This window comes from Oreochromis aureus, linkage group 11 (assembly GCF_013358895.1).
Source record: "Oreochromis aureus strain Israel breed Guangdong linkage group 11, ZZ_aureus, whole genome shotgun sequence".
Classification (NCBI taxonomy): domain Eukaryota; kingdom Metazoa; phylum Chordata; class Actinopteri; order Cichliformes; family Cichlidae; genus Oreochromis; species Oreochromis aureus.
Genome location: NC_052952.1, coordinates 19,107,904 through 19,179,992, shown reverse-complemented (window position 1 = coordinate 19,179,992; position 72,089 = coordinate 19,107,904). Strand labels below are relative to the sequence as shown.

The 72,089-nt window shown below is 39.1% G+C and overlaps 3 protein-coding genes across 4 annotated transcripts; all 3 read left to right on the top strand.

Annotated features, from left to right (window-relative positions):
* Positions 1-23,333: 23,333 nt before the first annotated feature.
* On the top strand, positions 23,334-45,910 carry dgat1b (diacylglycerol O-acyltransferase 1b). Its single transcript, XM_031754031.2, has 17 exons — positions 23,334-24,284; positions 25,894-25,984; positions 28,143-28,183; positions 28,601-28,686; positions 36,982-37,034; positions 37,550-37,655; positions 40,319-40,447; positions 40,715-40,783; positions 40,917-41,020; positions 41,346-41,384; positions 41,480-41,521; positions 42,046-42,090; positions 42,370-42,482; positions 42,858-42,923; positions 43,328-43,415; positions 44,296-44,358; positions 44,813-45,910. Exons 1-17 carry the CDS (start codon positions 24,043-24,045, stop codon positions 44,960-44,962), a joined length of 1,527 nt encoding a protein of 508 aa, XP_031609891.1. The 5' UTR covers positions 23,334-24,042; the 3' UTR covers positions 44,963-45,910.
* A 3,152-nt stretch (positions 45,911-49,062) lies between these two features.
* On the top strand, positions 49,063-57,266 carry LOC116331349 (G-protein coupled receptor 20-like). The gene is made up of 7 exons (XM_039619945.1): positions 49,063-50,356; positions 53,561-53,838; positions 53,952-54,218; positions 54,307-54,551; positions 55,025-55,109; positions 56,561-56,686; positions 56,853-57,266. The coding sequence occupies exons 2-7, from the start codon at positions 53,641-53,643 to the stop codon at positions 57,036-57,038; spliced, it is 1,107 nt and encodes a 368-aa protein (XP_039475879.1). The 5' UTR covers positions 49,063-50,356; positions 53,561-53,640; the 3' UTR covers positions 57,039-57,266.
* Positions 57,267-59,742: 2,476 nt separating this feature from the next.
* Positions 59,743-69,903, top strand: LOC116331348 (solute carrier family 45 member 4-like). Of its 2 annotated transcripts, none has more exons than XM_031754007.2 (13): positions 59,743-60,411; positions 62,141-62,406; positions 65,513-65,701; positions 65,800-65,979; positions 66,353-67,017; positions 67,239-67,349; positions 67,446-67,694; positions 67,800-67,919; positions 68,278-68,377; positions 68,454-68,534; positions 68,627-68,757; positions 69,137-69,205; positions 69,357-69,903. In XM_031754007.2, exons 2-13 carry the CDS (start codon positions 62,151-62,153, stop codon positions 69,663-69,665), a joined length of 2,460 nt encoding a protein of 819 aa, XP_031609867.2. In that variant the 5' UTR covers positions 59,743-60,411; positions 62,141-62,150; the 3' UTR covers positions 69,666-69,903. The 2 variants fall into 2 exon arrangements, with proteins under 2 accessions (XP_031609867.2, XP_039474967.1); XM_039619033.1 differs by having other exon boundaries at positions 67,236-67,349.
* The last annotated feature ends 2,186 nt before the right edge of the window (positions 69,904-72,089 follow it).

Genomic DNA, 72,089 nt, shown 5'->3' with positions numbered 1-72,089 from the left:
CAGATCTCGCTGGGGATCTGCAGGCCTGGCTTCAAAACAATTAGCTGGAGAATGGGAGCCGTTTAAAAGACAGGGAGATCTTAATACAGCTGTGGGTATTTCCCCATGGAGGACTAATTTTTACAACCTCGTTCCAGGGTCTCTCTCTCTCACTCTAATACAGCTAGTCAATCTCTGCTGTCTCATTTCACACAGAAGACAATTTTGTGAGAGTTGCTTTAGGGAAAAGAAAGAGAGCAGGGAGGAAAAGAGAAGGGACAGCAGTGCAGACGGAGACTGCGGGGAGATAAAAAAAGAAGATATGAGATAGTGTGAGGTCCGAGACAGCGTTAGAGAGAAGAAGAGAGAATGTTATGGAGGCAGAAAGAAATACAAAAAGACAATTTAGGAGGAGAAAGACAGAGGGTGGAAAAGAGAGAAGAGTGAGCCTAAACAGTAAAACAAACAAGAACAAAAAGAGACAGGAAGAGAAAGCAACGCCTGTAGAAATAGATGAGGCTCAGCAGAAGTCAGGATGTGGTTGTCTGGGGAGCTCGAAGATTGAACACCCGCTCTCTTTATGAGGACTTCCTGCATGCTGCCCGCTGCATGCTGTAGGCCACTCAGTGAATCCGTTTGTCCAAAGGGACCAATCAGCCAGAGCACCAAAGAACTTAGTCAGCACGTCCTTGTCCACACATGTAATCAGAGTTACTGTTAAACCTTTACCATTGTAAATCACTCTTCACAGGCTCTTAACCCACAGCGTTTTTCACTCTGTAAAACTAAGTTGCTGCCTTGACGTAGTTTAGCCTCTGTTTACAAGGCAGCTGCCATCAGCTGAGGTATTCTAACTTGTTTTGTTAGGACTAAAAAGCTAATGCAGAATCTATTAGCTATAATTACTAATTCCTGAACTACAAGTATTTCATTATATCTGAGAAACTGGCTTTCCCTAAAGTTCTCGGATAAATAAAGTCCTTCCTTATCCAGCATATGCTAAATAATACCGAGGCATCAATAGACAAGCGTTTTCTTTGCAGTTTCAATTTCCAAGAGGCATTATTAAGAGACACAGCGCAAAATGTTCCTGGATACAATTTGACATATCTACAACTAATCAGAGCAACAAAATGTGACAAAGAAGAATAAGAAAAATGTTGCACAATGTTGTTTCCTCTCTCTGACACTTTATTTTGCTTTCTATGCTAAATGTCTGAAAAATGCTTGAGAAAAAAACTACAGGAATAAAATTTCAACAGGAAAAGTATTGTCTACTAGGTTACTCCTTTTATTTATATAAGAATTTGATCCATTTGACCTATTAATATTTGTAAAAGTCTCCTATGACGGGTAAGGCCACAGTCACACAGGACTGGAGGCCGGCTTGAAACCACTTGGTAACCACAGGTTGTTAGGAAAAATGCGTATACCCTGGCAAGGTTTCGAGTGGTTGCTGGAGGTTGCTTAGCAAGCCTCAATCGTGCAGACCTAGTGACCAGCTAGTAATCTAATAGCAACCACTGGTCACTAGTGAAAAACATGTCTTCCCTGAACATTTAGTTTGAGGGTGCTATTAGGAAAGTCAGCCAAACAAGTGAATAAGTAACAGTTGTGCCTTTTAAAAAGTATTGGTTGCATTTGTAAGGCACAACTTTTATTTCAAATGTGAACATCCACCATTAACAGTCTTCATTTCACTTTTTGAAGTTCACTACTGCTAGTTAGCAAGAGTTTGCAGAAAAGTCTGCAACTTTCATGCAAATTGAAGGTGACCGATTTCACCTGGCAATAGCCAGCAACGTCCAGAAACACCTGGACAAGGAATATACATTTAATATTGATCATCATGCTGGGAGACCTTACATCCTGGCATACTTGTGACACATACCGCCAACTTAAAAAATAAATCCACAAATTTATTTCAGCAAAATCGTTAATTTTAGACATATTTTGCACATCCTGTCAGCAGCACACATACAGCAGCAGTTCTCTACGGTGCAGCAGCTCGTGTCATCAAACTACTCCCACTCACAGCTTCGACTCTCAGTATGATAAATGGACTTTTCCCTCGAGAGTAAACAACAAAGTCATCCAACCTAGACCCTACCAGTCACTGTCATTTCAGGGATAGCAAGTCACAGGTTGCACGGAGCAGAAATACAGTCATTAGGCACACTGCAGTGAAAGCATGTAGCAAAAGGTGATCATGACCTTAGGCTGTATATGAAACGTTGTGAAGTTTGCTTTCTGTGATATAACAACAGGTTTTTAGACAGCATATCTGTCTTATTTCTGTTCAAGTTCTGCAAAACTTTAGGTTGTTTTTTAGTATCATCATCACACTATCACATTCAGAAGCTCTGGCTGGTGGGAAGGTAACTGTAAATATATATATAACAATCAAAAGTGCTATCTGCTTTAGCTAGTTGCAAATTAACTGCAAATTAAAAGTAAAGCCGAGTATTTATTTAACTTTAGCATGTTGCTTCTTTTAATCATGACTGTTGTTTCTGCTCTTTGTTGTCAAGCTGTCTCCAGCTGATGAAAAATTAGTACGAATTTGGCAGGAATCATCAACACCATGAGGAAAAAAAACCACACGCACACACACACCTTTTCTCACATAGCAGACTTCTGGCTTCCTGCTGACTTGAAGAAAATTGAAAACTCTTGAAGCAAGAGTACCACAGTTGTCAGCCACTTGTGCATTCAATAGCTTCTCTCTCCGTGTTCCCTGCTTCTAATTCACAGTTTCGGTATTATTTGCATGTTAAGGTGTCTCTCTCACTTGGGACCAATTAAATGATAAAGCGGCGCTGTACAGGTTTATGTAAATGCACCCTGCAAGAAGCTTGTATTGATAAATGGCGTGGAATTACGAAACAGCAAATAACTGCGGGTGGTGTATGTTATTTTGTCTTTTTTAATTGATAAGGCTGCAGCAGAAAATGTTGTCTCGGGGAGGGTGGCAAGCCTTTCTCAAGGGTCGTTATGTTTAAAGAGAAAAGGGAGCAAAATAATAGACATGCAGAGGGGAGATGAGAAACAAATACATACTGAAAATTAATGCAGTGGCTCAACAGCTTGTTCAGTTCAGGAAATAAGTGAAAAATGGAGTCTCTTATTGTTGCAGCCAAGATCATTAAAGCTACATTAAGCAATATTTTTTACATGAACATTGAATCAGATGGCTCCCCGAATCAACATCCCATTTTGCCTTAAGCTACTTTTTCAGCTCATTTTCCTGTTTTGCCTGACCAAAAACACCAAAACAATGCCGGTTCACATAAAACCATGCACAGATGCTCTCAGCCTAGATGCTCACATAAGCTGAGATACACCAGATATTACACAAGGCTATATTAAAAAAGAAGAGACCGGTGAAGAAGGTTTACCATTCAGCAAGCCCAAGAAACTACAAGTGCGATATATAACATAACATTTTTGCACTGGCCCGGAAGCGGTGATGTACATCTTATTAAAGTTTATCATGACAGCTGTGAGAGATAATATTGCAGATATGGGAATTACTTTTTTTTAAAACATTTTTTACATTGTCTTTGACAGATTACATTTCTTCACTGTTATGATTAAACTGACAAACGCTCAAAATGGTGACGACTCTAACTTGAAACTATCAAGGGAGCAAATACAACTTTATGCTGCATTCATTTAAGCCTTGTTTGCACCACTTAGTGTCTTTCTTGTATGTTTTTCTTGGGTAGAATCTTTTATATCACTGATTTTCAGTATGCAGCAACCAGCTGTATATCTCTTAGATTATTATAGGACATTTAATATCCAATACTAGACAGTTTGTGTTTGTTTCAGATCGATTTATGAAGGCTATTGTTTGAAACGTTATGAGGACCTCCAGCAAGAAAAGCAAAATAAAGCAAAATAAAGGCATGATCCAAGAATGAGTAGGGTGACACTAAATTGGCAAGTGTTGAACTATGTGTGAAACTGGGAATAATGGGTGACCATAACAGTCTACTAGCAACCAAAGCAACCGCAAGGAAGTTTTTTGCCAGCCAGTTAGGGAATACACACTTGTCCCTAGTGACCAGTGGTTACCAGGAAGTCACTGAGCAGTCTCTAGGTCTGTGTGATTGGGGATTTAGCAATCAGTGACTGCGATCAATCTCCAGCAACCACTCGCCAGCTGGTCGGGCAATATAGAGTTTTCCCCCATGACCAGTGGTTGCCAGATGGTCACAGTTTGGTCTTTACGCCAGTAAGGCTGGATCCTTATTCAGCTCTATCGTCACCATGATTGTCACACATCCAAAATTGTGGTCAAGTTAATATCATGTGGTCAGCAGATTGGAGTAAAAATAGATCTCGTGATAATTTGGAAGAGAAAGGCTGGCACAACAGTCTATCTCAACAATGTCTTGTCAAAAATTGATACAAACCTGTGCATCTATATTCACCTCGATGTTTGTCAGTGCAGCCTTCGTTGGAAAAGCTAACACAAGGGTATGTTTCATCCCGTCTTTTCACATAAACAAGAGAGTAATCGTTTATTAATCACAAAAGTAGTGAGCAAAGATTGGAAAGAGCTTGCCCATCAAGGTTTGGATGCAAAAGGGAGTAGTACAAGCCTGTAACAAAATAGACTGGTTTGTGCTTCCCAAGCTTTGTGTTATGAATCCTGTAACAGCTGTAACCATTAACACTGGCTCCTTCTCCAATTCAGAGGCAATATAATTTATAAGTTTGCAAGATATGTGATTCAGAGAGGGCTATCTCTGAGGGTCTGAACATAACTTCATGTCTTACACATTTCATGTTGTGTTGCATGACTTTGGGGCAGTTTGGTTGAGACCATGATCAACTAGTCTGCAAGAACTGTCAAGGCCCCCCTTGAAAGCAAATCAATAGAGTGGTTTCACCCCTCATATTCTTGTGTAACTTACAGTAAGTGGAAGAAAGACTACATCATTTGTAAAGTCTGATGAAGCAATGACATTTTCAATGAAGGCCAGTAGTAATAGCAAAAAAGCCCCCCAAAAACCTGAGAATCACAAAGTTGTTTTTCACAGCAAACATTCTGACACAACACGGTGGGGAAATCACAGGTATAATAAGTAATACAATCAATCACAGCAATACAATCACAGCTGAAATGCATTTATCTTCAGTTTTAGGATCCTAATGTTGTTAAAGCAGTCCCACTGTTATGATTTACATGACACAGGAAAGTAGATGCCATTGTCACACATATATAACACTGTAGTGGAAGTAGCAGTAGAAGCAGTAGTAGTGGTAGTACAGTGCTCCAATACAAATAAACTGGCAACATCTCCAATGAGTGACCACACATCCCATGGCTGGAGGGAAGTTGCCCGGGTTTGAGTATGGCCCACAGCACTTTGCTGGGTATCTGTCTTCACTGTCGCTGTCCAATAAAGAAATGTCAAATTGTCTATTAATTTAATCAATGAATATGACATAATGTTGATTTTGTATATTGGGATCAAAAAGTTGATGCTAAACTATTTTAAGCCTATCGTGAATGACAAGTCGTTATTACATGACTGTGCAGTCTGCCTTGGTGCTAGTCTGATCCATCCCTTGTACGTCATGCTAAGTATTACTCAGATCAAGGTTTGACAACAGGAGTTCACTAACTAATGGGCGCCATCATGGTGGCTACATTCATCTATGTTTTTACCACATACGAGCTTTTCTAAACATTCAAACAATAAAAAAGCAAATCTGTCGCGTTTCCTTGGCCTTGGTTCTATTTATGCTTCACTACCTTTGATGGTGGTGCCATAACCACCACTGTTTGACAAATAATGTATCAAACAATGCATGAAAATATATTTGTTGTCGAGTTGGAGAAATGTGGGTCTTATTTAGTAGAAACTTTTCACTGAAAGGAAACACAGCTACATAAAACCACTAATGAGTAACTCACATTGAACTTTAAGATTTGTCAGCTTTCACTGTTAGTGAAAGATGACCAATGAAAAACCACTTAGAGTGCTACTGACAGTTAACAAGCTATTTTCATTCATTTTACAGATACTCATTCACCATTAGTCTCAATGAAAACAGTGATCTCTTTTGTAAGGTTCACACCATGACAATGCACTTTAAATATTTGTCCTCAGGACATTCACTTTTCCTGTTGCAACTTAAAAAGCTTAGTTTTAATGAAGTGTTCTCCAAATGTGTGTATCTATAAAATGTGTATAAATTGCTTTTGCTAAACTACAGTCACTGGTTATTTCCAATGTGTTTTACCAAATGCTATTATCACAAGTGTAGGTGAACTTACACTTGTGATAATAGCATGCCACTCTCTGATAATTGTGGATCCCTCAGAGGTGCTGGCAAAGCATTTCTGATTATAAATAGGTGTAAAAAATACTTCCATAATTATATAAACAGCAGCGATGTTTCAGTATGGATTCAGTTGGGTTTAGATTGGGTCAGCATTGGCCTGGTATCTTTTTGGTTCTGGTCTGGTTCTTCTGATTTTATATGGTACACGGCGCTCAAAAATCTGTCAAAAAATGTTTCAGTACGACTTTGGGAAGCTACGAAGCCGTGCCGCTTGATGGATTGTCGGAGCATTACGGCTATCGTAGTCAGGAGCCTCACGGAGTAATCTGGGTCCAAAACTCCATCAGCTTCACGTCCCAAAGTCAAACGAACACTGCGGCATCATTGAGTTAAAAACTGTCTAAATATTTTTCATCTTTAATAAAATGATCAGCGTTGCTGCTTTACCAGGTGCGCTGTTCCCTCTAAGCTGTGCGCATGTGCAATCGCGCACAGAAAATCTGCGAAATTAAAATAAATACATATATTTATTTTAATTTCAATTCAGGTTGGATTTGTGCGCAGCACAGATTTTCTGTGCGTGGGGACCGTGTCAGCAGTGCGCGATTGCACATGCGCACAGCTTGTGCAATCAGGTGTAACAATTAAGTTTAACATCCAGGCATCCATGAAAACAGAATTTATTAAATTTAACGGAGTTAGAAGTTAGCAGGAAGTTAGCTCGCTAGTTTCCACCTAAACATGATATAGCATGATCTGACTGAGGAGAGATTTCTGAAAAAATTAAAACGTACAGCTCTGCTATCACTTCCAACATAAACGAAGACAGAAAACTAAACAGCAGTGACTTTTGTAGAGTTACTGAAGTTGGACTAGCTGGTATATAATGATGTGCTACGTGTTCGCTAGTGATACAGCTATGTTAGCATAACATAAACACAGTGAAGCTGGAGGCAACTTTTTTCCACTCGATAAAAGTTAACGTGAGGGTTCCCGATGGTTAGGGACAAATGCAATCGCATGGCAGGTTGTAAGCAGACCAAACTTCAGTGAGAAGAACAACTGAGATAATCCATCCACAATACGAGGTTAGTCATTAATATACTGCAACAACATGGGAACAGAGCAGCTGCAAGAGAATTCAACATTAATGAATCAATGGTACGGTAGTGAAGGAAGCAAGAAGAATGAGTTGAGTAAAATTTGACTTATCTGACTGTTTTGTTTCCCTCAATCCGCCTTATAATCCCGTGCGCCTTATGTATGAAAACAGACCCGTTCATCGAAGGTGCGTCTTATAATCCAGTGGGCCTTATGGTCTGAAAAATATGGTACTCAGTTCTCAGTGATACAGTTGTTTTGATTCTTGTGTGATCTTGGCTTTAAGCACCTTTTACTTGAAAAGGATGTGGACATCTCCATACATCTCATAAATATAATTCCACATAAATATTTGTGGAATTCTTGCTAAAGAGCTTTTTTTCCACACACTGGAATAGCAAGAATAGCATGTGCTTTTAAACGCTGAAGAATGAATTGTAATTTCTCTTTTAACCCCTTTTCATAGCAAAAAATTTTTCATAAGAAATGATAATTGGATGAACTAAGATGCTGTAATGGGCTCTGATTAACTCCAAACTGGTCTAAGATCAATAACACAGCCAAAGCCACACTAAAGCGATGCAATTAACTGGTAGGACTGACTTTTTAATAGGATTAGTGCTACATTCCCAAGGAAGTTCAGAGGATGTGAGGAGGTAACAATAAAAGTGTCTGTGTGAAAAAGGAGACTGGGAGGCAAAATTGGGAATGAAATGACGTTGGTTTTTTTTATATCAAAAAGCTTAAAGACACAGAAAAGCCAATGTTATAACTTCAAAGAAAAAGTTGGTCACAAATAGAAGAGTGAGTCAAAAGGTTAATGCAATAAATGCTTCTACCTAAGGACGAGGAGGCCACAAACACATAGTTCAGACGCTGTCTGAACAAGATTGGCAACTTTGGCACAGTAGCTCTACTCTCCCTCAGCTTAAATACTCTCTCGCCTAATTGCTGATGAGCTAGGAGTCAGCAGCACAGAGGGCCTACCAGGACCTTTAAAATTGGATCAGTGTATTAGTCCCTACAATGACAGCAGATGTGGATCAACACATCGGTACTCCTCTTCGGACAGAACTGCAAGATGGTACCACATCGCTTATTAAGAACAGTTCACTTTGGTACTCGAGTGTCAAAAAAGCAGACATGGTTCAAATATGTCTTTAAGTACACAGGAGTCTGAGCCTCTGATAAATCCAACTACAGTATATTGTTGTGTGTAGTAACAAAAAATAAAGAAGTGGAGAAATGCTTCAAAAATGTCACGTCAAGCAAAATCTGCAAGGATGGGTGGTAAGTAGAGAGTGCTGTGATAAGATGCCACAAAGCTCTACACTGACACTCTGCCCATGCAGGAGGAATTCAGTGAGGAAAATGTGACATACACTACAGTATCGTATGTATAGACCTTGCAGCTTTGGCAACACAAATTGCATTATGAGTTTCAGACTAGACTGTTTCTCCCTAAACACTGATAAATGGATAATACATATAGAAAAGTGCTTTTTGAAGAATATCGCAAACATTTTTTGCCCAGGGCATTACCACCAGCATATTTCCTGGTAAAGAGACTGATAGAGGAGAGAAGCGATGAGGATGGGGATTGAATTCTCAATCAGAACATTCAGAGGGAATATGTATACTTACATATATATGTATACTTACTCCCTTAAGGCCTATTTTCTGAAAAAAAAAGTCCCATCTAATTTCACCTCACCACATAGACTTTAGTCACTTATCAAGAAATATATATATAATATAATAACTTTTGTTTGGCCGGTCCTGGCGTATGCTGCACGTAAAGGACACTGTTTCATGCTCATTCACTACAGTTAAAACAGCACTCTTAACAGATATTCCTTACAATTCAGGGGACGCCCTGCATTTCTATCATTCTAACTGTTAGAGACACTCTGCCATTCAGGCTTGAAGTTAGCTGCTGTGTGCCTGCGTATGTTGGCTTCAGCATACGTCTATTGGGAATGGGTTGTGGGAGCTGAGTCTGAGGCTGCATCTGTGTGTGTGGTCCAGGTATTACTCATATTGTGGGGACGAAATCGCATTATGGGATGATGGCTTCTTAACAGAGAGAGAAAGCAAATCATTAGACACGTGTTACAAGGTTAGGTTAAGGTTACAATTAGAAGATGTTATGGTAAAGGTGAGGATAAATCCCCAGGAAACTGATGTCAGCCAGTGGAAGGTACTCTCAATTCATGGATACACAACTCAGTGTGTGTGTGTGTGTGTGTGTGTGTGTGTGTGTCTGTGAATGTATGTGTGAGTGTGTGTGTCTAGCAAAGGAGGAAACTCAGGGAGACAGTTGCCACCACCGTTTCAGCACCCAGCAGTAAAGTATTGATCTCTTATTTCTGTGGCTCTCTTTTCTATCCCCATCATCAGTCTTCCTGTTCTTTCCTTTTTTCACTCTCTAGCTCTTTCCAACCATTTCATTGTCAGCATATTTTATAAACGCATATGTATACTTTTTATGTATTTTATTTCTTCTATATAATCAGCATAATCTCAGCTTTTTTTCCTGATATTTTCTTCCAATTTCATTGTATCTTCGCCTTCTTCTCTATTTCTCTGCTCTTTTCTGAAATTCTCCCCAATTTTTTATCCTCCATCCTCTTTTCCTCATGCCATTTTTCCTCTGCCGCCTTCCCTCTCTTCCTGACTCCTACAGATGTTAACCTTGTAGCGCAGTTTCTTCAGGTTGCAGAGACAGATGGAGAGAAGGCAATGCAGAGCTCAATACCTCCACCCTCAGGTGATGAAGTGAACTTTTGTTTGCACTGCGTTGACTGTAATAAAATCAAACCCTGATGATTTGTGGATTTTTACAGCAGTGCTTTAGAGGGCTGTAAATCATTTTAAGAAATCGTCCTCATAAACTCTGGCAGAGAGTCATCATCCCTATGCAGACAGAGATGTATAGCGATGGGGTGCTGCTTTCATGAGTCCCCGTTGTTCACCTGAACACTTTGAAGGGAACTTTAAAACATGTTACTCAAGCTATTATTTTCAATATAGAGCTGGAATGCGATGCAGTTTTTATCCTGCAGGGAGTTTAAGACTATAATGAAACAGACACGAAAAAGAAAGTGGAGCCTTAAAGAGGATAACTGGCAGTTTTATATATACTTACATATTAGTGATTGCAACTTAAATGACTTAAAGGTTATAAAATAACACAGAGACAGGTAAATTTATTAAACCTGGCAGTCCCACTTCCTCTATACAAATGAAAAGGTAAGAAAATGCTTTGAAACCTATAAATAAGGCATCGATGTAGATCTTTAACAACTGGGCATGTAGTTTTGTTGTCGCTTCTATCGGTGGCAAAACAGACGATGAGCAGTAAAACGGATGAAAACAAAGTCAAACTACTTGAGGCTTAGAAGGGAGGTGTTAGAGATAAGAGAAATGAGAAGCAATAATGGAAGGGGACAGTGGGAGGAGACGGGAAGAGAACTGAGTAAAAGAGGAAATGACTGGAGTGATGAGGAATACATGACTTTTGTCAGTCTTATTGCTGTTTTTGCTCAACTACTGCGCAGCATCGGCTAAAACACAAAAAACTAGCATTGTCCCTGGGACAACGCACGCATATACAAAACTATTTGGGCTTACAGACACAAAAGCACACAAAGAGGGAAAAAAAAGCCATGAATGCACACTGAAAGTGTCCATGTTTTCTCTCTACAGAGCAGGGCTTGCAAACATACAGCTGCATGTTCACTGTTGCTCGTCTCCTTTCCTTTTCTTCTGCAATAATATATGCACCTATGCCAGTTTGAGTCCTCATTATTCTGAACACCCACATTGACATAAAGTGTGATTCTTCCATTTACATATTAATTTCCTGCACCTCCCAGGACAAATTTAAATGACTGAGGTCTTACATAGATTTTTCAATGGCTATTATTTAAAAAAAATCTCATGTATATTACCATAATTACTTTATTCAGTTTATATTTCCTTGTGTAACTGGGTTATATTTAATGGCACACAAGCTAATGAAAGTCAGAAAGAAATTAAATTCCTGCAGATATAAAACAGTTAGCTATACTGTCACTACAATCAACTAACCCTTCTTAAGCAGGCTAATCCCTGCAATGTCCCTGGTAGCTCTTCTTCAAATAGCTGAAACACACACATACACATATACAGTGCAGATAAATACATACACAATACAGATACACATTTGAATACAAAGGGATAAACAAACACGCACATAAAACACACATAGAAGATTTCATGCACGCACCTTTTCTGGCAGCAGAAGAAAGCTTGTGTATCTGTGTGTGTGTGTGTGTGTGTGTGTGAGGCAGTGTGCTTCTCTGTATTGTGTATTTGCTTGTATGGAGACTCAAAAGAACGGCTTCTTGGACAAATCCAGTCTAAATAATCATCATATCCTGGCTGTCCAGATACCAACACTGTGTCCCATGTGGCTTCATTACGGTTGCTGCTAATTAAGCAGCTCCAAATAAACACCATCTTCTGCCTTCATTAACACAAACACAGCAGAATCATCACATGCTTAAACTGGATGCATTCGTTGTTCCTGATATGGGGAAGTATGGAAATACATGGCACGCTGTTAATAGTGTAGACAATTAGTATTATATCATATAATATGATATACGATTCCTGTGTGTACATGTTGACTTTTTTTGCACTGTCTCACTTGTTAGTAGTATATGGTTGGTATCTTAATGTGGTTGCCAGACATTCGCTGATTTGAATTTGTGGAATATGAATCAGTTTAGTAAAACTGTAAACAAGTTTAAAAACATAGAATTAATTAAAAAGAAATATGCAACAGTGAAAAGATTTGAACTATTTTGCCTTTTTATTAGAATGATTCTATTGAAAAAATTGCTAATAATGACTTTGAAGCAGTTTAAGTCTGGTCTGATAATTGTTTGACTGTTTAAATTATTTTTATTGCAACGAGAATTTTCCTTATTAACACAACACATAAATAGAGTTGGTGTTTATTGGAGCTGTTTGGACAATGTTCAGTTTTAATTCAGTTGACTTTTGTTTATATAGCTCATTTTGGTGACAGTGGAAAGGAAAAACTCCCTTTTAACAGGAAGAAACCTCCAGCAGAACCAGGCTCAGGCAGGGATGGCCGTCTGCCCCGATTGGTTGGGGGGCTGATAGCTTGTGTTATGCACTTCTTGAGTGCACTTCTTTTTGTTTCATAAAGATATTTCATCCAAAAAAACTTCTTCAGTTCTAAAACAGCAGATAGAGAGTCCAAATATTGAAGTCCTAGTGGGGATGTCTCCCTAGACGTGGTCCTTAGATGAAACATCATCATCTTCATGCCATTTTCAGACTTCTGTTCAATGATGATCAGTCACAGATGGCCCTTTTTACTCCTCTCTAAAACCCCATACCAAACATTTCCTGCAGGAACCCACCCGAAGGATTAATAAAGTTTCATCTAATGTAAATACCAACAATTCAGCAAGAAAGAAAAATAACTAAATAAACATTTGGTACATTATAATGGGCAGTTCTTAGAGAAATTTAAGGGTAAATTAAACAACCACACAATCCGGGGATTAACTAATCATTAAATATTAGTAGGCAGACATTTTTTTGAGGTAGAGCTTGTTACTATAATGAATAAATGCAGTTAGATCCACAGTAACAACCCACTCCACTCTTCTTTATTAGAAGATAAAGCTGCCCTAAACCCATTTATTAACTCCATGACCGCTTACTCACTGTATGGATAATGAAAGAGTCACAAAATATCCACCTCCTTTACTGCATCAGAGGAGAATACTGGATGGTAATGTGATTTATCACCAGCCGGCAAGAGGGCAGACAACAACTGAAGATCTAGATTAATTAATTGGAGTCTGCAGTTAAAAGTGTGTAATAACAGAAGAGCTGAGTGTGGAGAAATCATCACATTGGGGAAAATTGCATCAGAACTGCTTGAACAAAATGCTTTAGAGTGTCTTAAGGAAAGGATGCACATGTTTAAAACTGTGTTTCTAGACAGCATTTGTGTTGTGCTCTTTATGTCCTTCTGCATCCATACTCTGTGTCTGCATGTGTATATCTGTGTATAAGATAATGAGCAGGAGATAAAACAAAATCGTATGCTGAAATTTCAGCACTTCAATTTATTCCTCTATTACAGCTCAGAGTTCAACACGGTGCAGGAAGAGAAAAGCCTTTGATTATGAAGCTGTTAAAAACTAGAACACAATGTAAACAACAGCAGACCGCCAGACTGAACTGGTGCTTTTCCCCTCATCAAAAGAGAATTGATCCCAGATTTGCATACAAAGATAATTTGGCTACAAAATGCTTGGGGATGTATTAATGTTTGAGGCATTTGTTTGAAGACTGCAGTGTTGCTGTTTTTTCACAGAGTTTTGCTGTCACAAAGTGCGAAGTTGATAATGTCAGAGGAGCTGCAGAGTCAGAAAAAAGCTGTGATAAAATGCATCATAACCCCGTGACTAAAGGACACCTCGCCTCCCTTCTTGTAACCCTTCAAATCTCAATCTTTCCCATTTCAACCGTTTACCCTTGGGCACCCTCTAAGGTAAGAAAACAGTTGTATTACTGCCCTGTTTTGAAGTAACAGGAGACCAGAGAGAGCTCTGGAGCTAAAGGGTGCCATGTTATACTGCTATACATTTACAGAGACTCAATTTAGCATGAACATCTCATTTTTTTACACTGAGCACATTTAAACATGAAGATTTGGGGAAATTATTTAGGCTGATGCTATTTGGAGTTTTCCTACTGCTTTCATAAACAAAAAAATTAATATGTTGTGTGGAATTTGGTGTTGCTAATGACTTTTCCATTGACAATTATCTCAAGTTGACAAATTCGTTGGAGTGTTGTTTGTTCCCTGATAGTTTCTAAGCAGCTCTGAAGCAAATGTTAAACTAGCTCAAAGCTGAACTTACATTTTAATATAAATTAAGTTCATACACTATTCAAAGGGGCATCTAAAATTAACACAGTTTTTCATACATTTATCAAATCACATTAAATATATTCGTGCATACATTCCTCAAATGTCTCTGTGAGCTGGAGTATATGCACACAGACTTAAGCTGGTTTTCCACCCTGAATGAAAATTCTTGGAAACCTCAAAGGTGTATCTTGACATTTTGAATTCAAATCTGTTTTCATCACCTCAAACTTTTTTCCCCCAGCTGTCTAGCTGCATTAAAAACGATTCATTTGCTTGCGTCTACCTGCAGAATACTCACTTACTGTATTCATGGATACTAACTCTAATTTGGTGAATATTTTTCCAGAAAAGAGTGTTGATCACAGCAACAGATTAAAAAAACCACACTTTTTTGCTGCACACGTTTAAAAACTTCTACAGTCAAAAGTAAAATAGAAAAAAAATGACACAAATTAATCAAATCTGTTGCTTGCTGTTTAGACTTTTGTGCCTACTTTATTATGATACCATAATGTCATGCTGTATTGAAAATTCATGAGTAAGAATTAATGAGTGCAGAGAGTGTCACCTCCAACAGATCATCGTGCCGACATATTTCTGGGTAGCATGTGTGAGATGAATATTATTCATTTCCAGTCATAAAACAGCTACTGCTGGCTCGCAACAAGAGGGGTGACAAAAAAAATCAGACCAACTGGAGGGATATTTTAACGGCCACACAAAACAAAGACTGCACATACAAGCTGGCTGGAGTGTTTGAGCTCTCTTATCCTACTGTTACACAAATAGCATTTACCTTATTACAAAATTTTTGATAAAGGTTGGGATGCTGTGTGAAACCCTGGAACACCTTACAGCTAATTAGGTTAACTGGCAACAGTTCAGTAACACGACTAAACAAACTTCAAAAGAAGACGTGAATTCCATCACCTACTATGCACAGTGCTGGGGAAAATAGTGATTAGAGACCACGGCATGACCAAAGTTACTGTCACTGTGAGAAATGAAATTGTGATCTTGTGAATTGTGAACACAGGGACTGTGAGTAAAGGCAACTTTGTTGCATCAAGATGGGCTACAAAACAGCAATAAGATGGAGTCAGTCTGCTAGAAGTTGTGCATGAGTGGCATCAAGCTGATAATTGCATGCAAACTGTTTGTGATGATACACTGAATCACTGTTGCAATGTACATACACAGAAATTTGCATTAACTACTAACATACATTCAGGATCTGGCCAAAACATATAAATCTAAAGCAGAAATTTGCAGTTGCAACATGACATAGGCACTCGGTATCCTTGCTTTTGTATTAATATACTGTATAACCCAGTGTTTCCCAACCACTGTGCCGCGGCACATAGGTGTGCCGTGAGAAATGATCAGGTGTGCCGTGGAAGATTATCTGGTTCCACCTGATTAGTACTCTAATTACGTCTCTTCCATTAGAGGGTAGTACAACCACCTGCTCTAATTAAATGGGTTGCCAACTGTCAGTAAAACAAAAGAAGATGAAGAAGAAATTACATAATAGTCATGCTGTGAGACGGCGCAGCGCGTAATAGCAATAGATAAATATTTGAAAAGAAAAAGTAGTCAATCTGACCTGGGTCCTGAAGAAAATTCCAACGCGGATGAAGCCCCTAGCACGAGTAGTGGTCAGAAGAATGCAAAAAATGTATACTGGGGACAAACTGAGCCAATTCTGCTATGCCTGGTGCATGAGGAAAATTTATCAATATGCTTTTTGTGACATTTCTGTTTGGTGGTGTGATTTTTCAAATGTGAAATATGTGCTGTGGCTCCAAAAGGTTGGGAAACACTGATATAACCAATATAGTCAGAAAAGAGCCAGTTGGAAAGCAGTTGAGTCCCCTATTCCAAAGCGATGCATCGTAGACGAGTTGCATTCATCGTTGCAGACTGACTCAGATTGAGTGTAACATGTTGACTTTCCGTCCGCGTTTAAAAAGTAGACAGCAGTTATTTGCAAACCTTTCCCATTCCATCTGAATGTGACTGCAGTCAGCCAGAATCAGTCACAACTGTTTGGAGACAGGCTGCCTTCCACCAATCACCTAGTGGTCAGAAGGGGCCTCTGTAACAACTTGCAATCTGTCCCTGACTGTAAAAAAATTCAGTGCAATCACTGGGCACCTTTGGGCCCTCGGGTGGCACTGCAATAAAAACAGGCACGATTCTGTAGCAGGAGACACTCCAAAGCTCTCAGTAGCATTTCTGACAACTGTTTCAACATAGCTTGACGCCACTTCCACCAATCCAAATTAATACAATAGATGACAACAGACCTGTAACCTACTGAAAAACATTTGAGGCACTATCGAATGAAAAATATGTCAAGACTCTGAACTATCGAGCAGCTAAACTTTGATATCCAGTAGAGATAAATCCAGCAGGAGAAAAAACTTTGATTTCAAACCTACAGGAATTGGTCTCCTCAGTTCTTAAAAGCTGACAGAATTTTGTTAAAAGATGTGATGCAACACCATTGTAAACATGCCTCTGTCCCCAACTTTTTATGGCATTCAAAAGTAGCACCTATTCAAGAAAAGCCAGTTTCTTGGTGCCAACATTTGATATTGTGTTTCTGTAAATGAATTATAGGCTATGAATAATTTGCAGATAACTGCAACTAACCAAAGATTGCTCCCAGCTGCTCCTAACAGTGAGTTCTGATCTAAAGTTATTTTTTAAGGCAAGAACAAGAAAAATTACCTGTTTCACAGTAGGGCAAACACTGAGCCTACAAAGAAAACAGATAAAATGCTGTTCCATCAGTCCCATCTAAAATAACTTCCCTTTTACATCACCTCATGTAGCAAGTGGTGAATGACATTTCCCCGGGCCAACTGTTAAACATGGTCTGCTTCACATTCAGACGCACAGATAAAATGGATGCTTATGAAAACAAACTGTCTTGTACCTCTCAGCTTTTTCTCGCAATCTAACTCCCACTTATGCCCTTTAATAGCCAAGTCAAACCGTGTTAGGCGGCATTAAACTCTTCCTGCTGCTTGTGTTTTTGATGCATATCACAACAGGAGAAAACTGATCTGACGGTAACCTTCCACATGATATAATTATCTCTGAGTTTAGATTCAATATTTTGAAATCTTTTTCCATAACACAGAAGGCTGAATGAACGTGGCATCTGACAGGCCTTGATTCAGAGTAAAAGTGACAACGATGTCAACATGAAGCACGTGTTTGCAGACAAAAATACACAGGTACTCAACATCAAAATGCACTGCTGATTATGGTAAAAGGTAAAAATTAAATACATTTTGAGATATTTTCCAAAAGAAAAATGAATCACATTAGTCTGGCACTATTATTCAATGCTGTGTTGGGGTTGTTACTCTGAAAAGTAATGCATTACACATTGCTTGTAACGTTTTTTTTAAAACATAATGCATTACTTTACTTATTTACTCCCTGTAGAAAATAATTCCTCACATTACTTTTGCACTACTCTGCACTATGGTCTAAGATGCACTGTTACTTAATTACCAGATAACAACATAAACCTCAGGCTACAGTACTGCACATTGATACAATTTCCTATCAACACAAGACTCTTATTTTAGCTTCAGCATTAATAGAAAGCCACAAAGCATGTTGAAAAGCAGCCCAAAGACCACTTAACTGTAGAAACAGCTACTAGCTGACTGCTCATCTGCTTTTGTTACCTGCTGAAAATCAAGCTTTGGCTGCTCGGTTGGGCTTGGCAGACACTCAGCTTTAACATCACTCTGGGTACTTCACTCCTAGCTTTGCACTCACATGCTGTCTCTGCAGTCGCTGCATGGTAGTTGTTTGTGGCCTGGGTGCAGTTTACACTTTATTGTCATTTCCGTATGCTTTTGTGGAATAAAAATCTAATCCATGTTCTTGTATCTGCTCCTCAAATGTTGTTGACTGCTCTGCTATATTTCTCTTGTCTCTGTGGGAATAAGTGCACAGGAAAAGGACATCTTTAGCAAAGGGGGGATAAGTAACAAATAATGAATAATAGAAAATCCATCATGGACATCAATATAATGAATATTAAATAATGATTATAAGAAAGTAAAGATGCAAAAAAGCTAGGTTAAGTAACTACACAATATGGCCTACATCCAGGAAGGCACACATCAGGTTACCATCTAGGGTTTCAGAGGGATTTGCAGTTATGATGATTCATATTTCACACAGTTTAAATCCCTGTTACACCTAAGACTGATCAGGATTGCATCCCATCCACTACCAATAACCCACATAAATGTATTATTGCAGGGTCTTTATCTTACAATATAAAGCCCCTTGTTGTGATTTGCTGCTATTTAAATAAAACTGAATTGAACTGAATAAACATCCAAAGTGTTAGAGTGTCAGTTCTCAGGTAGAAGAATTCATGTTTCTGCAGTAATAGTAACATAAACTAGTATGTACTAAGAATAAAATACAGTAGCTATCTAAAGATGAAACAACTGTTAGTGTGGTGACTCTATGAAGAAGGCGTCTTTAAAGAACATTATAGTATAAAAAGAGCCCTTACTCTGTGGTTCTGACTATCATGGCAAGGTTATTAAACTATAGAAAACCCAAAAAAGGAAAGGCTCTGTCAGCAAGAAGGGTTCATTTTTCTACAGGAAAAGGTGAACTAAGTACTCAGTAACTCAGCATCCTGCAATGGCTAAAAAAAAATTAAGATGGACTATGATTGGGTCAGAAAAGGGCGTGGCTTGTTTGGCAGTGGTACAAGCGGATCTATTGCAGGGTATTTGAGCAAACAAAGTTTGGAATCAGTCATTCCTTCATCCACCCATTTCATATTCTCTTCTCGATTCCAGTCATCTAGCAGGCAGCGCATTCATCTTTTCCCTCTTCCTCTCTCTCCCCCTCTCCCTTTCCCTCCATCAGAATTGTGGAGACGGATGGACAAAGTGTGCATGAGTCCTTGGCTGAACTGCAGAAGTGCTGACGTGGCGCCAAGCCCTCTAACTGCGTGGTGACGCCTCTATCTGTCTCTCTATGATGCAGTCGCTCTTACAGACACACAAGCGCGTTCATACAGAAATACACTTGCAGGTGCATGCTTATGCTGGTACTTGCAAAAAACACATATGCACTAATGCATTAATGAACTTACACACAGAAAAATGCCTGCCTGCACACAGAGTTATACTGCATGGTAAAAAAAAAAAAACCCACACACAAGGGCTATGTGCACACCATGGAACACATCCACTCTCTATCTTTGTCTGTCTATCTAATGACACCTTTATCACTCCATTCAGTCTCCCATGCAATCAGCATTAGTCTCTATTGTCACACACACGCACACAATCTGGCCACACTCCTACCATCGCCACCACAAATACACAGGATCTCATATTAAATGCACCCACACACAAACACACTCAGGTCAGCTGAGTGATGTTGGACTGTGTATTTCTCTTCTGCCTGTGTTAAAGTGAGTCATCTATCCTTCCACAGCTTCATTACAACCTGCAAGGGCAAACACTATCTTTTGCTCCCTCTGCCTCTCCAGATGAAGGGAGAGAGAGAACGAGAGATACAGTATGTAGTAAGTGAAATTCCTCTCTCTCTCTCTTTATATCCACCCATCTCCTTTCTCTCTTGTTCCCTTGTCTCTAAATTTATCATCTATCTCCATACCTATCACCATATACCGTGTCTTTTTTCCCTCCAAGTCACACAGTGTTTCACTCTTCCTTTTCCATCTACCTTTAAGCAAGCACCAGAATGGTTAAAGAGCTTGATGTAAACATTTGATGGATGTGATGCAAGAGAGAATATGTCAAGGTAGATATAACCAAGAGCATGTGGACTCCGTTTTCCTGATATTTCTACTTTGGGGCATTTTAATGGTCTTGGAAAGGCTCATTCTACCTTGTCCAGTTAAGGAAACGTTGAAGCAGTAACAAACAACATTTTAGATTATGGTGTGTCTCCAACTTGTTTGCAACAATTTGGAAAATGCTTTTTTCTGATTCAGTATAATTCCCTTGTGCAATGCCCGTGAAGGAGTGAAGTTCATGTTGATGAAAAACCTGCAAAGAGCCCCAACTCCCAGAAGCACATTAAAGCCCTTGTTTTTTTGGAGTCCAAAATGTTGCACAGGGGTTTAATTTTTATATTCAGATAGATAAGAGATTAAAAAAAATCATGCTTCTATAACAAGACAAGAAAAAGAAGAGAGTCATTGAGAGGAGAAATTTGTTGTGTTTCTACCTGCCTCTCTCAGCTCTGAGTTTTTCAGGGCCCTACAGAAACCATGAATAATTCATGGCTAAAACCTCTTATTCTCTAAATTTTAAATGGCTGGCTGTTATCAAAAATAACTTGATCTGTGTTGCATTAGTCGACTTGCACGCAACAGAGTGGCTTCAGTGCACTATAGGAAAGAGAGGGCATTGGGTCCAAGCTAAACAAGTTCCATATTTCTCACCATGCTTACAAAGCCCTCCTTGTGATGTTTCAAGAAGGGGAAAAAATCATCTCTCTTATAATCATTCATGCATTTTGAATTAACAAATACTGTTTGACTCACTAACACAGCATGAAATTGATATTTTAGTGCTGAGTTTAACATGTACATTTTCACAAATCTCAGCCTTAAACTGGAACCCTCAAATAAGCTTCTGACTCACCACAGTACAGAAACAGGATTAAAGCCTTGGACTCCCTCTACTGGTTTATATGACAGGCTGATAGAAAAGGCTGTGGACTTTCTAAGACTGTTGAGATGTCCCCTTAGAAAGAGCATTCCCCGTGGAAGATTATTACAAGTCATTAGAAAAGACACTCAGTGGAAGCAATGGGGATTTGTGCTTATAATCCGCAAACAGGGCAGCTTTTGATATTTTTACAGTCACTCCAAAGGAAAAAAAAAAGGTCTATGACAAATTCAGCCAGGAGTTTGAGAGTTAAAACAATTAGTCATAAGTTTCTTATTGATCTCTCTCCAAGGTCTCTTATCCCGACAACTGCAGGCGGGCTCATTACTCTAAAAGACAACCTTAAGGACTGATAAAGCCGAATCAATGCTACTGATCGGCTCTCACCTTAGTATGGATAAACACACCGAACTAGAACAGACAGAAAGGGCATTCTCATTAAACAAAAGCTTTCAAACAGTCTTTTACACCAAGAGTACAGTAACTTACAGGGTGCAAGCGAAGATAGTTCAAAGAAAACCTCAAACGTGATTTGTTATGGTAAAATCATAATCTCTAATTCTGAACTACTAAAAGTTCTTGTCAGATTTAGCTGAGACCGCTGCCTTTTTACCACTTACATGCCAGTCCTGCCTTGATGCCTGAGAATGTCTTCTTGTGTTTGTACCGTTACACTTTGGATGTTGGAGCAATTTCCATGACATAAAACAACCAGTGTGGACAGAAGCACTTGAACACTTGCACCCTGATATAAGCGGCTACAACTTTGGGCCCAGCTATTTTGTGGTGTCGGTGGCAAGTTGCAGCTTTTTGGCACCATTTTTTTCCCAGTGGGAATGCGCGAAACCGGTTCTAGATTAGACATCGACACCACATCACTGAAAAGAGGTATTCATCACTTTAACAATTACAGCTTGAAACAATGGCATGCCTGTGGATAGGCCTTGGACACACAAAGGAATCATCTAGCCACTGTATTCAATAAAAGAAAGCATGGTTGCACTTATTCAGTGCTTCTTCATTTTATAGTCAATCACAGCACTTTTTTCACCCATATGGCGCAGACATGGTTAAATGAACTGCTCTCCACGGTCCAATTAAATTGGTTAATGCCTTTGATTTTTACTCGCTCTTTCTCTGGTTCTTACAAGTTGCATTAGTGGTCTTGTGCACTCTGGTTTCACAGCTGAGCTTGTACATGTTGCAAGCTGTGTTTCTTTGAAGTTACTCAAATCCTAGTTTACCACAGAAACAACCGCGCTGAAGTACTGTTTAATTTTACTGTTGCAGTTCCCCATTGACACTGATGATTTGCATATCATTATTTTAGAGGTAAACTCAGCATTCAGCCTTCACATGGGTCTGTCCTTGGCAGAAGTAGTTTAGTTCATCACACAGATGGACACCATACAGGCACAGCTTTGGAGTATGAATGTGTCTGAATGTTAGATAGAAAGCGCTCATGTGTAGAAAAAAGTACTCGTATGGATCGGTTTATGAGGCATGTTGTATAAAGTGAGTGCTCAAGTAGAGTAGAAAAGCACTATATAAGAACCAGTCCATTTACCAGAACCAGTGCTGATTCTCTGTTTTCTGTTCATCATACAATCTAACTCTTGTCATGTACCGCTGTGCTGAAGGAAGGATTTGGAGTCAAAGTACAGGATGCAGGAGACAGGACATGAAAGCATTTGACTTTTATTACTGCTAATTTACAAAGGCACAAAAATAAACACAGAGCCAGGTCAGAGCGCAGCTAGGTTATATAAAACTAAGGCTACACAACGGGAGTATGAGGGGACAATGCAAAGAAGAATACAGACAATCAAACAGTTAACTAAACAAAAGGGAATAGGACAAAGTGGAAACTGAAGAAACTGAATACACTTAAAACAGGACACAGACCAACATCGGGACACACCTGGGGATAGAGAGGGATCAAACAAGACATAGGTAGCAGAAAGCAAAAAATCATAATAATGAACAGAAGTTTAAATAACAGAAAAAACAAGAGATCAAAAAAATCATCAAAAAATACAAAACTAGAGGAAACCTTAACTTTCCAAAACTCACAACGCTGGGTCAAAGACCCAAGACCATGACACTAAGTTTAACAGCGTTTCTTCAGTTTCTTTTTTTATTTTCACATATATTATACATTGTATATACATATATATATACATGCATATATATTTATGGATGCTGTAATCCCACCTCTCCATCCCCTTCTCAAAATGAATTTCTAGACACTTGCTTAGTCTACTCTTAATCCAAATGCCCATCAAAACATGACACCCCTGGCTTGAAATTAATCAACCTCAGCTGCGTTTTTGGCACTTAAACTTGCAATAAAAGTTCATTTACATCCTCAGCTGATACTTAATTATTTTGAAACTCAACTTTTAATTGCCCAACATGAACTACAAGAAAATTACACTGATCCTCTAATTAACATCTTGTAATAATAAAGCCTCGAGAGTGGTGAACGGGAATGAACTGATGGACTATTTTGTCAACTTGTAATTCTGCTGGTGTTCCGTCTTGCTGGCGTTTAGTATGCATCACATGTCTTTATTGGTGTCTGAGAGGAGCTCAAACCCCGCATTTTTGCGCTGTGTTGTCTCTAACATGCTTACATGCTGTTTGGGACCCGGATAATAGCTCATTATGCCTCTTCCTTGAACCGGCTAAGCCCTCAGCGTAGAGTCTGACTCACCTGTCACACAGTGTGCAACAGTCAAACAAGTTACAGTGCTTTCACCTTCAGCGTCATGAATACACTCCTACCTCTGTGTGTGTGTGTCAACTGTACTGAAATCTGAGCTTTGGGCGGATTGTTTTGCAACCCTTTTACTTCCCCCTCTCTGTAGACTACTACGCCTGGGTGTCACCGTTGCCACAAGCATGCTATTATCCGCGGTGAACGGTTGAAGTGGACTTCTGTGAGTTATTACTTGTTTTTTCTATCCCATCTCTTTCTCTGTCATCATGGGTGACTACAAGCCAGCCGAAACATTAACCCACAGGAGAAGAGCGACTCTCGCAGCGGCGAGAGCTGCGACTCTACAGCCGATGAACAGGAGGTTTGAAGCGGATCGTCAGAGCTTGGTGGCCGCAGACATTAGCTTTGAAAATGAACATAACAAACGTGACCATTCACTGGAAATAAGCTGGAATAAAACGAAGAACGATAAGAAGAAACGCAGGAATGACATAAGTGACATGTTGAGGTGAGCTGGATAAACTTACTGAAGTGTTGCCCAGTTTGAGGAAAGTGGGAAGAGTTTTGTGTTTTTCCTTCAGGAAAGATATGACAACATGCTGCCAGTGGCTAACGGCTAATGTATACAACATTAGCGTTTCTTAATGCTAAATACGTGTCCTTGTTATTCATTGTAGGTAACGACTTGGTTCGGGGTCGTATGGGGGCGATCTGGAACAGAGTCTGTTTATTTTTTCACAGTTGTCACCCATTCATTCATACTTACACTCCCGCTCTTCTTTAGTGCTGCTGGGCCGAGTTCCAGGAACTTTAGTGTCTCTAATAAATAAAATGCATAATGCTGGAGGCTGTCTAAAGGGGAACCCTGTGAATAGGCGTGAATTAACTTAATCTTCTCAGACCAGTTATGTAACACAAACAGCCGATATAACACTGTTTGGTATGCAAAAGTTTCGAGCCACCCTTCATCCCTCATTATGTCGCATATTCGTTTTTATCGCTTCTTTTCTTCTATATTTTGCTTCTAAGTAGCGATGCTTTCTTGACATTTTTAAAGAGTTATGGAGCAATAGGTCTCCAGGTTTAGTGAAGGTCTTTGAACGTTTTTTTTTTTTTATCTTTAGAGGTTTGCTACTAACTACCAGTTGCAAAAAACGCATAATTTATTCCCTATTTGTTTAGTTTAATGTACAAAAGGTGTACAATGTTGTTCCCAAAGAACTATACCTGAAAACTTGGCATGGTGTGCAGTGTGTACTTAAAAAGGTTGAGGAAAATGGAGAAAGTGGAGGCCTAAAGACTATCTGCAGCAGATGAAAAGAATCTGAAATTCATGTCCTTAAGAAATAGGAAGAAAATCCAGCAAAGACCTGACACAGGAACAGAGAGATGCATGTGGAACCTACTGCTGTTTGCTGAAGCCTCATCAGAAATGGCCTGGGTGGAAGGGTGCAGTCAAAAAGCCGTTTTTAATGTAGGGAAACAGGGAGGAGAAAAGTCTGAGGAATGCCAAAATACACAAGAACTGGACTGAAAATCAGTTGCAACAGTTCTGATTAAGTGATGAATCCAAATTTGAAATTTCTGGTTGAAATTATCACCAGTATGTACAGAGGTGGTCAGGAGAGAGGTACAACAGTGAGTGTCTACAGCAAACCTCAAACAACTAAAGCAATGCTATAAAGAAGAGTGGGACAAAATTTCCCCACAATGATGTGAGATACTGATAAAATCTGACAGGAAGTGATTACTTAAAGCTGTTGTTTCTAAAGGTTGTTCTACAATTTAATGAGGAGTACTTAGTTTTTCAAAGCACTGCAGGACTATGAAAACCTTCACAGAGCTCCTAGCACTCACTGTGTATGTAACTTTGTCCTGTAATTGCAGTGTAGAATCCAAATAAAAATCAATGCAACATTAATGGCCCTGCGACAGACTGGTGACCTGTCCAGGGTGTACCCCGCCTCTCGCCCTATGACAGCTGGGATAGGCTCCAGCGCCCCCCGCGACCCTGGAAAGGATAAGCGGAAGCGAATGGATGGATGGATGGATTAATACATTCATTTTTTTTCATTCATTGTCTCACTCATTTACTGTATCCATCTTATTTATTTCAGTAACTGTCACAAAACACAGGAGTCCCTGCTGAGTTCAGCCAGTGGTTATAAAAACTACAGAGGAGTCCTCAACTGGTGTGTGGTAATGCTGGTAAGACGCATACAAAAAGAAACATATGTGTTCCCACAAAAGATCTCCATCCTAAAAAAAAACATTCGACAGTCTTGTTTTGTTGTTTGAACAGATAAGATGATATTTTTGTTGATTTTCAATGAATTTACAAACATGGCCAACATGTATCCAGTGGCATAAAGCCAAACATCTTTCCCATCTCTATCTCCCACTCATGTTTTTTCTTTAATTTTAATTCCAACAGCACATACTGTGGGTGTAATTGTCAGTTTTTGTGTTTTTGCCAGATGTATTGGTATGAAATAGTGATTTTTATGATTACAATGCAGCAGGGCAGCTATGTTAGTTCAATATTGAAATTTAAAGCACGAGGATCCGAGACAGAACTGGAGCGAGTTCAACATACCCAGAGTATCTTACCATTATCTCGATTCATTTACCCTAAATGGAAGTCAGGATAAGCAGTCAAAATAAAACTGGTTATCAACTTGCTAAGTTGCTAAGCATTGGCAGCATCTGACCAATCATAATGATTATTGTAGCGGCAACTGAGCAGCTGATTTTTACAAAGGAAGAGTAAACTATAGTATTAGAAAAATATGAATAGGTTAGACACATAATGACAAATGCAAGTAACACAGCTGCTGCAGATGAACCAGAGTTATTAATATCACACTTATCAACTCTATCTGATGGGTTATTATTGAGTATTCCTTTGAATTAATATTCAAATTAATATTCAGCTGCGGCCCCGATGGTGTTAGGCTTGCAGCATAAGTTACCATGGTGATGTACCCCAGTAAGGTGTGAACCACCTTCATAATACAAAAACCCAGGGTTGGCCCCCAAGTGACCTGTATACAATGATATCCTGCTTCGCAGTACAGGCCTGTCAGGTGCCTGTCAGCTGTAATTAGGTTTTTTGATTATTGATTTTTTTTTTTTTTTCAATAAGATACATCTTATCTTATTGCAAATAACTTAATATCAGTTTAGCAATTAGTGTAGATAGTAATGGACTCTTGCAAGTGATACAGACCATCCACTGTCATAGACTAATACATTGAGATAACTCAATATCGCATTAAATAATAAACAAAATGATTGTCCGGATTAGGACCCTGATTAACTTATCTTCTGATATATGGACATGACCTCCGTCACTTCTGCTAACCCTTGTTTGTACTAATGGTGATTGTATAAAAATGTCACCAGCATTTCAGCCAACATTCATCCTAATAAAATGCAGATTTTTCACTGCACTTCATCCAAGTGAAGAGGTAAAAAATATGCAGAGTCACGTTTTGCTGTCATTACTGTTGTGCTGCTTCTGTCCACTCATTTCCTCTTTGTGCAGAGTTTCCTCTCAGGTGGGGGTTTACCACAGACACACAATAGCAGCAAACCAGAAGTCTTACTCTAGCCTCTAAAAGTATTTTGTTCAAGTTAAATAGTTCAGGCAGATAATTTTTCACTCATCAAGAAAAAAAAACCTATGAGTTCTAGCCATAGTCAGGAATCTGTTGTTCATCTATTCCCGATTCACAAGAATGGCTACTTCTCCAAGAGTATTGGTCAGATTTTTAGTGAACAGTTCTTCATTGAAATTGTTCTCAAGATGAAGGTCACATTTGTTATTTTGCGTGCAGTAACTACATTGTGATGAAGTGTGAACAGATGAGCTAACTAGCTAATGTGTATTTTCTAGAGATGTCAAATAGTGTACATCCACAGTAAAATAACTGACCTGTTAATGTCAAGCTTAGCACATTTTGCAGTTCTTTCTCGCCTGTGCTTGGGAGAATGGGCCAATTATGGCAGGAAACAAGAGGAGATTCGGGTGGTGAACCCTGCTAATCCAACAAATCATTGTGTTCATTATAGGAGGTTTTTCCTTCATTCTGACAGAGCCAGAGATTTTGTGTTTGGTAATAAGATATTACAATTCATTTAGCTGAGGAGAGCAAACGGACAGGATACAGCAAGGAGTGCAAAACAGGGGAGCAAGAGAAGGAGATGACCATGGAGGAGAGGGTGATACAGAACGATGAGGCAATTCAATTAAATCTGAAGGCTTTAAAATGAGAACCATGAAATAAATGTACATGTGGAGAAAAGTGTAAGGAGGATTGTTGTGCAAGAAATATTTATCATTAACTGTTTCTTCTTATTACAGGTACTGAGCAATGCTCGCCTCTTCTTAGAAAACCTCTTACGGTGAGAATGTTTTATTAGCTATTATTTCAAAAGGCTTCATGCACTACTTTTACCCAGTGTGCCATTCTTAAACATTAATGAGGGTGATGTTTTAAATGTGACGCGAGGTTCACCAAGTTCTCAAAAAACTGAGATGGCTTACTGGGAAACTTGATAATGTCATAATGTCATTTGTTACACTTGTGGGGGGGTTTTTCTCTCAGAAGTTAAAATAACTGCTGTGGAAAATATTATATATGAAGCAGAAAACTGATTCAGCACTGCGTCAGTTTTAAACTATTAATGCAAACTTCTCACAGTATTTCTGTGAGAAGTTTGCGTTACTTACATTGAAGCTCAGATATGTAAAAACACACGTGTCTTAATTTGGATCCTGGCTTTTTTATTGGCCATCGTTCTTTCTTTTGTTTTTTTTAGGTACGGTGTTTTGGTCGATCCTATTCAGGTGGTTTCTTTGTTTCTGAATGATCCCTACAGCTGGCCAGCAGCTTGCCTAGTGATTGGTAGGTATATTTTCTGTGGAACACTTCAAAATAATGGAAATTATTCATTATTATTTTACATTGATTATATTATTTCTGGGTTAAAAAAACCATAAAAATCTTAGCTACAAAACAAAATGCACGAAATGCTTGTATAACCAAGACCAGGACAACCAGCTTTCTTATAAGTTGGTCGTATATAGTATATTATTTCTTCTTTCTAAAGTGATCTTAAGCAGTAGCAGTCCAGGTTGTATGAAGGTTGGTGACTTTTTTCACTCATTTTCAGTCCACTCCTTGTACCTGCACATGTTCTGGGGAAAGTTTTAATTTAGCAAAGAACCAGGTTTAAAATAAAATCCTTAGAAACTTTCTAACATCCTGTCGCCAAGATGAGTGGGGACAAAAGTGTAAATGTCAGGTCATGCGGAAAAAAGTTACCTACAGTAAATGAACAATGTTTGAAAGTCTTGCCCTTAAGCAATAGGACAAAAACAGAAACTGATAGATCCATCTGGACCTTAAGTTTATTGAGCTACTGCTTATTAGAAAGGGTCTCAGTGGAAGGGTGTCTGCCAAGAAGTCAGTCATAAGGAAGAGAAACTGGGAGGTACCCCACATTACACAAGAACTGGATGGAAAATCAGTGGCAACAGGTCTTGTGGATTGGCTTAAATTATTATCACTATGTGTGGAGAAGGTAAGGAGAGAGGTACAACAGTGAGTGTCTGCAGCCATCTGTAAAACATAGTAGAGGCTCTGTGATGGTTTGGGGCTGAATTCGGTCAGTGGTGTTGGGGATCTTGATGGATTTATGCACACAGAAAAGTACCACCAGATTATCATCCACCATGCAGTACCATCGTGAAAGTGTCTGATAGGCAACAGCTTCATTTTTTTTCACCATGAGAATGATTCCAAACTGCCAGAGCAGTAAAACACACAATGGAACAATTTTAAAACAAAAGGCAGCCAAGGTTCAAAGAAGAGCTTCGAATGTCCTTCAAGAAGCCTGGAGAACTATTCCTGAAGACTACTTAAAGAAAATAAAAGGACTCTTGTTTAAGAGAGTTGTTTTAAATATTAAAAATGATAAAGAATAAACAAAATATTGACTTTCAAGCTTATTAGAATTGTACAGGCTCTGTTTTTGCCTTATGTACTGTATTTTCTTTTATGCTTCAGTAATTCGTTGCAATTCGTTGATCAGCCTAGCAAGAACATTTCAGAAAAATAGGTGGAAATAACATTCAACTGAATATGTTTTGAGTTTCTTTGTCCTTACATGTTTGATTATAGAGCCACTTCCTTTAAGGCCTACCCTGCTATAAGACGAACACATGCAGTTTTTTTTCCTAGTACTTACTTTTATGGTATATTGCAGTGAAGGTCTGCAGTGGTGCAGCTTTCAGTGTCTCTAGAGGGACACTCACCTGCCCTATATACTGCATACTGGTGTTCGCCTGCAGAGAGGAGGAGGGAGAAAAATGGGAAGTAAGAGAGAGGGATGAAGAAGAGAAGTAAGGAGGAAGCATTTAATGGAAGCCAAGTTAAGTAAGTAAAATTGTATAGATGGTTGGAAAACAAGAAAAGAACAGGCAGAGGGAGACGGGGTAGAAAGAGCAGGAGAGTGGTGGAGTAAAGTGCTGCATCAACTCAGGACCGGAGAAGGGAAAGGGAGGGAGGAGGAGAGAAATGGATGGAGTTAAGGCAAATGACTGCACAGACAATGGGTAAGAGGCAGGTGAGGATGGGAGTCTGTTTACAGTGGCATGGACAGTAAAGCAGCCTATCCCCCGAGGGCATTCAGAGAGTCACTGCAGTAACTTACGCACACTCCCACACACACAAACACAGTCTACACTTCATGAAGCCTACCAGCAAAATGGGCAAACTTTGGAAAGAAAGTTAGACATTAAGAAAACTCTATTGTGAGTGATAAATGTTATTTTACTTTGCTGTAGTAAGTGCATTGCTTCTACAATATATACCTGAAGGCACCAGATAAAAGGTTTGTGTGTCTAACAGGTGCTAAATTGAGTTGTTTGTTCCAGTTTGATGCAGTTTGGGCACAATACAGTAGTTGGTATTTGGCAAAGAGGCTCAACAGATGCTTTGCAAAAGAAAAAGCAGTAGGGAATAAGATTTGGGCTCTTCTCAGATGTTCTTTTGTCTGGTTTCTCTTCTCTGCATTTAGAAGTCTCTTATTCTGTGAATATTATTATACAACAATAATGATGGTAATAATAAAATTGTAATGAAGATCCTTATTTAAATGTATTAAATTGTTTAACTTTTTTAAAATTTAGCACCGATGATCTTGATACACTCACAGTACTTTGTAAAATTTGCTGTGTTATCCTTCATGATACTCTCCTTTGCATATTAGCTGAAAGCAGAGTTGTCCTCATGTTAAACGCAGCCTAGTTACAAGACAGGTTTCCTGACTCCATACTTTTCTTTTTCCTTCTTATAGGTGAATTTAAAGATGAGTATAATGGGAGTGTATTGTGAGGTCTGAAGTGATGCCTGCAGGCTGATTAATTGCTTTTGTTTGTGCACAGTAATCTTACTGTATAGACTCTGCTGTGCCTGCAGCACATTTACTCCTTCCTGTCTTCGCTGTGCCGTGTATACCACGAAATCAAAAACAACCATGTGACTGAATGACTAAATAAATTGATTTGTAATGGCAGTTATCAAGGGTGACAGTGTTGATGATCACATGATGAACCCCCAGTAGTTGAAATGCCTGACAGTTTACACATCTGCTCACTCTGTTAGACAGTTGACACGATGCTAATGACTGATAAGGGTTTCAAGAACAATTGCTGCAATCATTTGTCATCAGCGTAGTCTAGTCAGAGAAATGAGAAGCTTACATACCAGTGATTTTAATCCTGCCCTTGTAACTGTTACAATACAGAAAGAAAAGACTGTATGGACACACACAGAATATAAGGCGAAAACAGAGTTTATACAATTCTAACAAGCTTGAAAGTCAATATTTTAGCATGACCAACGTATTCTTCATTGCTGCCTGAACTCTCTTAGACAAGATTTCTTGTCATTTCTTTAAGTAAATGGCCTGTATTTGTATTAGAGATGGCACGATACCACTTTTTTATGTCCGATACCGATACCGATATCATAAATTTGGATATCTGCCGATACCGATATGAATCCGATATAGTGTGTTTTTTAATCAATAAAACTGTTTTTTTAATATCTTGCTGCATTTTGTATAAGTTCATACTCAAGTTTAAATAAACAACAACACTAAAGCTATTCTGTTATACCTGTATGTAAAAAATACACTGCACCCAAAATATTTCATAGTTCAGCAACACTGATCAATCTAATAAACTTAAACCTACTCCATCCTCCCTATTCTGGTATTTTAAAGAGTACTTAGCAGAAATATTAAGCAACCTAACTAATAGGGTTGCAAACTCCCCCACCCCACCCAAAAAAAAAATAGGGAACCACCCCCCACCCTCCACCTCATGATGCTTAATCGATGTAATCAACTTAAATTTGATGCAGGGTGAAAAAAAATGCACAGAAATAAATTATTTTTCAAGAATAATTAAATAGATTCAACATCTTTCTTCAACAGAATTGCAGAATTCACAAATGGTACTTTCCCAAAGGAAAAAGTACTATAGCTTACTAGGGTATATTAGACTTAACAGTTACTATATACAGTAATGGACTTCTATACATTTTACATCAGATTAAAACTTTGGGTGTAATTTTAAATGAGAATAAGAAAGAAAAGTATGTCTTTGTGCCCCCTTTTCCCTGTTCATGCCCTATCGGCCCCCCTGGCTAAACTTTGCTAGATCCGCCCCTGCACAGTTACCAGCCGTCAGCTACGTAGAAAAGGATCCTGGTGTAGAAAGTAATATTAAATAAATTCTAACAACAGCTTATCAAGCTTAAAGGTGCTGCTGTTGTTCAGCCGCTGGTTTCCTCTTTCTGGTGCAAAGTAGAGATGGACCGATCCGATATTGCGTATCGGTATCGGTCCGATACTGACGTAAATTACTGGATCGGATATCGGTGAGAAATTAAAAATGTAATCCGATACATTAAATATTAAAAAAAAAAACACCTCACAAAACTTGCAACACGGCGTAACTCGGCTCATAACCGTAGCACGTCTGAGCAGTATGCTCATGTGATAGAGCGGCTGTGTGTATTTGTAGCCTGGCTACCAAACCAGCATTTCATCTCCGAGGAAGTTATCCCAGAGAGAAGTAAAGCAAGTGTGTAAGTTCATCTCTGAATGTTTGTAAAGCGTTCCCATGTTAAGCTTAACAACTGATATATGGAGCGACTGCCTCTCTCTCTCTCTCCCTCACCTTCCTGCGGCTACTTCAATGTGAAACTGCTTAGTGATCAGCTGATCGGCTTTTCTGTCGCGAGTCCGTCTCTCTTCTTTGTTTTTGGCCCACTTTGCACCAGAAAGAGGAAACCAGCGGTGGAACAACAGCAGCACCTTTAAGCTTGATAAGCTGTTGTTAGAATTTATTTAATATTACTTTCTACACCAGGATCCTTTTCACGTAGCTGACGGCTGGTAACTGTGCAGGGGCGGATCTAGCAAAGTTTAGCCAGGGGCCGATAGGGGCATGAACAGGGAAAAGGGGCACAAAGACATACTTTTCTTTCTTATTCTCATTTAAAATGTCTAGCTTTTAATAAATAATTATCTGAATCTTACACCCAAAGTTTTAATCTGATGTAAAATGTATAGAAGTCCATTACTGTATATAGTAACTGTTAAGTCTAATATACCCTAGTAAGCTATAGTACTTTTTCCTTTGGGAAAGTACCATCTGTGAATTCTGCAATTCTGTTGAAGAAAGATGTTGAATCTATTTAATTATTCTTGAAAAATAATTTAATTCTGTGCATTTTTTTTCACCCTGCTTCAAATTAAAGTTGATTACATCGATTAAGCATCATGACGTGGAGGTGGGAGGTGGTTCCTATTTTTTTTTTTTTTTTGCTGGGAGTTTGCAACCCTATTAGTTAGGTTGCTTAATATTTCTGCTATACTTTTAAAATACCAGAATAGGGAGGATGGAGTAGGTTTAAGTTTATTAGATTGATCAGTGTTGCTGAACTATGAAATATTTTGGGTGCAGTGTATTTTTTACATACAGGTATAACAGAATAGCTTTAGTGTTGTTGTTTATTTAAACTTGAGTATGAACTTATACAAAATGCAGCAAGATATTAAAAAAACAGTTTTATTGATTAAAAAACACACTATATCGGATTCATATCGGTATCGGCAGATATCCAAATTTATGATATCGGTATCGGTATCGGACATAAAAAAGTGGTATCGTGCCATCTCTAGTGCAAAGTGGGCCAAAAACAAAGAAGCGAGACAGACTCGCGACAGAAAAGCCGATCAGCTGATCATTAAGCCGTTTCACGATTGAAGTAGCAGCAAGAAGAGGCAGTCGCTCCATATATCGGTTGTTAAGCTTAACGTGGGAACGCTTTACAAACATTCAGAGATGAACTTACACACTTGCTTTACTTCTCTCTGGGATAACTTCCTCGGAGATGAAATGCTCGTTTGCTAGCAAGGCTCCAAATACACACAGCTGCTCTATCACGTGAGGCACACTGCTCCGACGTGCTACGGTTATGAGCCGAGTTACGCCGTCTCGCAAGTTTTGTGAGGTGCTTTTTTGATATTTAATGGATCGGATTACTTTTTTTTTTTTTTATTTCTCGCCGATATCCGATCCAGTAATTTACGTCAGTATCGGACCGATACCGATATGTAATATCGGATCGGTCCATCTCTAATTTGTATAGCACTTTACTAGTCCCTAAGGACCCCAAAGCGCTTTACACAACCAGTCATCCACCCACATGTGATGGCAAGCTACATTGTAGCCACAGCCACCCTGGGGCGCACTGACAGAGGCGAGGCTGCCGGACACTGGCGCCACCGGGCCCTCTGACCACCACCAGTAGGCAGCGGGTGAAGTGTCTTGCCCAAGGACACAACGACCAAGACTGTCCAAGCCAGGACTCGAACCGGCAACCTTCCGATTACAAGGCGAACTCCCAACTCTTGAGCCACGATCGCCCGCCAAGTAGTCTTCAGGAATAGTTCTCCAGGCTTGTTGAAGTACATTCAGAGCTCGTCTTTGGATGTTGGCTGCCCTTTATTCAGTTTTCTGGCAAGATGATCCCACACTGCTTCAGTAATGTTGAAGTCTGAGCTCTGAGGAGGTCAGTCTATGATTGATATTGTTTCATTTTGTGTTTTGGATCATTGTCTCCACCACTGGCTGAAATGCAGCCCCAAACCATGACAGAGCCTCCTCTGTATTATGACTGTAGACAGTCAATGTTGCACCTTGGTCTGTACATATTGACAACAGTTTGAACCAGAAAATTTACATTTGGATTCATCGCTCCATAAACCCTGTTGTCAGTCCTGTTCTTGTGTAGTTTGTCATACCTCAGCCATTTCTCCCAGTTTCCCTCCCTAAAAATGGCTTCTTGATGGTCACCCTTCCACTGAGAGCATTTCTGAGGCTTCAACAAACAGATGGATTATCTGAAGGTCCAGATGCACCTCGTAGGTCCTGTGTCAAGTCTTTGCTGGATGTTTTTGTCCCATTTCTTAACAACATAACTTTTAGATACTGAAACAGATATTGATACAGATAGATGCAGAGACACAAGTAGATTTTCATCTGATGTAATTGATATGAAACACTGTATACCATCCAAGGTTTTGGTTGGTAGCTCTTTGGGAATCACCTTGTTGCTGCAAAAATATTATGTTATGCCTGTTAAACCATGTTATCCTTGTAATTTTGCATAGTTTCAGCTAATAAAATTGGAACAAATGGTGTGATTTTCGTGAGAGGCTGCAAGTAACAAAAGGCCTAAAGATATAATTTAAAATTGATTCTGAGCTAAGTTTTCTCTGCTATGTTGAAACAACACTGGTTTAGCCCTTGAGTTAGGTGCTTTTTTACAGTATAAACAAAAAAAGAATAACCTTCCTCTGATGGACTGAAAAGGAGTGAAAAAGCAGACAGTATCCAAAGAAAAACTTTCAAAGACTCTCAGAAAGCCTTGAGAACTATTGCTCAACACCACTTTAAAAATTACAAGAAGTCTAGCTCCTTGGAAGCAAAGTAAAAAGAAATGAGGTGTTGCTCAAGACTTTTGCACAGTACCATATGTCCCAAAATTATACCTGTCTTTCTGAAGTGTGGATATGAAATCATACTGTAGAATATCTTCTTTTTTATTGCATTTTCTAAAGCTTCACTAAAGAAACTTCTTGATTATGTTACTTGATTGATTCCCTTGGGATTTTTCTGTCACAGTCATTTGCTCCATGGCCTTTTTGATTTTACATATTCAAGTAAACAGTTTAAAGTACACTCATTTATTTGATAACCTCCACATCAAGTTGTCAAAAGAGCAGCAGACATTGAATATGGAGATGGATATACTGTGCAGGAAACCAAAAATAATTGATAAAGAATATAAAATGATGTGATTCTTTGTGTGTGTGTGTGTGTTCCTGTTTAGCTATCTTTGTGAGGACCAAAATCTGCATTCTGCTATACTTGTGAGAACCAACAGTCACTTGTGAGGACACACTCACCGGTCCTCGCAAGTTTGAAGGCCGTTTTTTTTGTGGTTTTAGTTTCAGGGTTACAATTAGGTTATGGTTAGGTTTAGGGTAAGGGTTAGGGTTAGGCATTCATTTTTAATGGTTAGGGTTTGTCAATGAAGGTCCTCACTAAGATAGCTGAACGGGCTTGTGTGTGTGTGTGTGTGTGTGTGTGTGTGTGTGTGTGTGTGTGTGTGTGTGTGTGTGTGTGTGTGTGTGTGTGTGTGTGTGTGTGTGTGTGAGAGAGAGAGAGCTTTTACACACACATCGACCGGTCTAGTCACTCAGCTGTCTAGCAGTTGGTATGTGCTGTGAAACACATATGCTCTATTATTGCTGCTTCATTTCTTTCATCAGGTGTTGCTATTTAATCATGTGAAAGTCTGTGTGTGTCTGTGTGTGTGAGAGACACCATGTTGCTCAGAAGGTTTCAGGAAATTTTCAGCCAAAACTTGAAATTGGCATATTTTATCAGCACTGCTTTTAAAATGTAGAAGTCACTGACTAAAATGATGGAGTTCTGCTGAATACCATGTTTTTGGAGCCAAAATGTCTTCAGTTCATGATCTCCCTAGTGTAAATACAGGCTGAAAAAATGATCACTGAGCATCAGCACTGACATGGTTCATTTTGTCTGACAGTGTCCAATGTGTTCATTCTGGTGGCTCTCTATACCGAAAGGCAGCTGTCGAAGGTGAGAAGAGAAACCCTGCTTGCACTAAAACATGAGAGCAGTGTGAATTTTAACTGGACTGCTGAATTCAGAGCACTTTCCCAAGTCTCGGGTGGGATTATTTTTCTAAAACTGTTCTCTAAAGCTGACTGAGGAGCTGACCCTCCCCAGTTGCATCTGCAAATGTGAAATGGTAAAATGAGAAATTAGTTTCACCATCTACATTTGGGGCACATTCAGCTATGCTCTGCCTGTTTGGCACCAATTGGAACAGTTTTGTTTTGGTTTTTGTTGTTTTTTAACTTAACTAGGCCAGAATAACTTAAAATGCGATCTGTGGTGGGGTGAGAAGTAAAAAATGGTTAAAACATTTAGTTTCTGTAATAATTGGCGGTGTTTTAGAATTGGGTCACCAGTAAATACCCAAGACTAAAAGCCTGCGACCAAAATGGAGGCAGTTTTTCTAGAAATGGATACACTGTTAAGATGTGACATAAAAGCTCCTGCTGTTCCTATGTTTTTCTCTTTGGACACAGGGTTCATTCAGTGAACTTGTGGGACTTCTGGTCCATTGCATTAACATGGCCGTTCTGCTAACGTTCCCTGCAGCAGTGGTCCTATTGGTTCCCTCCGTGACCTCAGGTAAAATGTATTTCCCTATTATTCAACTGTCCTCCCTGCAATCTTGTTCCTAACAACTGTACATTACTGCGACTAATAATTTACTAAAATAGTCTCATCTCTTATGCAGCCAAAACATTATCCGTTCACTCGTAGTTTACAATGTAGAAAAATATTTAAGGGTAATAAAGATTAAGAGAACATCCACTTCCTTGCCCTTCACAGAAACACGCAGCCAGTTCGGCAGTGCAGTAAAAGGCATCTCTGATACAGAGTCATAATTGGAGTCGGTTAGTGGTAATGGACCAGTTGGTCATGACTGGATTGTTTCCAGCTGGCTCTGAGGAGAGGAGAGGGGAGGAAAGGAGAAGAAAGGATAGGAAAGGAATGGAAAGGGGTGTGGCTTGCTGTGCAGGGTTATTCAAGGTTCACTACCTTCTGTCTTCATCATACACGCAACATGATTGACCCACGATGAATTGAGAATACAGCATACCGTACTTTTACAGGAATGACAAGTACACAGAAGTCCTCATAAATTTAATGAGAAATACTTTTTTTTTTATCATAAAACAATAGATTATTGCATCTACTGAAATGTTATTGCTTAATGCCAATAATTTGCATTCAACAGGAAATTTAACTGCTGTGTCATCGCAAATTTCTTGACCAATGCAGATAACCTGTTACGGAAAGTACACAGTATTTGTCATCTAAGAGTAATAAGATGTGTCAGAAAAAGTCTACTTGTGGCGTAATGTGGTAGTTATCCAAATTTCACTATTTCCCCCGACTGACTGGTTTATACTACGGTAAAATCTTAGCCTGTACCGGGGCTGTATAGTTTTAGCTGGAACACGCAATGAACTTGACACTTGACAAATATTTCACCGGCAAGGTCACATTTGTCACTTAATCCACAAATGTTCCACGGTAGGAGTGTTTTATGTCATGGACTTGATAAATGTATTTAGTTCGGTTGTTTTGGCACAGCACCAATCCTTTACTCTTCAAGCTTTAGTAAGCACACCCCTGACTTTATATCAATCAAAGGACATCCATGTTGAGAGTTTCCTATGTAAGGCTGGTTTATTTGATCCCAGAAAGTCATTGTTTCCCCTTTTGGGTTATTTTTTCTCTCCTCTTCTCCTCCCTCATCTCATCTGTTCTCTCACTGGGAGGTGTAGAAGTAAAGGAGTCGGTCCATCTGTCTGTCTGTTTTCTCTGCACTGCTGTTCGCACAGGAAGGACAATTGACAGAGGGCAGGTGTGTGTATGTACGAATAAGTGTGCATACTGATATTAAGTTTTGGGGGCATATATTAGGGATATTTTCACAGTCACGTTGTCAATTATCATGTAAATGCAATATTACAAAACACAGCTAATTTTGTGTGTCTGTGTGACAGACGAAGGATGGTAATACAGTTATAGACATTCAATCAAATTTGCTAACATACTACTAAACTTTACTGTTATCTGCTGACATCATTTCATTATTTTCAAAGCTTTGGATTGGTCCTTTAATGCATCATGGCTTTAGGTGTGTGCACCTGGGTTTGAGTGTCCTTACAGCAGTGTTTCTGATAACAGTGCGAATTTGAAAAACTGAAAAATAAAAATCACACATAGATGGTGTAAAGTGCCACATACATTGTGTATTTTTATAAGCAGGTGTAAACCACCCTCTAATATTCTAAAGCATGCTCTTACTCGGCTTACCAAACTACGACTCAGAAACTGCATGCATAAAGCTATCAAAGCTTTCTTTGCATAGTGAAGTACAGCGTTAGGCGACACCACATCTGAGAGGGGGCTGGTTTTGGCATGTTTTTCCCCACTCAAGCTCGCCTCTGTGTGCTTTTTACGATTCCCTATCTCTGGAATCACTGTCTTGAAGAAAATCTAGCAGTTTAGGAGCCACACTGAGCCAGAGAGACAGATGGTTAATGGATAAGATCTGGTATGGTTTGCTGCCAGGTGTGCTGACCTCCTCCTCACCCTGCTGGCACAACAGGCAGTTTTTGTTTGTGCGTTTCTGAGTGTTTGTGCACATATACGAGTGCGTGTTTGTTCTCTGTCCGGCTTGATCCCTTTCTATCAAGCATATGGTGACTATTGATAAAGCCCTGGTAGGCAAGCTGGTGTAAGCGTGTGCTTGCAATTTACTAAATATGTTTATTGATCTCCTTTCAAATCAGCTTTTCCTCATTGGCCAATTAGCACAAACTTTGGCACGGGTTTCTGAGTGCACATACTCTCATAAAAACAACAACAACATGGTGACTATGTAATAATGTCCTTGGCATAGTTAGACTGCTTTTATACTTTGTGTTGAGATGATTTATTTAGCTGAGCTTGTTTTGCTGTTTGTTCCAGATCAAATGACAGCCTCTCATTGTCTGTCTCCTTTCCATTTTTCACTCTCCTACCTCTCTGCTCTGTTTTCCATCCTGTCCCTGGCTCTGCTTCTAACATACATCCCATAATTTTTTTTGCTTGCATTGTTCTCTTAGTTTTTATGTCGTCATCCATTCTTCTTCGCTATTTTTTCCTGTCTGTTAGCATCCCCTCATATCTTCCTCATCTTCTTCTTAGACCACATATGAGCTAATTACATGTTTCTGCATTAGTTTATCCACAGTGCTAATCCTTACCTCTTTTTCTCCCTCTCCCCATGACAGTTGGTGGTTTATTCGTACTTGGTACTTACACCATTGTCTTACTTAAACTGTACTCCTATAAGGATGTCAACTTTTGGTGCAGAGAGCTGAGCACTATGAAGGCAAAGAAACTGTCCAGGTCACTGTCTTGTAAGTCACACATACGCATGCTTATTTAGATTTATATTTTACACTCACTGACATCATAGGAAAGTAAGCAATATACATTATCATTTTGTTTTTATGCTTGAAATGGCTTTTAATGTGATTTAGTTTCTACCCAGAAAGAGCTTTCAGTATATTGCTCGTGCTGTTATGGTGACATCTACTGGCAGATCGTTGACACCACAGCTTTTTAATGAAACTTGCATGAATGGTGACATTGCTGTGTGTAAATTTTATTTATGTCTGGTACAGGCCCATCAGAACACCGTTTCTATGAAGGTGAACGCAAAGTGTGTTATCCTGGCAACCTCACCCTCCGAGGTACTCAGAGCTTTTGTTATCATTACTGTTTGCTGGGATGTGAGTTGATCGTGTTTCTGTGATGCACCGCTGCTTCTGTTTTACTGTGTCACATGTTCTGGTTAACACACTGACTTTCTCTCCACCTCTGTAGACATGTACTACTTCATCTTTGCGCCGACTCTGTGCTATGAGCTCAACTTCCCCCGCTCTCCAAAAATTCGCATGAGCTTCCTGCTAAGGAGACTTTTTGAGATGGTGAGGAAATATCTCATGTTAGCATCACCCATTAAACACATTTAGTGTAGCTGTGTGTTCAAAGTAAGCACAGACGCACACTCAGACGATTAGAAGTATCACCTAAAAGTGCTTAAGTGCTAGATCACAGTATAAAGGTGGCATATTTCTGCAGAAATATTGGGTTATGGATACGATGCAGTATATGTACAAGTTTGATCAACAACACAGGGCACAATCCCAACATGTCAGACAAACAGGTGCATCCTTTAAGAGTGAAACTGAAAAAAGGCCATTTATATCACTGAAGTAATGTCACTCTATCAATTTGTGTCTTTCTCCTCAGCTTTTTTTCACCCAGCTGTTAGTTGGACTCACTCAGCAGGTAGAGTCGGATAAAGCTAAACATCACCGTTTAAAATGTGTATGTTGCAGCTCATGTTTTAAAGTAGCTTAAGTATTTTTTTCTCTTTCTGTCAGTGGATGATTCCCATCATTCAGAGCTCAATGAAACCACTAGAGGTAAGTCAGGCCAAATGAGACAGAAGCTACAAGTGTGAAGTGTTTTTAAACCAGATGCGTAAAATCTGTTCAAGTATTTTGTGCCTTAAAAATAATTTTTGGAGTCCACTATCTGTAACGTTCACACCAGCTGCATAATTTAGCAAACTTTCAACCTTATTTGCAACCAAGCTCAATTTTCAGATCTGACCAATCAGACCAACAAGTGCGCTCTTGACTCAAAGCTTGCACCAGTATTGAATTTACAAAAACATGTAAATAGTAAAATATAATATATTATTATTTTTACCTCAGACACACAGCTAGACAGTGTTCCAGGTCAATCGGCTCAGCGGATCAGATCATGAAATTCACCTTGCTGCTGCATTCTCTTGATAATTGCATAAAACTGAAGTTATGCGACAAGTTCAAAATCGAAAATGTCGGAATTTTTTGTCAGTTTTTCGTAATGCGCTTGGTGTGTAATGACCTTTACTGTGTGTTTGTCAATTCACGCCTCTTTTCTCATGTTTTCTCTCATGTAGGACATGGATCTGTCCAGGATGACTGAGAGACTCCTGCGATTGGCTGTGAGTAAACACAATAACATTAAGCACCATGACATGAAAACAGAGCTCCAGTTTTGATAATGATGTGAAGCAAAATATCAGAGCAGTTTATTTTCCAGTTCTTGTACTTGTCAGTGTTTTGGACATGCAGTATAAAGCGACAGTTTATTTATAACCAGAGGTCATGCTACAACGTATACTGAGACTTTCTTGAGATCTTGGAATTAAAGAGTTTCAGCAGCATGTTGGGTGATGGTCGTCTGTTGTTCTTGTTCACGAGACTTGAATTTGTCTTTCCAGGTTCCTAATCACTTGCTTTGGCTGATGTTTTTCTATTGGTTCTTCCACTCATCTTTGAACTTCACAGCTGAGCTGCTGCGCTTTGGTGACAGACAGTTTTACAAAGACTGGTGGTAAGTTTTTGTCTGTGTTGTTTGTGATTGTGTTTGTGGACTGTGCTCAAACACTTTTTCAGAGCAGCTCCATGCACTAATAACTGCATGTGTGTGCATAAGAGAGAGGATTTATGTGCATTCTCATGAATGTATTTGGGTTTATATCAATGCCATTTGTATAATCAAAGCAGTAAACTTATGAATCAGTTTGTGTATTTCTAATATTTGTAAATAGGTGTCAGTCAGTGGACTGTGGAATAATTGCTTTTATTTCCTCCGTTCTCATGAGAACAGATTTCTTCATGTCTATCAATATTAATCAAGCTGCTTTAAATCCATTATTTAGAGGCTGTAATCCAGCACACTGTTTGATGGCTTTTTTTTTTTTTATAGGAATTCGGAGTCGGTGACATATTTCTGGCAGAACTGGAACATCCCGGTGCACAAGTGGTGTCTACGGTAAAGTGAATTATTCACACACTAGGACATTAGAAGGGAGGAATTAAATTATAGGACTCGGCACAGGAGACGGCGGTGAATTTGATGCAGTGGGACGCGCTTAACAAGGCACACTGATGTATTTAGGAAGTGGATTCATCTGGCTGTGATTGAATAAGCGGCGGTGGTAAATACAGCAACAGGAGCAAATGCATTTCTATTAAACAAGATGAAGTAAATACGGTGCCTTCTAAAGTGTATTTTCTGTTAGAGAGACAGAATTACAGCAGATCTACTGTAGTACACATGGTAAACAAATTCTAGTTTACTGAAAAAATATAATTTGTTCTCAGAATAATCTGTCTCTCTGATTTGAATGTAGGTATTCACACATTTTTATATCTGTTCTTCTGTGTGTCTTGCAGCCACTTTTACAAGCCGCTTCTGAGGAGAGGATTCAGCAAAATGTTCAGCCAATCAGCTGTCTTCTTCTTGTCAGCTTTTTTCCATGAGGTAAGAATTGAGACCAGAACTGCTTTTTCTGCTGAGCTTTTACTGTCATTCAAAAAGAAAAAAGTAGCAACCAGGTGCTGCTAATCAAATGCACTGATTGGTTAACTAGTAAAAAAGTGTTACCACCTCTATAAAAGCAGAAATCTTTCCTCTTCGCTTGTCTGGAGCATTTAGTGATGTTCAGGACATTACAGAAGTTTTGTGGTTCAGACCACAAAACTTTTGGAACAACGTTGTTTAGACAGATCAAACCAAAGTGACCAGAACAAGAACACAGCATATCAGCACAAACTCCTCATACTAAATGTAAAGCACAGTGGTGGAGGGGTGATGATTTGGGCTTGTTTTGCAGCCACAGGACTTGAGCACCTTGCATTCAGTGACCTGACTGTGACCCGTGTCAGGGCATCTGTCCAACAGCTAAAACTTGGCTAAATCTGGGTCATGCAACAGGACAGTGGTCCCAAGCACAGCAGCAAATCTACAACAGAATGGCTGAAAAAGAAATGAATGAAGGTGTTGCAATGGCCCAGTCAAAGTCCAGACCTCAATGAACTGAAGCAATGTTGTAAATAAGTGTGGGTCAAAATGCCTCCATGACTGATAAAGTCATATAGAAATTATCTGCTTCAAGTTATTGCTGCTAAAGGTGGTTCTGCAAGCTAGTGAATCACCGGGTGTGTTTCGTTTTTCACAGGATTGCATACAGTGTTGCGAAAAACATTCTTTCTTACATGACCGCACATTGACCTAGACAAAATACAATGTCCACACTGTTGTAGCTCTTTTTCAGTGTGGTGCAAGTTATCAATCATATTCCTAGAAATTATAGCTGAATATTGATGATTCTGATTTTTCTTTCCCTGTCTGTATCTGCCAGTACTTAGTGAGTGTTCCCCTCAGGATGTTCAGATTATGGGCTTTTATGGGCATGATGGCACAGGTAAGACGATAAATATACAGCTACAGTTGACACAAACTGCCGTGTACTGAAATTTTTAATGTAACGGGTGCAAATTCCTGCTCAGTGTTTAAAAATGCTAAAAAAAAATGCTATATGGAGACCAGATGTCATCATTATATATAACTAAGTCATACAGAGGGTCAAAATACAGACATTTTTATAATATTTCTTTGAACTGTTGATGGACATTTTGTGGTGTTGTCAGTATTTGACCCCAAAATAACTAACTTAATAAATAACCTTATTAATATAGCGGGAGATGTTTGATGTACCAGTGATAATCAGCTACCATGGGCTGCCTCTCTGGGTTTAATATTTACAAGCAAAAAGAAAGTTAAATAAATTAAAGTTAGGTTAATTAGGGCTGTCATTCGTGATATGTCATGATTACTCCTTGTGGGTTTTTTTTAATGATGTTTTATTCGCTCACCAGCTTCCATTAGCCTGGTTCGTTGGCCGTTTCCTGCGTGGTAACTACGGCAACGCTGCAGTTTGGATTTCCATCATTATCGGTCAGCCGTTTGCTGTCCTGATGTACGTCCACGACTACTACGTCATTCACTACAGACAGGAGGGAGAATAATACATATGTATATTCACACAACTTGCAACACATCTTTCTTACTTAAGTATAAATACCACTAGACTAAAGTGCAGGTAACACATATTGTCCTCTACTCCTACATGTCAGGATGAGCGGATCACATGGACTGTGTTGTGGTTGTAGCGTGTTTACATTAGACACATTGACTTTTGTGTCGTCCTGCTGGAAAAGCTGAGAATACAGTGGAGGAAAAAAGCAGAAATGTTTAAATGTCCATCTTGAAACACTACTGTAACATAAGGAGAAAGGTGATGTAGCATGCTGCATCATACTCAGGGGATTTTTTTATTTCAGTGCCTTGTAAAAACCTCTGATGGTTAGTTTGGGGATTCATATTTATGGTGAGTTTGTCATGATTGGTACTGTGAGAACAGCTGACACAGGGTTTTGTTTACCGTATTTCCATAAAGGGTTTACTTATCTTTAGCTATGTGAATCACAGTGTAGACACTGTGCTTGAACACTATGAAATGCTAATATGACACCATGATTCAAAGGGTTGTTGTTGGTTAGGAAAGAGATTTATGATCCAATCATTTTTCACTTTGTGACCAAAGGGGCCTTAAACTGTCTGGTTTTACTGCGAGGGGAGGATCATAAGAAGAGATGAATGTATGCTTCTAGGATTTTATTAATGTAACTTTCTCTTTCAAATTGTAGTTATTGGTTATAAAGTCTGTGTGTGTATGTTTGGGGGTTTTTTGTTTGTTTTTATAACTGAGAAGCTGCCATGTATCAATTGCAGCGCAACTTTTTTTGTACTGACCTTTTTTTTAATTTTATATGACAACAAAAATGAATAATGTGGTAAAAAAAAATTACAGAATTTGCTGTATTAAACACCAGACTAGTGCCAAGTAACAACGTCTAATGATAATTCAAACTACAGTTTGTGTGTCTGAAAATAAAGTTTTGATTTAAGTCTTATGAAGTGTGTGTTATTTAGATTTTTTTTTCCCATTTTGGCGGTAACATGGTCTTTCTCATTTTAGTTTAAAAGTAAAAAAAGATTAAAAGTAAATAGACAATACTTGGTATTGAAAGTGAAATATGCAGAAAACAAGAAGACAAGCGCAGCGTTCTCATAGCCTTCATGTATTTTCTTGCCTCCGTGCAGCCATATGCAAATATATTGCTAGAAAGGGAAGTTGAGATTTTTATTTTGTAAAAATTTTCTTTTTCACATCCTGTTTACACTCACAAGCCTTGATAGCATCAGTTTGGACTTCTTTTTGCATTCAGAGCTGCCTTCATTCTTCGTGGCAAAGACTCAACAAGGTGCTCCGAGATTTTTGACACAGATTTGTCAGCTGCACTTCCATGATGTGAATCTCCTCTTCCTCTATAATCCAGAGGTGCTCTGTTGGTGACTCTGGAGGCCAAATGAGTGAACTGATTGTAATTTTTAAAAAACAGTCTGAGATAACAGGAGCTTTTTGTCAAGGGTGCGTTACCTGCTGGAAGCAGCCATCAGTACCTGGGTGCACTGTTCTCATAATTTGGTCCTATAGTCGGCAACAATGCTTAGGTAGGCTGTGGTGTTTAAATGGTGCTTGCCTTGGTCTAAGGCGTCCAAAGTGTGCAGAGAAAATGTATCCCATGCCATTACACCGCCAGCAGCCTGAACCCTTGATACAAAATATGAGGGATTCATGCTTTCATATTGTTAAAGCCCAAATCCTGACTGCCATCCACATGGAAATCAGAAATCCAGACTTGAATTACAGCCTCAGTTTCCTATTTTTAGCTGACTGGAGTGATACCTGGTGTGATCTGCTGCTGCTGTAGCTTTAAGTTTTGTTAAGGTTGTTTTGACTATGTCAAGCCTAAATGTGCTGAGGGGCTGCTGTGTGTTGACTCACACATACTAGCATTAATCTTCAGTTGAATGGTTGTATGTAACAAAGTGAGTGTATATTTTAGAGGCCCAGCTTAAAGTAGATGATTTTTATAACTTTCACTCAGCTTCTCGCTGTTAAACTTTCCACAATGTTGGAAATTTTTGCAGACATCTGAACTTGAAGCAGCTTTTGGAAGACGATGTTTCAGAGCTGTACTACTTTACTGTGGAACTGTATTGCCCTTTTTTTGAAGGTTTGTAATAATTAGATTAGGAGTCAGTCATGCAACATTCACCAAATTAGAAGGCATAATTGCCACTGTATAAGATCACACTGCTGATAAAAGTGACTCTATTAGAGGATTACCTTTTTCTCAAACTACCACCCCAGTGTAAATATAGCAGTAAAATCTCAACTAATAAAATCTACCGAGACTTCACCATTCAGTGCATCATACCTCAAAGAACACTGAGGAAAAAGACAACTACTGCAGTTTCCTTCCAGCTTACTCCTAAGCACTCCTTTCACCCCTTAACAGTGTTCAGTGTATGGCAGTTCGTAGTAATTTTACACCTCTATGTACCACGAGTGGTTCCTGTCATTAAATTTAAGACCCTGTTGTCTGAGGCTCTGAAGTAATCAAATATTAATACCTCCAGGCAGTGGTATAAATCTGTAATCAAGATGATGATGATGATGTCTGTGACACTCACCACTTAGGTCTTCTTTCAGCTCCTTTATCAAGATTAGAACGATCGTGTGATGCATTCGGAAAAGCAAATTTACTCCCATCCTTGGATGTTGGGTTAATGCTTCACTTCACCTGCATCCCAAATTACAATAAGAGTCATATACATCATCCATCCATCCATTCGCTTCCGCTTATCCTTTTCAGGGTCGCGTATACATCATGTATTTTCCAAAATAACCTCAAATCTTACTCTCCTATTTCTTTTACCAGTTTATTTTTAATGGTTACTATTTAATGTGTGTTTGGATGTGCTGGTAAAAGTAGAAATTGCAAAGATATAATAATACATCCAGACACAGTCATTAACACTTCAATCTTTAGTCACAGACATTTACCAAACCAGGGTTTAAGGACTGATAGTCACCATGATCAGGCTCACTGCCTACCTGGCTAAATATTCGGTGTAAGACGGTGACAGTTTATTTTATTTTTTTATTTTATCCAAGGGCACAAAACCAGGTCACATTCTCACTTTCTCTCCATGTGCTAGTAGATTAGTCATCCAGAGGTGTGAGGACAGGGCTGTGAACCTGCATTTTGTCAGGTTGACAGAGAGTTAAACATGAAGTCTGGGACAAATCATAAAGTTTCTCAAGTGTGACATTTGGTTAAACAATCATCACGGGCGATTAGACTGTAGATGAGACAGGGGGCTTTGGATATGCGAGGCAATCACTTAAAAAATAAAAATAAACAGGTATAATTTTTTCTTTAAGGACTTGATAGGAAATTGTATAAGGCTAGTTTGGTTCCTATCTTTAAGGATATTATTGTTTCTGTAGAGACTCCACAAGTAAGTTCATGTTTTCCTCTTGTGCTTCTTGTCATGAGTGATACATGTAGTTGTTTACAGAATAATTAAAAAAAAATCTTCTCATTCCTGTTAAACAAGGAAGCCAGGAGACTTAACTTTTTGCTGCAGATGGCTGCACCAATGTAAGAAATGCAAAAAACGTCAGCATCTGTTACGAATCATCGGTGTTCAGAATGATATAAACCACACCTTCCAGATCCTCTTACCCACAGATTGATGCACCATCTCTATAACAGCCTACATTCACAAAGAATATACTGTAACGGTCTGTCTTCTGTTTACCCACACGTGCAGACATATATATTTGCTCCATGTTTTTCTCTGAGTATTTCTCTAAAATGTTCTCGTGCCCTTGCTCCATGCACTTCTTTCCATTCTGTTCTGACCCTGCTCGTTCTAACAGGTTGATCCATGGTGCTTCTCTTGGCATCCGTTATTCCGGATCTTTTCTAGCTAGCCTGACAAGTTATGAGTGATGATGATCCTCCTGCCAGGAAACCAGGAGACCTAAACCTGTCCCATTCTGTAAGACTGATGGATGCTCGAATCAGGACTAGTTATGAAGAGACAGCCTGAGTCTTACACTTGAATGTGATTCTTAGTCAGACCAGTGTATTTACTTCCTGTATTTAGGTTATAAATAAAAAATACAAGATATGCTAAATGCTGCACATTACAGGAGAGATGATGACAATAATAAAGCATCCATCAATATGAGTACATTACATGTAGACACTGAGTTTTTCACATTTTGTAATGTAACTGTTACTTGTTAATACATTTACAGCAATCCCATCATGTGTTTATACATTTATCAACACATTTAAGAAACAGCTACAAAATACAGAAACAAGACATCAACAGTTTGCTTTCATGTGTCTAACACACACACACACACACACACGTGCGTGTGCATATCCGCACAAATTTTCACACATTTTTTAAAAGTCCTTTGAAGAAAAACAGCAAACAGTATTTAGCCTGTAATTTTCCTTCATACAAGTCCACCAATATTTTTTATTTCGATTGTAGTAAAGTGCAGATGAGCCTAATTTATATGTATCTTACACTATGTCTCTTTGCATGCCCTAAGTTCATTTGTCTGAAACATCTGCCTTCTCTGACTGGCCACTCAGCTCAAACAGCAGGTGAACAGCAGGTGTATGTAACTCTTCTGCTTGAGAGGAGTATGTTAAAGATATTCCTTCTGTTGGACATCATGGAGATCCAAGTCTGAAGCCTGAGCTTTTGGTTCACAGGGATTACTTCAAACACTGACTGAGCTTTTGAAACTTTGGCCATGTTTGATATAAGGATCCATCACTGCGCACTCTGTTTATATGAAAGAAAGTCACAAAATCAGAAAAAAAAACCCCAAGAAAACGCACAACATTTGTTACAGAATATGTTTTATGTGTGCATGCCTGTGCTTTACACTGGTGTGTGTGTGCATAGTGTATATGGGCACATGCATGTCCCCGGGAATGTAAACACATTCTAAGACTTCCTGTCCGAGGATGAAACTGAAGGGAGCTTTGGAGAGTGAGGGAGGAAGGTATTAAGCCCGAGCCGCTGAATGAAGAGAGAGACTAAAAATGATGGAAAAAGAAGGAGAAAGAGGAGAAGAGACAAATAAGAACACACTGACACAGGTGAGATTTACAAACACAGATGGAGAGGCCGATAGACGGGAGGGTGTTTGTTTCTCGTAATTAGAAAACCTGAGAGGAGAGACACGACCGGCACGCACAAAACAGAAATGGAACTCTACCTGATGATGAACTGCTTAACGCAGAAAGACGACTTCCAGAAACGGGTATGAAGATACAAAGGTGCAAAGGTCACTGAAAGCTGAAGCATCCTTGGACAACGATGAAGGAATTTTGGATTAGGATTTAAAGACACCCCAGTTTCATCATAGTTGACTTCAGAGTTACTCATTTGACTGATCTCCTTTTTCTCAGCAGGTACGTTATGTAAAATTTCTATTTTATTACAAATTGAAAACTTAATGAAGTGTTTCACCAAGTTAGATTTTTGTGAACTGTTTCTTAATCAGGGTGTGCTGAAACACCAACGGCAAGCTTTTACTCCAATTGCGAGTACATATGTCCCTAAAATCAGAGTTGACTTGAAGGGTTTAAGTAAAACTAGGAAAAAACATAATATATCACCATCACACTTCATAATTTTGCCTTATTTATGTTTGTGAATGCTGTCTTTTAGATGATCAGTAGCACACACACACAAACACACACACATAAAGCCAGACTCCCACGCTGCTAGGATTTATTTGCACAGTGTTATTTCGGATCTTCCTCTGAGCCCTCTCTTTTCCTCCCAGTATCATTTTACAGTCATTGCATCATGACTGTCTTTGATTTCGGAAGAAGAAGAGCAGCAATAAAATGGAAACAGTGATGCATTAGATTACATCTGGGTTGCCTAATATTGCTGTATTACAGTACAGTTACACTAGGCCGTATTCACAGCTTACAGCAGATAGAGAGTGTGAGCCCTACAGTAAATTTTATTTTAAATTAATAACATTTTAATTTTCCTACCATAAAGCTTTACTTGTTGGCCCATGATGGCAATAGAAGAACAAACATGGGCTCGTCGTGCTGTTAGGTTTGCATAAGGGATTCCAATCATGTTATAGCCGTATCGCATGTATTAACTCTTACATGCTTTATTACATATTTGACGTCAGTAAAAATATCCTAAATGTCATTCGTTTAGCCTGAAAAGTGATGACTTGAGAAGGTCAGTCAATTTATACGATTGCAGGTGCTACTAGATTTTGTACATTGAGGCTGTTTTAGGTTAATTTTGACCCGCATCTGTTGAGATGGATTTTAGATCCACTCGTGTGGGTCAAATCACAGAAAATTGTGGTTTTAGGGAATCTTGAAACTATGAAACTGTAACTGTCATATCTGTGTGTATTTTCTATGGGATAGTGGTGACAGAGTTCAAGGGTGACCTTGACACTGTGTTCTCCCCACAGCTGCCCAGGTTCCCACAGAGACAGGCACTTGCTGGTCTGGAAATAGTAAAACAACATAGAAGTGGTCATATGTATGATGCACATAAGTAACAGAGGTCATACAGAGGTCAGATGGTGCCTTTATACAGACACAAGATGTGCACCCGCAAGAGCAAGCAGCAACAATGTAAATAAATAATCTAAAAATGAAGAAAGTAGAATCCCTGTATTCTGAGCTTCTGAGATTAAATTAGGTGACAGCTAGCTGAGATTAAAATAGAACTCAGAAGAGGAACAGGGAGTGGGTGGATCAGTGCTAGGTGGTATCTTATCGCTGTTTTGGATACACAGACTAGTTTGCAGTTATAAAATAAGCAGTAGACACAATGTTTAATGGTTATAATGTATAATAAATCCCAACAGTCATATGTGTGCATATATCATAAAAGAAAATATATCATAAAAGAAAAAGAAAGATGCAAGTACCTCAATAAAAACTTTCCTCAGAGTGCTCCCTGTTACATTTGTAAGCACTGTTAATAATGATGAACTAGGTCAAATAATCTGACTAATATCAGAGGGTGTCACTGTGAAAACACTCATTTATTTCCTTCAGTGCTCTTAATGTTGTGTGGCTAGACTGCTCCGGTTCATGCAGATGAATCACATTATTCATGCCTCACCCTCGGTTGAGCATGTTATTCCCATTAGCATGAATAGACTACATTTTTCATCAGCCGGATGATTATTTTGCTGAGAGATTTGTTGTAAGCAAGGAGCACAAAACACAAACTCCAGGGATCACATACACTGGGCTTCTTAAACCTTTCCAGTGTGGCACTCACAGGAGCAATTAAACTGCATTTGTCATGGAAGACAAAGGATACAGAAGTGAAATCCAGCTCATTTATGCGAAACGTCACGTGACTTTGGCCTTTTTTAATGCTTTAAATGCCAGTAGATTCTCCATGAGATTGATTCAGTAACCTTTTTCTTCTCCTTCACAGTCCTCATCTCAACACACTACTGATGTCCTGTTGGATTTATGTGTAAAATCCTCAAATCACTTTAAGTAAAATAATTAAACAAAGCATGTTTTTAGCATTAGTACAAGTCTCAGCAGGCCTTATCACATTAAGACTTAAAAAGGTATGATGTATTTCAAAGCTGTTGTTCTTGTTATTCCTTTAATGTCTACATTTTCAGTTGCTGTCTCTATACTGCAACAGTTGCACTATAACCTCTATGTGCTTAGCAGATATTTTAGTATGAGTGGATGCTTCATCTTGTTTCTTTTTCTCCTGGTTTGTTGTTCTTTAGCCAGTTTTGCCACACTGGACTTGTAAAGGTCTCAGTAAAGTAACCATTGTTGAAGTGTATGGACTAAGCAGTCAGAAGATATGACACTAAACGAAAGTCTGTAACTATCCTATCCACACACAAACTGATTTTTTCCAGTTTCCCAGTTTTACTCTGTTTATCACAATTATGAGAAAAATTCACCATCTTTTTTTAGAGGTAAATAAACATACACAGGCCAGCTCAAACAAGGGCTAATTAATGTAGCCATGAAATGACTCTCATAGTATAGATCTAAGCTTTTGTGAGCTATTTAAATGGAAAAGAAAACAAATGATCTACCTCTTTTTTATTATGATTAAATGAAAAGGTCCCTAGATGTCCAGAGTAATGGCATGTTGTTTCTGTACTTTGTGAGAGGGTTATATCTCTGCCAATAAGAGCAAAAATATTTATTTTTTATTTGTAATAATAGCCGGAATGAGAATTAATCCCAGCCCCTCAGGGAGTATTGCTGTAGTGATAAATAAATATAGTTACATTATAAATAAATGGGTTAAACAAATCAGATATTGGCTTAAAATAGCCATGCCAGTGTACCTGTGCCAACAGCAACAGCCAGTCTGAGGTCAGAGACAGAGAGAGTGAGCATCAGAGAAAAGGAGGACAGTGTGTGTCCCTATGTTTCTCTGTAGATGCTGAAGTCAAACATAGGAAACAGGAAGTAACATAGTACAGCAAGGCAGGGCTTTAGGGATGATGTAACTGCAAAACTGCAGGTTTCCATTTAAACATGAAAACTAATGCAGCCAATGCATGGATCTGTCAATAAACGTGGTGTCTATATCTATATCTATAAAACTTGTATTATTCTCTCTGACAGTTTCCACTTTATCATCCGTGTCATCCTCAAAATCCTCATCAACATCATTAAGGTGGCTTATCACCTCATCGCACATCATCATGATGATGAACATTAACGGTACAGAGTCCTGGCTTTTCATCAACACTTCCTTTAATACACCTCAAATATCGGGTCCAGCTAACACAAGTGGTATGGAAAGATATCTTCAAAGACTGGCACATTTAGATGAGGGGCTCTACAATGACTTCTATGGCCTTTGGATTGCACTGGTGGTCATAAACTCCCTTATTTTCCTGGTAAGGTGTTTTGATGGAGGCTTTTTAATGTTGCACATAATTTTCTATGTTGAAAATTAGTACCTCTTACTAATTTTCCTCTCATATATCTTTTAACTTTTATGGTTTTTCAGGTGGGCATGGTGCTCAACATAGTTGCACTTTATGTTTTCTGTTTCCGCACCAAGCAAAAGACCACCTCAGTCATCTACACCATCAACCTGGCCGTGAGTGACCTCTTGGTGAATCTCTCTCTACCGACTCGCATCCTGCTCTACTACAGTGGAGGAGCTTGTATCACCTGCTCATATCTGCACATCTTCAGCTACTTTGTCAACATGTACTGCAGTATCCTGTTTCTGACCTGCATATGCGTCGACCGGTACCTTGCCATTGTGCAGGTGAGTGTTGTCTGTAGCTTGGTTACACAGTCGGGCTTACAAAATATTAGACACTTACAAGGCTACACATTCTGTTCTGTCTTTGTAGGCTGAAGCCTCTCGTCGTTGGAGGAACTCCAGTGTGGCCAAATGTGTTTGCATTTCTGTATGGCTGTTTGCCATTGTGGTTACCTACTCCTTTCTCTCCACCGCTTTTCAGCACACAGGCTGCTGTCTCTCAAAGCTCCTCTTTCTCACCATCACTGAGTTCTTTCTACCACTTGTCATCATTGTGGTCTTCACTGTGCGCATTATGTGGGCCTTAACAGACCGTCGTCTGATGCAGCAGAGCAGGTAGGTAGAGCCAATATTACACTGACAGATGGCGGGAAAGAAAGCTGAAGTTGTTTGTTTGCAAGAATTTCAAGCAAACCTTTTTCACATTGTCATTATGGGGTATCGTGTGCAGAATATCGAGTGAAATGTAGATTAAATCCATTTTGGAATAAGGTTGTAACATGACAAGTGGAACAAGTGAAGCGCTCTGAATACTTTTAGGATGCACTGCATTAACTTTAAAGTGTTTACATGGATTCTCTCCAGTTACTCCAGCTTCATCGTACAGTCCAAAGAGCTGCAGAGGGTTTGATTAAATGTTGATTCTAAACTGAAATTGGGTTTGAATGTGAGCCTGTTTGTTCCATGTGTGTATGTGAGTGGCCACCTGTCTGTCTTTGACTCACTGACACCTGGGATAGGTTATATCCCATAAAATGTAAATTATTGATGACATGCAGACAATGGTATCTTTAACTTTATTTTCTCAGGGATAGGAGAAGGAGAGCTGTCCAGCTGTTGACAACTGTGCTGATCATCTTCACAGTCTGTTTCACACCCTTTCATGTTAGACAGGTGAGCAACAAGTATTTGCAACAAGTATATATAAAGTAAAAGGCCAAGTAGTATTAATTGTTGTATTCTCCCTTATGAAACTGTGGATGCTTTCAACTTTATCCTCTATAAGGATTTCAAATGAACAAATGTGAGGCAGAAAACCAGCCTTTGCTTGAGCTGCTCATAAATTATGTAGATGTTTGGGGAACCTTGACAATACTGCATTGTGGGTCACCGGAAGGTTCACGACATTTTCGATTAGACAGTACTACCAGGTGATAAAGCAACATAAAAAATCTATATCTATAACATAAATATATAGACATAAATACATATACAATATTAAAAAACCAATATTGACATGTATTAAAAAGACAGAAAGCTTATGTATACACATACATATATACACACAGTACACAGTCCTCCATTTTCAGCGGCTCAAATTTAATTGGACAACTTCCTGATAAATAATTTTATGGTCAGATGAAGACTGTTTCCTCACTAACACTCTCCAGGAGGTTCATGTATCATTGTCAGAGTCTGCAATCAAGAGACGCCTTCATGAATGTAAACACAAAGGGTTTACAGCAAGGTGCAAATCCACTGGTTAAACTTAAGAACAGGAAGGGCAGATTAGACTTTGTCAGAAACCATCTAAAAGAGCCTGAACAGTGCAGGAAAAGATTATTTGGACAGATGACACAAAGATTAACTTGTACCTGAATTGTGGGAAGAGAAAAGTATGGAGAAGCAAAGAAAAAGCTCATGATCCAAAGCATACCACGTTATATGTCAAACATGGTTGGAGCCAGTGATATGGCATGGGCATGTATGGCTGCCAGTATAACAGGGTCATTAGTATTTATTGATGATGCGACTGCTAACAGAAGCAGCAGGATGAATTGTGAGGTGTACAGGGCTGTACTCTCTGCTCAGATCCAGACAGCACTTCACGGTGACAAAGACCTTACCGCAGAAGCAACCAGAGTGTTTCCCAAGACAAAGAAATTGGACATTGTTCAATGCTCAAGTCAGTCAACCCAGCAGAGCATGCTTTTCAGTTACCAAAGACAAAACTGAATTCAGAAAGACCCACAAACAGACAGTCACTGAAGGTGACTGCAGTAAAGTCCTGGTAGAGCATCTCGCAGGAGATAACTGAGCATTTGGATATAAATGGCTTCTAGACTTCAGGCAGTCATCGACTGCAAAGTTAACATAAAATACTAAAGTAAAATACAATAGAATGTGATCAAAAAAAGCAGAATACAAAAGTAGGTATAAATAGTAAGGATCTCAAAGTTAAAATGTTAATAAAATACAACAAAGATAAAAACAGTAAACATTTTTTAAGAAAATACAGTAAAACGCAATGAACATATTAATGAAATTAATGTTTTTGTTTGAGCTTATGATAAAAATGTATTTGCTTTCATGGGAACGTTTGGCATTGCCTGTTTGTACTGCAGGTGGTGGTATACTTCTACCCTGACATGCCTCACCATGTGATAGTGTACCATCTAACTGTCACCCTCAGCAGTTTGAATAGCTGTATGGATCCTGTTGTCTACTGTTTTGTTACAAATAATTTCCAGGTAAGACTGAAGTACTTTTCCTATTCTCTTCCTCCACATTCTTCTACCTAACTTGACATTTTTCTTCTTTTCTCCACACCCACCTGTCCCTTCAGGTGTGATATATCCATCATCATTTTTTTACTCATTGATTCTCCAAATAATTTACTTCTCCTGCTGTCTCCAGGCCACTATGAGACATCTTTTCCGCCGCGCAGAGCCCGAGCAGACCAGTGGTGACATTGTCAGTATGCAGCACAGCTCTAAAGCCTCAGCAGGGACGGCCAACGCCATAACTAATAATGTTATATTGATGACCAAGATTCCCAGATCACTGCAGAGCAGCAACATGGGAAAGGACCGCGCACTGTAAAATATTTGACAAAGGGTACATAAAACTAAAAGTTACAGGGATGGCACAGTTAAAGTTCTGAGTTCTCCAACTTGCTGACCAGCAGAACTCAACACAGACACTCAGTGCTGCCATTGTTTTTTCCAATGATGAGTGCCAACACAATAACATGCAGATATTGTTTTTCATCACACCAAGAAACATCGCTATTCCTCTGGACTGACTTTTCATCTGTCAATGTCTATAGACACTTGGTCAATTTAGCCAACTGCCCTATGGATATTACTAGAAACTACACAAGAAAATGTCTCAATAAAATGGTAAATATTCCAGTGTTGTCTGTTTTCCTTTTATTTCTGCCATTCAATTGGACAGAAATAAGATGCAGATTAATCAGTGGCGTGTAGTCACTATTACAGAAAGGTGAGCAGAGACTCTTTAACAAGACAAACTGCACCAGACTAAAACAGTGTGCTCACAGCCTCTTGCTGGACTCTTCCTGGCTGAAGAATTGTAAAATGTTATTCTTTCTATAGTTTTCATTTTAATACACTGTTCAAAAAAATGTGCTTGGCCTCTGACATTTTTCCCTCCTCATCTTTTCTGGCTGTTTTTTTTTTTCATCATTTTTACATGTGACTAGACTCAGTGTCATTGCTGGTAGCATACAACATTACCTGGACCCTACAGAGGTTGCACAGGTAGTCCAATCCTCCAGGATGCCAGAAGGTTTGCCGTGTCTCCCAGCACAGACTCAAGAGCATGAAGTAGATTCTAGGAGACAGGCAGTTACATTAGAAGAGCTGGAAAGTGCTTTAAAAAGTATTTAACCCATCAGCAGAACTGGTATCTGCTCCTTTGTGCAAAAAGCAGATACCAGGAAGAAGACTGCCAGAACCGTACAAAATGACCACTAGCAGGTGGTATGAATGTCTCTGACCAATCACTCACAAACAAACTTAATGAGGGTAGCTTTACTTAGTGGGCCCTGTGCTTACTGTCAGGACATTGGAGCCTAATTGACGCTTGCTGTATAATATCAAAATTTGCAGGTTCGCCACTGCTGCCCTGAGCTTTTCTTGCAGGGTCACCCTGAGGACTAACCCTGAGGCATGAAAGGTTCTCGAAAAGCCATGGAGAATGTTATGCTGCCTTTAACATTGTTCAGCATGACTGGTTTGGGGATGGGTCAGGCATGAAAAGGCTTATGGAGGGATGCACAGACCTCTACAGGCTAGGTTACCCACCCTGACTGAAATTTGGTATCAAAATGAAATCCTTGAACTGATTCGCAGACCCCAAACTTGTGCAAGGCATCCTGGGTTCCTCCTGGTGGGCAACAATACCTGGCCTCATGTGGTGAGAGTATGCAGGCAGTTCATGCAGGTTGAATTGCAGAATTGATACCACTGAGTACGCTCACCTGACTTAAATTCAATGGAACGCCTCTGGGATATTATGTCCATCCAAGTTGTCCTGTCCTGTCGAGTAGCTCAGTGATGCCTTCGTCCAGATCTGGGAGGAGATCCTCCAAGGCACCATAAGTTTCCTCATCCTTGTTAGGCATGCATGCAAACAGGCCATACATAAAGCCATACAACATACTGAGTAACATTTGGAATTGTTACAATGAAATTTCTGGAAAATGGACTAGGCTGCTACATCATTTTTTCAATTTGGTTTTTAGGGTGTCTTTAAATTTAGTCCTCTGTCGGTTGATCATTTTTATTTCTGTCACACGATGTGGCATCCTTTCTTTCCTAACACATTACCCAGTTCACATCAGTACAGGCATCCAGCATGATTCTTTTTTCCTCACTGAGATTTGGTGTGTTTTCAAAGTGTTCCTTTAAGTTTTCGAGCAGAGTCGTTACCATTTTTAGAACTATTAGTTTAGCAAACGAAGCAGTAAAACACTTAGAAAATATCTGACTGCACATTAAACTGTATCATGGAAAACTGTACATTAAGTGTTTCAAAAGTAAAAGTACTCATCCTGCACCAAAATATTTCCCATCAGTGATATATGGATCAGTATTGCTGCTCCTGATATTTAAGGTTGAGCTCATTTTAAATACTTGTTCTCTTGACTGTTCTCTTTATGGGTTGACAAAGTGGATCATCTGCCTCCATCTCACCCTATATCTAACATCCTCTTCTGTCAGCATTTCCTCCTTCACTACATCCATGAACCTCCTCTGACGTCTTCCTCTTTTCCTCCTGCTGGCAGTTCCATTATCAGCATTGTTTGTCCAGTATATCCACCATTTCTGCCCTCCATGTGTCCAAATCATCTCAGCCTTGCCTCTCGAACTTTGTCCCCAAACAGCTCAACTTGTGCTGTTCCTCTGATATATACTAATTTCTAATCCAATGCAATCTTTAACCAGCTCAGAAACTGAGATGGGAATTTAAAAAGTATATTAAATACGTTTTCTCTTCTTGTCTTTCTGTAATAGTGAGGGCATTTTCCTCCTCAATCACTAAAACAAGTAATATAATCAGAACATATTAGAGAATAGTAACTACTGATGTACACCAGGGAGCAGCATTGCCCATTCTTTGAAAAAACCAATGGAGAACGAGCCCGAAAGAAACTTGAGCGCACTGGAAACCGTCCGAGCTCGGACGACTGAAATCAACGATTCTGTGAATGAAAGCACAGGGTTGTTTGTTTGTTTATTTATTTATTTATTTTTACAACAGAGTATAATATTATGCGATTTTAAATAGCCTGAAGAACTAATGGCTTCTAATTAATCAATCTTCAGAGCCTTTTTTTGAAGCTCTAGATCACAATAAATGTATATTGGAGAGGTTTTAGGGAGGAAATTAACCGAATTAATGGCCAAGTTAGTCAAAGGCAATGATTTGGGAACAACATATAGGAACACATATAGAGCTATAGGACCAAGTTCTTGGAAGAGTCGAAAGCATGCTAGCTAATAAACGAAAGAGTAAATGAATTAATTAATTATGAATAAATAAATAAATATCCTCCATTATGACTTTGTCTTTTTTTCCAGTTCTTGAGGTCCATTGTTGTTGACATATTTTAATTTCTTCATGTTATCAATCCATCAATTTTCCATGCAGTTGGTTCCACTTATGTCATGTTAGCCCCTCACCATCCGTAGGTGAGGCGTTTGCTGACGTCACGAAGGTTTTCTGATGGCCACGCCCCGCTGTGTTACTGTGGAAACCATTGAAATTGGTGAGTGTAGTAAACCCTATGGTCACCCAGTTAGCTTGCAAAGGTTAGCTGAATTGCAAACCTAAAGAAGTGAGTTTTTTTTCCTTCTTCTTCTTATTATTTTTTTTGTGCTAACACGTCATAAAAGTTTTCCACAATGCGGAACTGGCTAAGCTTTACCACAGCGTTGTAAAATCTCAGGTACGTTACACATTCATGTCTGTCATGAAAGTGGGTTTCTCCGCTATTAACTCGATAACGTTAGCTGCTTATTATTAGCCAAGCCTAGCTTGCTAAGGTAACTTTAGCGTCAGTCAAAGTGAGGTTAACGGTAATGCGCCTGAAGTCTGGTGTTTTTCCTCTCAGTCCAGACGAGAATACACTTTTATCGCTGTGCGCCTATTCGCATAAAACGGCAAAGAATTTTTAATATATTTATTTATTTTTTTTAACTCTAGGCTGGCAGGTAGTTCAGGTGAGGCAGAGTTTTCCCCGAGGAAAACATGTCATAATTGCTCCAACGAGCCCCCCGGACCTTCACGTGTACACACAGTCCTGTAAGAATTCAGCTCACACACTTCGAGGAAGTTAAAAAAAAAAAGTTACCTTTCTACATTAATTTGTTCGGATTACTAACTAAACACAAAAACACTTTGATCTGTCTCTTTGTGAAAATGACAGAAAACTGCACAAGGCTCTCATCAAACATTAACTTATACATGATCTAAGCTTTTTTTTTCACGTTGCTCACCTCAGAAGAGTCAGGCAGAAAATGAATAAGTAAAGAATAGAAAGAAATGGGCTTTGCCATGCTCTCTTGTAAGGTATGTCTCAATAGGATCTGCTTGCTTTCTGCTCCACTTACGCAACAGCAATAGTGGTGTAATAATAGTTTGTTTCATAATGTGGCTCTTGTCCGTGCGTCTGATTTCGCTTTTATGACTTAAAGGTTCTAGATAGTGGCGATGTCACTGGATTTAACAGAGCAAACTTGGGTTAATTCAGTCTAGTAAGGTTTTTTGATCGTTTTGCCCTTTATTTGAGTCTATGATGCCTATACCTATTGTAAATCATTTGTTACTGCTTAAGTTATACAAACCCATTATGGGGTGAACCTCTCAAACCCTAGACTGAGGGAATCAGGTGTCTCTGTTCGAACTCTTGGGCCTTTTGTTGGCAGTGTCTAGTTCCACTTATTCCCCTTGAAAAGAGAGTTGTAAGATAAGAAAAAAAAATCCTATGGGCACTGATCTCTTCCAGGATGATGGTAGATATGAGAGTGCTAGGAGTCTATGACCTTCACAGTCACCAGATCTGAACCAAATTGGACACTTGTGCATTGGTATGGATTGATGTGTTTGACCACCCTCTCCATCAACATCATCTTATCACTAAGGGAGGTATTATCTCTTTGGGTAGTGGCTTTGGGAGTTATACAATCAATATAAGGAAGATGTTGCTACAGCACCTGTCTAGGACAGTGGTGTGTGTGTGTGTTTTTTTTTTTCATTCCTAGAATTTACTTGCAGAAATAACAGTTCATTAAAAAAATCTACTTAATAAGACTTGTGTATCAGCATTTGGAGACTGAACAGATTTTTGGGAAAATGCACTAACAGGTTTCCCTGTTTAACCCTTTCTTAGTTGGACTTGCCCACACTTCATGCATACAGCCAAAAGTGCACACACTTCAGCAAACACAGTCACAGATCTATTCAGGAGTTCACTGCAGGTCACCACCACAAACATCTGCTGGAGACCATAAAACGCTTATTACCCCACCTTCCCTCTCTTACACTCTTCCCTGCCTATCCCAAGGTGAAAACTATGCCTATTACATATTCTTTTTGACAGTGATAAGATGGTAAGATTGTGCTTGCATTTATAGGAAAAACTGTGGCACTAAGACATATATACTGATTTATAACAGCCACAAGCAAATGGTTCCCCTGAAGTCAAACCAGACTGAAATGGAGATGGCAGCTGAGGGTGGAGATGCTTCTCGTCTTCCAGAGATCAGAAGACCCAAGGAAGAAGAAGCATATGACAGTGAGAATGAGACAGACATGGATGAGGAAGGCAGAGGAGTACGAATCCCTCTGCATCGCTGGGTAATGCACGGGGCAGTGATGTTTGGACGTGAGTTTTGCTACGCAATGGAAACCGCCCTGGTAACACCAGTTCTGCTGCAAATAGGTAGGAGACACAACACAGTTTAACACATAAAGGCAGACGGGCACTTTTTTTTTTTTCTAATAATGTCACTTTCTGTTACTGATATTTTTTGTGCATCTTGTTAAGGTGAATTGTGTTACACCAACATGTTCATAAAAATGATCCATAAGATGCTTCCAAACTGGCATTGGCAGTACCTATAATCTGTAGTTTTTTCCTTATCCACTAGTTATTTATCTTAGTGACATATTTGTGGCAGCATTCTCCTATTCACTGTCAAAAAACTTGAAGATTGGTTGCAGTGTAGCAGCTGTGTTTGGTTCACTATCTATATAACAATAGCTGGATTTGATTTGCAGTGAAGCTAACCACTGTTATCCAAACCAGATGCACATCAGTCTGTGGTTGTGGTAGTAGTCAGGTAACAGTGGTGACTTTGTGGAATTTGATTGTTGTCACAATTCATGGTTTCAGGGCTGCTCTTCTGTATCATGTAGCCCCTATCTCTACTCAAGCGGGGAGCTTTGTGGTTTGATGTCAAGTTAGCAACCATAACAGAACTGGAACAAAAGCATTTTTTACTGGTTAGGTATGAGAAGAATGTTTAACACAGCACATTTCACTTTTCTGCTCCATTAACAACATGATAAGACTGACTGATTCTAATTAACGTGTCTGATTGGGTAGTTATTTTTTCATATGCCAATGGAGTTTATTGCTAAACCTGTTGAATTTAAATGATCTACCATGCAATATTGGTTATAGATGACAATGGACTACTGACATAGGATTTTTTAAAGTTATTGAACTGAATCAGCCTCACTTATTTTTTGGAATGGATAATTTTTAAGCTAATTACATTAGAAAAGGAGAAATCTTTATGCTTTTTCTTTGCTTTTTAAAGCTTCAGCACGTGTAAACGATTGTGTTGAGACTGAAAGAAAATGCTGAGCTGGTGAAACATCAGGATTTGTTTTGTCTTACCAGTCATAGTCTTGCTTACTTTGCCATAGCCAACACCTTTAAAACAAACATTCAGCAAGTGCAGTGCAGTTCATTTTATGCTGGGACAGGTTGTAATTTTGAACTTACCTTTGATTATTGCCAAATAAACGCATCCATAGCTTGTTGAAATCCCAGGGTGCTTGACTGAACATGTGTTTAGAAAACTGTTTGACATTGCCTTTAAGCACACTAAATGTGTTTTATTAACTTGTTGCAGGTACACAACTTTGTTCATGTTTCTTTGTTCACAGTGCACAGGTTATGTTTGTAACCTAAAACTTAAGTGAAGTATAGACATGGTTTTTCTTGGCTCATGGGTTTATCATGCTTTTACTTACTGCGTGTGTATTTTTTAGCTCAGACAAACATTTTGAGTTTTCTTCCTCATATACTTGTATTGGACACACAGAGACACACTCACGTATAACTACTTCTTTAGTAAAAAGTGTATAAAGCATCTCTGAGCTTTGCTGCATAAGTCTGTTGAAGAGGAAATAAGCAGTAATGGAAAAGACAGATGGAAAGAGAGGTATTTTTCATGCTGTGAGAAAGTTATATTCGCTTTTGTTGACTTAAGGGAGAAGGAAGGCAGGAACAGAGCATAATGTTCCCATGAGAATTATCCAGCTCAGTTAGCCAGCTGACATAATTCATCAGATTTTAAACCTAAAAGTCCACTTCTTTTAGAGTTTATGTACAGTAAAAATGACAATGCCTCTCCGGTTTTGAAATGGGTAAAAACAACTGGCCACCATATTACCAAAAATGCTTCTGCTAACTTAAAAACCACTGATGATGGAAAAGCACTAGTGCTTCTTCAGCTGTGGAATGCAAGTCATGTGATATTATTAAAACATGGGAAAACTTGCCCTTTGTGTATCGAAATCATAATGAAAAAGTTCTCTGCCTGTTCCTGCATGACAGGCATCTAAATGTGGCTTAACTTTGACTTAACTTATTCAAAACAGAGCCTGGTAGATAAGTAATTTATTACCCCCCAAAAATGTGAGTTTTTTGTCAGCATTTTTATTTTATTTTAGTGAAAGTTAAAAACTGGTTTGCAAAAGAGTCAAAATACAAATATCTAAAGCCAAAGCCTGATAGATCTCAATATTTAAAAGTATAGACAATGGACGAATACTGCCTTGCGTCAAAATGAAAATAACAGATAAAGGTATTAAATTCTGCAGAGTATGTTTTATTCCCACCACTGCCTAAATAAAGTGACAGATATGAGACATTTACTTACATTTGATTGTAATACATTAAGTATTAAGTTTTGTGGCCTGTCAGAAAAAAAAAACACTTGCTCTTAGATCGGATCAGATTAGATTGCTGTCATCGATTAAAAATTTGCAAGATCCCACAGGGTTTTGCTGTAGTATAGAATAGCCAATGACAATAAAGTTGTCATCCAGAACATAGACCAGATTGAAATTTTGGTGCAATTACTTGGCATCTGTGAGGATCTGTAGTTCACTATTTGATGGTGTGATAACATTTTTAAACAGAAAATTGAGGGACATGAGTATAAGGTTTCATATCAGGTCTCAATAATACTACTAGTAATACTAATAATACATCTTATCAATAATAATAATGCATCTTAAAAATTTGTTTTCCCCCAGATCTAGTAACACTCTGCATAGTGTTACTAGGTCAGATTCGATTTCAGTGTTCTGTAATTGGTTTTTAAAGCTGTCTGTGGCTTTGCTCCAGGTTACTTTTCAGATCTCCTTAGCCTGCACTTAACCACTCCAACTCTGCATCCTCCAGTCAGATACTTAAGTGGGTCCCACGCTCCTACTTAAAATCTAAAGGTGACAGGGCTTTCTCTGTTGACGCTCCAAGACTCTGGAACAGTCTTCCCTCTTTTATATAGTTCTCCTTCTCTTTGGAAATCTTCAACTCAACTTGAAGACCTACCTATCTTCACAGGCTTTTGGATAACTTGGAAACACAGTCTATTCCGTCTCATTTATTTTGGTTTTTTATGTTGGATGACGTATGCGTGTGTGTGTGTATATATGTGCTTCACTATGCTGTGGTTGTTTTTTAATTCTTATATTAGCTTTAGTGTAATTGAAAATACTTGAATGAATCAATTGTGTGTATTTCCCAGGTCTTCCTGAAAAGTATTACAGTTTAACCTGGTTTCTCAGTCCTATCCTGGGTCTCCTCTTCACACCTCTGATTGGCTCAGCCAGTGACCACTGTAGTCTGCGATGGGGCAGGAGAAGACCATTCATTCTGGGTCTTTGTGTAGGTGTACTGCTGGGAGTAGCACTGTTTTTAAATGGTTCATTAATAGGTGAGTGGAAGGCTTCAAGGGAGATAATCTGCTAACAAATCATAAAAAATGCAGTTCAGCAAATCCGGTCTATGTATATTTTGTGGTATTCTCTTCAGGCCTTTCCGTCGGCGACACTCCCAATAAGCATACTATCGGCATCGTTCTTACTGTGCTGGGCGTAGTGGTGCTGGACTTCTGCGCTGATGCCTCAGAGGGACCAATCAGAGCTTATCTGCTGGATGTTGCAGACACAGATGAGCAAGATATGGCGCTGAACATTCATGCATTCTCTGCTGGTAAGTCTATGTAGATTTTGGGGGATTTTGTTCTTAATATTCACATGACTGTGAACCAGGAATTCATTCAGCGGGGATCAGACTGTCAACATTCTTAGATGTCTGGACACCAACACACAGTTCACCATGCATACTACAGCTACTTCGTCCTCTTTCCCAGAATGAAATTTAAGTTGAAGGCTCACCTGTTTGACACAGTGGAGGAAAGATGGGGGCTGTGTTATTTGAGTGTTTACATGGATGCAAAAAGCGAATTTTCTGAACATTATCAAATCTGAATACATGCATAATGTTAGGATTACAGTTGCACAACCCTCCATACATATTTACAAATAATAATGCTACACTAATACCTTTATACCTGTCTCTTTAGGGCTTGGTGGAGCAGTAGGATACATGCTTGGAGGTCTAGACTGGACTGGCACAGCTCTGGGCCAAGCATTTAAATCACAGGAGCAGGTTCTCTTCATGTTTGCAGCCATCATCTTTATGATCTCTGTCACACTGCACATGTTCAGTATCCCTGAGCAGCCCTTCAGTCCATCAAACCAGGTTAAAGACACAGAAAATGGGGACTCTACTGGCCAGGTATCTTTGAAGCCAGCTGGCCGCACACTGGATGTAATTACAGAAGAGGATGCTTCTGCTCAAGCTCGATCTAGAGATGACCCTGAATCAGATCCTAAGGAAGGGGAAATTGACTTTCTTGCTGTGGAGCGAGTGAGGAGTAAAAGTGATTCAGTCTTAGCCATGCCAGATGCTACAATTGAGTTAGATGCAGACCTTGACCCAGACACACAAAATTTCATGTCAGAGACAAACTTTCAACCTGAAATGCAAGGAGACCTTGAAGATGTTTTCAAACTATCAGATTCCTGTGCTGAAGCCCCACCTTCTGTCAGACCACAACCCCCTCCTGATGGGATGGCTGACGTGACGCCTATAAGTTCAGTTTTACCTGAACTTAAAGATCCAGCAAATGGTCATCCGTCTTTCCAGCAGACCAGCTGGGGCTCAGAGGATTCCCAGTTGAAACAGGTAAAATGGCTGCTGTGATCAAATATGGTTTTTGTTTGTTTTTTAGCTTATAGTAAATTTGAGACAAACAGTGTACTCCCACAAATTATGTATCATTATCAACCTATTGATAATGATACTACTCTACCTCTTCAAAGACATCTTTTTCAGACATTAAGCCCGATACCTTCAGTTTCCTTCAGTAATTTGTACCACACTGCCTCTCTCTTCTGTCCCAGCAGGCCAAACCTGCCAATGGTTCTGAGTTCCCCAGTGTCATGAAAACCCATGGCACCAAGCCGGGAAACCATACATCCAGTACACGGCCACGCCGACCCATCTACTACAGACAAGTATGGTTTAAATTATTGTTTTATCTTCAATTGACAACATAGGTTATTTTGCAGATGTGTAAAAACTGATTTTGGTGGGGGGGGTTTTCTCTTCAGCCCTCATTTACTTTTTCATATTATGGTCCAGTGGGAGCACAACGGCATCGAGTGCGACGCACAGGACATTTCAGCACTCAGCCAATCACCACGTCCCGAAGTTTGAATGATTTAAGCATCATCCAGCGGCATACAGACAGACGACGGTTGCAGCTTTCAGCCAGCAGTCTGTCATCTGAGGGCTCCAGCAGTGAGGGAGGAACAGACAAGGGTGGGAGTGTACGGCTGCTGTGGTTGTCCATGTTGAAGGTGAATTTCTTTTTCTTTCTCTTCTTTTACTACAGCACTGGGTTATGTCAACAGAGATGACTGATGTTCCAGTAGTAAATACTGTCTGTATTTCTTTCACTCTAGATGCCCAGTCAGCTCTGGAGATTATGTGTGTGTCACCTGCTCACATGGTTCTCCATTATAGCTGAAGCTGTGTTTTATACAGATTTCATGGGGCAGGTTATTTTCCAAGGAGACCCCAAGGTATACACACAAGCACACACACACACCTTCCAAACCCCGTGTGTATTGTTGTTGAAGCATTACCTGACATCATTTTGGTATTTTGTATTCCTTGGAAACCACACAGTAAAGCAGTGGTTCACCCTGGGAGGCCACAAAGCTCCTGCAAGGAAAACGTATAAAGTGAAACTAAGTTGAACCTTTTCTATCATTATTTGTCATTTGAAGGCAGGCATTCCAGAAAAAGTTTGAGGACTGCTGCTGTATAAGAACAGACAAGCAGCTTACCACATCTGACAATTTATGAGTATAAAGCACTAAAATGTCAGTGGAAGTCAAGTGTTCAGTGTTTCTGCTTTTTTCCCCTATTTTCTTTAAGGCACCAGCCAATTCCACAGAGCTACAAAATTATCACAAAGGAGTACAGATGGGCTGCTGGGGACTGGTGGTTTATGCTGCTACTGCTGCTGTCTGCTCCGGTAAAACTCAAGCAGCTTCATTTTTTTAAAAGTATTCAGCTAACTACTCAGCTAATGACAGTTTTTCTCCACCCAGCCATCCTTCAGAAGTATCTGGATCATTTTGATCTGAGCATTAGGGTCATTTACATTCTTGGAACTCTGGGATTCTCAGTCGGTGAGCTGACTTATAAGAAAAGTTGAAATATGAGTATAAATGTTGTTAGCCTCTGTAAAGTTACATACGGATCGGATTCTCTCTCATCTTAGGCACTGCAGTCATGGCAATCTTCCCTAATGTCTATGTTGCGATGGTGATGATCAGTAGCATGGGCATCATCTCCATGAGTATCTCCTACTGTCCCTATGCATTACTTGGCCAGTACCATGAAATCAAAGAGGTATGATCACACTCATATTCCTGGTGCATATTAAAACCATTATGGTCAATTCTGAGGTTGTTTGACCAAATGTGCTGTGATTCAGTTCAATTCAATTTTATTTATATAGCGTCAAATCACAAAAATTAAAAACAATCCTTATATTTAAAATTATGTTAATATCCCCAATTACTTTTGAGCTTTTGAAAATGATTGATGTGTGTATAAATGGCTCCAGTTTTTATAGTTCCTAAACAGTTAATGCAATACTTTAATTAAACCACTTTAATGAATTACTCTGTTATATTATTTGTTTTGAGCCTCTTCCCCATTTATTCAGTTAGAAACATCAGTCGTTTCAGTATAGTTACAGTCTTTCCTGTCATGTCTCTTTTCTCAGTACATTAACCACAGCCCAGAAAACACTCGAAGAGGTTTTGGGATTGATTGCGCTATTTTAACCTGCCAGGTAAGTACTCTATTATAATATACTCTATATAAATTAAGCTGACCCTGATGCATAAATTCAGGTTACATTGAGCAAAATGAGAAACGTTCAAAAGTGAAACAGCATGTTTAGGTTTTTGTAAATAGTCTGGTTACAGCATTTCCTCTTTCAGGTTTACATCAGCCAGATTTTGGTTGCATCAGCACTTGGATCTGTGGTAGAGGCAGTTGGCAGTGTGCGTGTCATTCCCATTGTGGCCTCTGGGGGTTCTTTCCTTGGCTTTCTTGCAGCTTGTTTCCTTCTCATTTATCCTGATTTGGAGCCCAGCAGCTCAGAGCAGGACGAGGATTCGGTGGGTTTTCCTGGAGTAGAAGACCAGAATGCAGAAAATACCAGTGAGCAGACGCAGGCTCTGCTGAAACTCACAAACACAGATACAGAAACGGAGAGTCTGAATAAGGAGAACCACTCTTCTACCTGAGCATGAGCATACAAAGACTTGCTTAGGATTATGCTCATCAAGCAGAAATTACAGGATGTGAGGTTTTTACCAAATGCATCTACCTGATTTATGGATTTTACATTCTGGACCTTTCTGAAGGAAAGATCAGAAAAAAAGAAAAAAAAAACATAGCAGAAAGTAGGGCTGCTCGATTATGGCAAAAATGATAATCACGATTATTTTCACTGAAATTGAGATCTCGATTATTTGACGATATTTATTTAACAATAACAATGTATTGAATAATGGCTTTAAAGATTGTCAAAAAATAATATAAAATAGTGTGCAAATACTGATTACAGTGCAAATGTTTGCAATATAAAAAATAAATGAAAAATGTAAACATCTATGTTTAGTGAACTTCAAAATACTGCATAATATTTGATCCACGTCTGACTCCGCGAACCCATAATGTTTCCACCAATGTTCCCTCAAATATTTCATGTGTCTGAGCGAACACACAAACTCCCTGAGCGATCCCTTGGACCACTGTGAGCAACATTAGACGTGTGCACTGTGGTCACGCCAGCATCTAATCCATCCAAGTTACATGGTTTATTAAAATAATCAAATTACAGCATTTACATTTATGTTAGACTACTTTTAATTAACTGCTTTAGCCCACTTACAATGAAAATTTAAAAAAATCCTGTTCATGACCAGTGTAGTATGTTAACACTATTGGAAGTAAAAATAACTTGAACTCCAATTTTGAAAACACAACTTTCTTTCTTTTTTTTTTTTTCATAAAGCTCTGACTTGTATTATGAGTCTGAGTCTGTGTTCTGGGAGAGTCCTGTAACTCTCTGTCTGCAAAATACAGTATATAATGACCAATGTTGGGCAATTAATTATATAGTTACTACTTCAAAACAGTAACTCACTTTGGCAAACAACAAAGTTTTTTGCAGCTATTTTTTTGTTTTTTAATGCAGCCAAGACGTTTTTTTAAATAAAAATTTCAAACTATTTATAGAACAATCAGCTGTTCTGCATCAAATCTGATGCCACACAAATTATTTGTGCCACTCCAAAAAATAATTTCTGTCCACTATGAGATAAAGGAGAACAACAGCCTGATACCTGCAGGCCTGACAACAGGAGATGTATCACTCCTGTAACACCTGTAACATTCAGTAGTCGCCTCATTGTTCTGACACACACAACAAAACTATAGACTACACTACACACTAAGTACACAAGATTTGCGCTAAACGTCTCAAATCTCTCACATCTCAGAACACTGTGTAACACTCCTAAAACTTCCCCCCGTTTCTTAACAACTAGATGCCACGTTGCCATATCATTTTTTGATTGGTCGACACGGTACTTTTTTCGACCAATAGGAAAGGGTGGGGTTTTTTTGGTTTTGTTTTTGCTCACAGGCGGAGAGCGCTTTCGAGCGTTTTCCTTATAAAACGCCGTTTTTACCGTTTCTTCCCGCAGTAAATATAAACAACGATAGTATTCAGGAAGAAAACCAAACATTGCATATATTTTTATCATAACTCTGGTTTTACGTGGCCTATCAACACAATTTAAAAACTGGTATAAAGTCCACACTTTTTCCGTCAATTGTTCCGTCTGTCCTGCTCACATCTCCAATGGTTGTACACGTTGTCATTAATGTGGCTTCACTGCACATCAGCCACGCCGCTTTGCTAGCTAAAACACCGGTGTCGGCACATAAGGACGTTGTCGTAGCCTGTCAACGACGTTGATTGGCTGCATATATACGAATGTGAATCGCATTATTGGCTGGACTATGGGATAAGGTGGCATCGTTCTAATCCCATACAGGAGCAGCCAGTCACTTACTGACTAACACTGCAAAAACAGAATTGTTAAAGTTTGAATTTTAATTTCAATTCAGGTTAGATTTTTTTTTTGTGCGCAACGCAGATTTTCTGTGCGCAGAGACCGTGCCAGCAGTGCGCAATTGCGCACGTGCCCAGCTTAGAGGGAACATTGGTTTCCACACCACTGAAGTCGTTTTACCTCTCTTTTCAACCAACGGCATTCTTTCTTCACCAGCCATTATCCTCTCCTCTCCAAATAACTTCTGCTTAGCTTTCCGAGCTTTCCGAGCTTCCCTCAGGTCCTCTTAATTGTTGTGACGCGTGTTCGAAACGCAGAGAGGTGCGCTCGATTTGCCACACGGAGCAGCGCGAGAGTAAAGCACGAGGGAGGTGCTAATAATCGGCTCAGTCATTTTTAATGATCGTTGAAAACCCAGATCGTAATCGAGATTAAAATTCGATTAATTGAGCAGCCCTAGCAGAAAGTTAGGTCCATATTAAGATATCAAGGTGGAACTGAGCTGGAACAGTTATTTGCTTTGTGTACTAACAGAAATAAGTATTTCAGTTTTTATATGTTTTATTTGTTGTACTACCTCAGCTC

Coding starts and splice junctions, on each gene's coding strand:
- dgat1b (XM_031754031.2), top strand. CDS start 24,043: ATGGGTGACTACAAGCCAGCCGAAACATTAACCCACAGGAGAAGAGCG. Junction 24,285..25,893: donor GACATAAGTGACATGTTGAG/GTGAGCTGGATA, acceptor TATTTATTTCAG/TAACTGTCACAAAACACAGG. Junction 41,021..41,345: donor TAAGGAGACTTTTTGAGATG/GTGAGGAAATAT, acceptor CTTTCTCCTCAG/CTTTTTTTCACCCAGCTGTT.
- LOC116331348 (XM_039619033.1), top strand. CDS start 62,151: ATGGTTCCCCTGAAGTCAAACCAGACTGAAATGGAGATGGCAGCTGAG. Junction 68,378..68,453: donor TACTGCTGCTGTCTGCTCCG/GTAAAACTCAAG, acceptor TTCTCCACCCAG/CCATCCTTCAGAAGTATCTG. Junction 69,206..69,356: donor GCGCTATTTTAACCTGCCAG/GTAAGTACTCTA, acceptor TTCCTCTTTCAG/GTTTACATCAGCCAGATTTT.
- LOC116331349 (XM_039619945.1), top strand. CDS start 53,641: ATGATGATGAACATTAACGGTACAGAGTCCTGGCTTTTCATCAACACT. Junction 54,219..54,306: donor GGTACCTTGCCATTGTGCAG/GTGAGTGTTGTC, acceptor CTGTCTTTGTAG/GCTGAAGCCTCTCGTCGTTG. Junction 56,687..56,852: donor TTGTTACAAATAATTTCCAG/GTAAGACTGAAG, acceptor TGCTGTCTCCAG/GCCACTATGAGACATCTTTT.